The 72,089-nt window shown below is 51.2% G+C and overlaps 1 pseudogene; it reads left to right on the top strand.

Annotated features, from left to right (window-relative positions):
• The first annotated feature begins 14,700 nt into the window (after positions 1–14,700).
• Positions 14,701–51,089, top strand: LOC144936755 (chymotrypsinogen B-like; annotated as a pseudogene).
• The last annotated feature ends 21,000 nt before the right edge of the window (positions 51,090–72,089 follow it).

Raw genomic sequence — 72,089 nt, 5'->3', positions numbered from 1 at the left:
CCCATATTGGTCTCTTTGGCCATAGCAGTACCATGCTTATTGGAAACTGATTATTTCAGTTGGCTACCCATTAAAATACTAATGGATCAGGGCTGTATTGGCACGCTGTCAGGAAGACAGATATATTTTTTGCAGCCTGACACAGAGACAGGGAAGGCCGCTAGAGTCACGCCCTGGTGAGAAAGTTGATGTCAATTCTGCTCCTAGCACAGGTTCCCTTGCAACATCGATCGCCACTAATTACCTCGGGTGCGGAATACCAATTACAGTGTCACCATTGGGACCAAAGATCAGTCGACATTTCCTAACGGCAGCGAACACCATTTTTAAATGGAACCAGTGATTATATATGCAAGTTTTGAACACATCAGAGCAAGTGCTAACAGTAATTGCACAGATTTACCTCGCAAGTGAAATAAAAAAAGATGAAGTAGTGACAGGGATACAAGAAGTTATGGATGGGGTAGGGTTTCCCTGGGCAGGGGAAATCGTTCATCGGAACCCTGATTTGACTCAAGGTCAAAGAGACCGGCTTGAAAGTCTCCTTCCCGAAATCAATTATATGTTCAATAAGGACCCGTATGATTTGGGATGCACTGACTTGATGCAGCACCACATTGAAACGTGGAATGCTCAACCCGTGAGACAGAACTCATATAGAGTGGGTCCGGCAGAAAAGGAGCAGATCATCGAGCTATAGACGAGATGTTAAAAGCATAATTCATTTCTCCATCGACCAGCCCTTGGGGAGCACCAGTAGGACTGGTGATAAAACCAGATGGCTCCATGCGGTTTTGCATGGATTTTCGACAACTAAAACAGGACCCTGCGGGGTGGGCTGGTAGGAATAATACTAATACCGGTACAGGGATATCGACCGGGTATAGAGGAGTTAAAAAGAAAATTATTTGTGCATGGGGGGTGAGCGATGACGTCCACACCCCCCTCCCCACTGACTTGCGCGCCCACAGAGCAAGGATTGCAACAGGCGATGTCATTGGCTGCGCCGGATGCGACGGCTATCTTGTTTAGTTCATTTAGTTCACTGATCGCAGGGGGAGTGGGCGGCCATCTTGTCGGACAGACGGACGGCCTCGCGAAGCCTGTCGCAGTAGGCCTCACGAAGCCTCCTGCACTAGGCCTCGCGAAGCCTCCTGCAGTAGGCCTCGCGAAGCCTTCTGCACTAGGCCTCGCGAAGCCTTCTATGCAGTAGGCCTCGCGAAGCCTTCTCTGCAGTAGGTCTCGCGAAGCCTTCTCTGCAGTAGGCCTCGCGAAGCCTTCTCTGCAGTAGACCTAGCGAAGCCTTCTGCACTAGGCCTCACGAAGCCTTCTCTGCAGTAGGCCTCGCGAAGCCTTCCCTGCAGTCGGCCTCGCGAAGCCTTCTCTGCAGTAGGTCTCGCAATGCCTTTTCTGCAGTAGGCCTCGCAAAGCCTGCCGCACTAGGCCTCGCGAAGCCTGCCGCACTAGGCCTCGCGAAGCCTGCTGCACTGGGCCTCGCAAAGCCTTCTTTGCAGTAGACTTAGCGAAGCCTTCTGCACTAGGCCTCGCGAAGCCTCTGCAGTAGGCCTCGCGAAGCCGCGCTTTTCGTGCACAAATAAGGCGATTAAATGTATCTCGTCTCTGTGTTAATAAGCCTGCCGCACTAGGCCTCGCGAAGCCTGCCGCACTAGACCTCGCGCCGTGCTTTTCGTGCACAAATAAGGCGATTAAATGTATCTCGTCTCTGTGTTAATAAATGTTTCTTGTCTCTGTGTTAAAAAAAACGTGCTGCGTTTCAGTAAAGTAATTTTTTTAAAAAACGTGCTGCGTTTCAGTAAAGTAATTTTGAAGCGAAGTTTAAAGTTTCGCCATGAGGCGCCGGAAGCGACGGCCATCTTGTTTAGCTTTAAATGTAAATGTTGCTATTTAAAAACATCAGGGAATGTAACATTGTAATTAAAAGCTATCTGAGGGAATTATAAGGGAATGTTACACTTGTTTTGCCAGGATAGCGTCACTGAGTCTAAAGGTTTTTGTAGGGTCATGCCAAGTGTTTGCAGTAGGGAGCGATGTTGATACACGGATGGACGGACGGACACATTAATCTATTGGTGGTCTGGTCCACTTCGTTCCTACCAATATAAAGAAACGATAGACGGCAACCTTCCACTGCCATGTGAAGCTTGTACTGTCGGGCCTACAATGAGAGATATGTTTGATTTGTTTATACAACGTCATTGTTTTGAGTAGGTCGTTTGAGGAACACCTGGTGAGGTTACGTCAAGTTATCTTGAAAGTGAGAGCTGCTAGACTGAAACTGAAACGCTCAGTGGGAAGGGGATATCAACAGACCCTGAGAAAACGTTTGCCGTAAAAAATTGCCCGACACCTACTTCGGTACAGGAAGTGTGACTATTCCTAGAATTTTTTCCTATTATCGTAGATTTGTACCCTCGTTTCGCTATAATAGCGAAATTCTTGCAAACCCTCACATCAAATGGGATGTGATTCCAGTGGGGGGAGGAAGAAGAGTCGTCATTCCAAGCGCTTCGCTCGAGGTTGACTGATGCTCCCCCACTAGCATATCCAGATTTCTCACTACCATTCATTTTGGATACAGATGCTAGTGATGTCGGTATAGGTGCTGTGTTGTCAGAAAAATAAGGGAAAACAGAAGTGGTAATTGTGTACGGGGGTCACGTGCTTTCCACCACTGAACAGTGCTATTTTGTGACTCATAGAGAACTTATGGCAGCGGCAAATTTTGGCACGTTTTGGTTACCAATCATGTGGCATTGCAATTCTCGCTCAGAATGGATCAACCTTTGGGACAGTTGGCGAGGTGGATTGATGTCACACACAGGAAGGGTACCCATTATCTAGGTTACCGTGCAAATACACATGCGTGTGTACAATGGGAGCGGCACAGTGGAAACTGACCAGCGACATCAATAAATGTGTAGTGGCATAACGCGCGGAGTTAGCAAAGAGAGGGTGCAACTGAGGTCGCGCAGAGGTAATAGGGGAGAAGCAATGATTTGAGCGGGTGCATTTGGGGATGAACAGGTGCAAGCGTCGAGACTTGACTTAGGCTCTGGAGAGGCGGCAGAAATTAGGTAGAAAAGCATTAATTAAGCGGGTGCATTTGGGAACAGGCAGGTGCAAGCGTTGGAACACGGGGTAAACGCCGGCGAGGTGGGATATGGAGGTGATAAGAGAGAGAGCGTGTGCTGGAGGCGCCGTAGAGGTGCCAGCTTAATGGCGGGTAATTGAGAACCCCTAATGAGGAGGGATATATAAGGGAGTGTGCGGAGCAACACCGGGTGGTTGTTGGTTTGAGGTCAAGGAATGAAGAACACAAGAGTCGGGGAAAAGACGCCTGGGACCTCGCCCTCCTCACCTCGTCCTTCCCAGCAGTGTTGGCTGATCCCCTGCTGGGGGCAGGGATAATGGTGGAAGTGTGAGCGAAGCAGGACAGATTAGTGGAGTATGGAGTGAGAGGTTAGCGGAGTATAGAGTGAGAGCATAGTTGAGTACAGAGTGAGAGGTTGGCGGAGTATCGAGTGAGAGAGATATTGGAGTATAGAGTTAGAGAGATATCGGAGTATAGAGTGAGAAAGATAGCGGAACAGGGAGTTCGGAACAAGGGTGTGTGTATGTTAGTGTAAGTGAGGAGCATCCACACTGGATGCAATGTAAATAAAGTGACACAGGAGAAAAGCTAAGAGTGTCCGTCTGAGTACTTCGCTACATTTGGTGTAGAAGTGGTCAAGAACCTATGTCGACGTCATGTCAAAGAAAGTGGCTAAGAAAATACACCTATTCGTCAACTTCTCCGATGATGAAAATGATGAAGACATCATTGTCGCCATGGCACCCGACAAGAGGGAGAGCTTGGGGAAAGTCCGGTCCACCCGCCAACAAAGGGTTGGCAGAACGTCACTAGGCATCTGGAGAGGACGCTGTTGCGCTCTTGCGCGATTGCCGTCGTTGAAGTGGCGGGAAGAGTCGGCGCATCCGCCAGTGCCACCGCCAAAGTCGTCGCCTGGGTTGCCATCATCAGCATGTTGAACAGGTAAGTAACTGCCGACAGCGTCCTCTCCAGATGGGCAGTGACGTCCCGCCAACCCTTCATGGCGGGCGGACCGGACTTTCCCCAAGCTCTCCCTCTTGCGTCGGCGGCAGCATGTCCTCCGGCGCCCATCTCGTCTATAGCTCGATGGATCTGCTCCTTTTCTGTCGGACCCACTCTATATGAGTTCTGTCTCACGGGTTGAGCATTCCCTGTTTGAATGTGGTGCTGCATCAAGTCAGTGCAGCCCATATCATATGGGCCCTTACTGAAAATATAATTGATTTCGGGAAGAAGACTTTCAAGCCGGTCTCTTTGACCTTGAGTCAACTCAGGGTTCCGATGAACGATTTCCCCTGGCCAGGGAGACCCTAACGCATCCATCACTTCCTGTATCCTCGCCACTACTTCATCTTCTTTTATTTCACTTGCGAGGTAAATCTGTGCAATTACTGTTAGCGCTTGCTGTAATGTGTTCAAAACTTGCATATATAATCGCTGGTTCCATTTAAAAATGGTGTTCGCTGCCATTAGTGAATGTTGACTGATCTTTGATCCCAATGGTGACACTATACTGTAATTGGCATTCCGCACCCGAGGTAATTATTGGCGATCGATGTTGCAAGGGATCCAACACCTGTGCTAGGAGCTGAATTGTCATCAACTTTCCCACCAGGGCGTGACTCTAGCGGCCTTCCCTGTCTCTGTGTCAGGCTGCAAAAAATATGTCTTCCTGACAGCGTGTCAATACAGCCCTTATCCATTAGTATTTTAATGGGTAGCCAACTTAAATAATCAGTTTCAAACAAGCATGGTACTGCTAGGGCCAAAGAGACCAATATGGGGCCCGTTAAACACATTTCCCCTATGTGGATTTCCGTTTTTACTTTCCCAACAATTTCCAGGCTACCGCCGTTTGTGACAAATTTAATAGAAACGGGTTCTAGCCAACGTTTATCCACTGCTAACATATCGAAGTCGAGCGCAGAAATGAAGGTGGCTTCCATGTCCACCAACACCCTAACGGGATTTCCCTGTATCGCTCCTGCTCGCAACAATGTCCCCGTAGCTGCTGCTACAACCCATCTCACAAGTTTTTTTCCATTTAGTTTTGGTTGTTGGACAAATTTACCCTGCTGTGCCGCCCTGGGTCGCCACGATTGAGTGGTATGCCGGTGATAATGGTGATGAGGCGTTTGATGATGGGGTGTGTGTGTGGTCTGGCTGGGTGTCGCGACTAGCCTGATTCGTTCTTGGGAAATCCTGCCATGTTGTCCGGAGCTGGCTTGCTTGTCTCGGATCGACTTCCCTCAACATCCTCTTGCGATATTAGCCAGCCTCCCACATCGGTAGCAGTAGATCTCTGCGTGGTTCCGGGTTCCTCCGCAGTTCTGCCATGGTCGCTGCTGTTGTTGTTCGTGCCTTGGGTGGTTGAATCTCCACTGCTATCTTCTCTACGGTCGCCTGAAGAGCACCCTCAATGCTAGGCCCAGTGGCGGCCGCCGTTGTCGCTGCTTCCGTTGACTCCACTGGTCCTCTCGCTCCTTTCCTCTCCATTGCCCTTGACACCTATCGCTTCTTCATGTGCCTGGAGGCACTTTGCGAACCACATTGAAATTTGATTGCTCTCTGGTACAATTGATAATGAGGCCTCACTGATGGATGAGGGCTTGCAGTCGAACCGCCACCAGTGCATCCTGAGCTGCCTCGTCCATCCGTGGGAACGCCACAATTGCGAGCGCCAACAAGGTGCTATGGTATGGCATTGGCAGCTCATTCTCTACTCTCTGCTGGGCTGAAAATTGCTGCCTTGCGCTAGACGGAGCGCAGAAAATCTCTGCTATCCCCTCACAAGCCTGTCTTAGCATGGCGTGTTGATTTTCCAGAATTGTGTAGAAGGCCATCAGCACTCCGTCATCCAGCACTGTGGGCAGCACTCGAATTTGACGGCGGCTTCAAATCTTCTGACAAACGCCACCCAGTCACCTCCAGAGACCGTAAACGCCTACATAGTATAGTGTACTAATTCAGAGACACGAATAGGGGGCACTCTCCCTCTTTTATTATACCCTTTATAGCCATAGGGAAAAACTAAATACCGGGTCAGGACAGCCAAAATGCTTCCAGACCCACAGCTTCAAAGAGGAGAAGACCACGATGACGGCAGCATGACGAGTTCCACTCCAGATGGCAGCAGTCCCGACTGTGAGTTGAAGTTTCCCTTTTATCCTTCCCAGCGTTTCTAGGCTCCGCCTTTGGCCAAGCACCCTTCTGGATCCCCTAGAAGGCCCTGGGCTTTGCCCACGTGTACAACTGGTAGAACGGGCGCTACCCCCACTCCCATTCTCTACCAGTCCTTAGCTTTACGCTCTCCAGTGACTCATTCTAAATCACTACATCACCGACCCCCCGTGAAAAAAAAACAGTCGTCCCAGATAACCTTCATACGTTGCGTGGCGGGAGGATGAACGCCACAATTCCAACGTAACATTCGGAACACAGGCAACAATCCAACCCCAAAATATGTAGAAACCGACCGACGAGTAGGTGCGGTCAATCGAACCGAACCGTCTTGGAACGAGTCCTTGTCGCCGGCCCCTCATATGGGCCCGGAACGAGTCGTCCATGGACCCCGGAGGTTTCTCGATGATGGCCACGGGACGAAGATGGAGAAAAGGAAGAAGCAGGTGGCAGTCATAACATCCACCCCCATCCGGCTGTGGGTGGCGCCGCTGGCGGTTCCATGGCCGTCAGGCCCTCGGATCCTGTAGATGGAGGAACAGAGCCTCACTGAGGCGCAACCAGGATAATGGGAGATCCCCACGGACTAGTTGATGGGGAGATTATATTGGCGGCCAACATCTCATCGACCGCCTGACAAACATGGTCCTTCTCCTTTTGACTAAACCGAAATGAGTTCTGACGAATGGGAGTGGCGCTGCCTGTATCAATATGGTGATACATCGGGGACGTACGGCCAACATCGAATTTACCTTTACTAAATACGTCGAAAAATTCCCGAAGCAATTCCTGCAACTCGCCCCTCTGCTCCCACAACAAATCCGGATTACCTGCACACGGATCCATCCATGAATCATCCAACACCGCTTCCCGTTCCACTGTGGCCACGTCCCGAGCGGTTACATAATCAGTCTCTCCACAACATGCAGCCGTCGTGTGGACCAACACCGTACACACCTGTATGACCGCGGTAGCTGGCCCAGCATTTAACACTTGCAGGAAGGGCTACTGATCTCCCCATCACTATCGTCTGGGACCCTATCAAGGCGAGACCACGAACTGCCCTATTTGAAGGGGTAAAAAGAACCCCTCCCCCAGTAATTTTCCAGTCCAGCCACTTCTGCAGCCTCAAGGATACGAGCATTTGTGCACCCGGGGGAACACTAACAGTTTCACGCACCAGGGCCCGAACCACAGCTTTAGCCATACACAACCCATAGGGTACTCCAAAAATCTCAACCGATACCCCAACGTTAATTCAACCAAAGTCCTGAGGGGCATCCTCTTAAAAAAATCAGTCCCCAATAAACAAGGCACCACCAATGAACTCGAAACTAACACCGGGCCCGTTCTTTCAATATCTCCAATCCGTATCGATGCCACAATTTTGCCTACAATACCTAAATTCCCACCATTACTGACCATACAAGGACTATGCACAGGACCAAGGCAACCCACCATTGATGGCAAAGTCCTATAAATAAACTCCGAAACAATGATGGCGGATGCCCCCGTGTCTATGAGCACATGCACCTCAACACCCTGAACAAATCCACTCACCGTGGCACTCACCGTGGATGATCCTGTTCCTCCTGCCATGACACGGTGTGACAATGCATTCCATTGCCCGGACCCCCGCAGCCAACTATTACACACCAATGCATTCTCTCCGCACCCCGTATCAATATGAATGGTGATGGCGTGTGCACCCGACACTGACTGCAATGGAGATGCATGAGGTGACTGCGTCGGCCGGGTGTGTGATGTATCGCGACCTGCTTTCGGCCCCAGAGGAGCGAAGGCTGGTAGGACAGAGGACGGTGAAGCCGGGAAAAGCTGTCCCAGATCAGCACGGCAGACCCTGGAGATGTGGCCCGGTAGGCCAAAAATCGCCGCCAACTGGGAGAATGCTTGCCGCAGCGTCACCCTGTCTGCCGGGGGAATGGCAAAGAACACCTCAAAGGCATCGTCATCCAGCGCAGTGGGAAGAGCACACAGTGCCTCAACATTGGACCACCCTGCGAGCTCGCAAGTGGTAGCGCTGGAAGGCCGCCCAATCACCCCCCGCAGCCGAAAATTCCTTGATAAATGGCAGCCGCTGCACGAGGGAAGGTGCCCCCGGATGAGCTGTCTGTGGCAGGTTAATTTCGGCCGGACCCGATTCCTGCCCTCGGTCGGCTGAAACGGTGGAGTCGCCCTCTAGCTGCACCTGAGCTGCAGCCCCTTCCTACAGCTCTTCCGTACGCAACTGCCCCACCAGCAACGTCACCGTGGAGAGCAGCTCCAAGATGCACGCCCTGAGTGCCCGCCGGGATCGCCTCTTCGGAACCCGCCACTGGGGTCCCGGCTGCTGGGGCTGCCCGGGAACCCTCATCGCCGTTGCCCTCTTCGCCCATGGACATGCCAGTGAGAGCCTTCCTCTTCGCAAACTTTGACATAGTCTATTTCCCCCACAAGGATTCGAAATAAAACAAATAAAGAAAATTCCTAACAACCCTACACGTTAACACTCCTGACACCAAATGTAGTGTACTATTTCAGAGATACTAGTAGGAGGCACTCTCTCTTTCTCTTATTCGGGCCTTTACAGCCATAGGGGATAACTACATACCGGATCAGGACAGCCAACAGACCCACAGCTTCGAAGAGGCGAAGACCACGACGACGGCAGCACGACGAGTTCCACTCCAGATGGCAGCAGCCCCTACTGTGAGTCGGAGCTCGCCTTTTATCCTCCCCAGCGTGGCCAGGCTCTGCCCTCGGCCACGCACCCTTATGGATCCCCTAGGAGGCCACAGACTTCGACCACTGGTCCAACTGGTAGAACGGGCTGCTACCCTCACTCCTATTCTCGACCAGTCCCCAGCGCTACGCGCTCCAGTGACTCATTCTATGTCACTACAATAGGACCCAACCTTCGTGTGTGCTCCTGTTTGGACAAGGTGGTCAAGGTTTGTGATGCAGCTTCTATCAGTGGCTGAAGCGGTTAATTGGTTCCTGCCTGCTGTTCTGCGAGGGGAAGCAGCGGTTGCTACCTCCCCTGATTTTCAGCTTGGCATGTGACCAATGGTGGCAGCGGCTCTAGCTCGGGCGTCCCTGTTCGCTGCGCTGTGAGGGGAAGCGGTGGTTGGTGCCTCCCCAGAGCTTCAGCTCGCCATGTGGTCAAGGGCGGTGGCTGCTCAAGCTGGGCAGCACCTGCTCCCTCTTCCTCTCACCTATCCACAATTGCTATCAGCAGTCGATTAATTGGAGAGGTAAGGTGGTCCATTCGTTTAGAAATTAGCCTCTAAATCTCTTCGTATGGCGATCCTGGTTCCTTGGTCTGGGGTGAGGCCTCCACTTCCCTTGGAAACGTGGCTGCCAACGGATTCCAGGTCGATGGTTCTTCTTATAAAGAGCTCATCGGTGGGTTTTCTTTATCAATACCGAAGACGGAATCCCACCGCTGCCACCAGTGTAAAGAAGCCCCTTTGCAATATTTTCAGGAGAGTAGAGCTTTATTTCTGCTAACGTATATATAGTCGGAATATAATGACTGCCACAATCATAATTGCTATGGCTATCTTCAGCGCCGATGGTTTCCATTAAGTAGGTTCTCGAATAGTCAAACCACGATGGTTTCCACTTTGTCGATCTCGAACAGTCAGCCCCGATGGTGTCCATCTCTGGTCGTCGATTAGTCCCTGAGCAAGCGCCTAGACCGCGGAGCCTCGCTCTCTTTATATACTCACTCGACCCCACCCCTATCGGACAGTGGGCAGCCCATTGAATTATAACACGTGTGTCCTTAATTGAATAATGCTTACAGTGCCTTCCGGCTACCTGTTTTCAATCATCTCAACGCGCACCTTCCAGAATCTTCTCTTGGACAGTATCCTACACATATAAGCATACAAGTTAAATAGCAGTGTTGAGGTAAAATGTATGATATACCCCCTCAATCAATTTCGTTTTTCTTTAATTCACAACCTCCCACTTGGCTCTCTTGAGGCTCACCTATGACTTCCTTGGGCAGCTATTGCTAGGGATGCCTGTTGCTATGGAGATGGTTGGTTGCCGCAAATAGCAGCAAAACATTTGTACACATAGCTTGGAAAATGTGATTTTTTTAAAGACATGTAGCGGAAGACTTCACACATGTGTAATGACACCGACACATGGTCTTGCTTTGTTAAGAGCCTTTATTTTGGACCCAATGCTATTCCTAGGCCAGGGCTTCGGTTCTTGATGCTTGAACCCTCTCTTCTCTCCAACCGTCTCTTCCCCTTTTATATCCGTCGTGCCCCCTTTCTCGAAGGTTCGCTTAATCCATTTTCTTGAGTCATTCCTCGTCCTTCTTCTCTTATGGTTGTCAACCATTACCTTGACAGTCTACCCTTATTTCCCTGCCTTTTACGTTTGAATTTCTCTCCAATCTGTTAAATTATCTGCTTTTGACTATCCCAAAACCAAGAATTGGAATAGGTGACAAAGCCTTTGCCGTTGCACCAAACGTTTTTGAAAACCCTTGTTTTCTCCCTGAACATCATGCATCTTCCTTCAAAGAATATCCTGGAGTAGAAGATTAGTGCTGGATACAGCCACATTTGCCAATGTGATGTGGAATTTTTATCCTTACTCATGTATCGATAGTTCAATTTTAATGTGCAATTATATTGAGGGACTACTGTGTGTTGTTTTTCTGTGGTCTGGGACTGTTGTTGTTTTGCTATCTTGCCCAGGCTTGCATTTATTGTTGAAAATCGGCAGGAATTTATATGTTTTTGCAATTTATACTTATAATTAATTGTTCTTATTGATTTTAGTGACTTGCTTACCTTTACTATACTTTACACTCATAGCGTGTTTTTTGTATTGTTCGTTGTTGTAACTTTCTGACCCGTCCCTACTGGATATCCGTGAAAAAGAGCTTCATACCGCTTCCTATAAAAAATAAAGATTCTGATTGTCAGTGACAGTTTCTTGTCATCTGATGGTACGACTTTGTTTGCAACACCTAAGTCTGTTTGGCCACCTTACAAGAATAGAGGTCGACACTGGCCCACCGTGCCTACTTTTAATCATCCAAAGACCACATCTCGACCATATTCATCATGGCGCCGTCCAGGCAGCCGTCCACGATACTTTTTGGGAAGCCTTCAACATCGCGCTTGAATGTAGAGGTTCTCGGTGGTGCAACGGACCTTCATCACCTACGCACTTTTGAGATGATTATGAGTGATAAAATAACTGTGACGGTCTTCTTTACCTATATTTTAACGGATAGCACAGGGGCTCGATTTAAAGGTCAGGTTTTTACATATACAAATGAAACATGTTCAAATGAATCCCTTAGATTAACAAAGTATAATGGTAGGTTTTTACCCTTTTAACTGGTACAAAACTGACACCTTTATTCAAGGCATCATGTTTGCAATGACCACAACACAAGTAGTCAATAAAGCAAACAAAAAGAAGCAACTCTGATAAGGATAATAATATGCACTGTCCTTGAAGTTGATTGGCCCACACCCGAGACGGCTTTCTTTAGAGCCTAGTCCCCATTGGTGTAGGGCCAGATGACACCAGAAGGCGTACAACTCAAAAACAGTGCAATATCAGAGTATTGAGAGTTCGGGGTAAACATTTACACTATGCGATCTCTTTTACCAGTGGCAAAATATAATGGTAGGTTTTTACCCTTTTAACTGGTACAAAACTGACACCTTTATTCAAGGCATCATGTTTGCAATGACCACAACACAAGTAGTCAATAAAGCAAACAAAAAGAAGCAACTCTGATAAGGATAATAATATGCACTGTCCTTGAAGTTGATTGGCCCACAGGCTCTAGGCTCTAAAGAAAGCCGTCTCGGGTGTGGGCCAATCAACTTCAAGGACAGTGCATATTATTATCCTTATCAGAGTTGCTTCTTTTTGTTTGCTTTATTGACTACTTGTGTTGTGGTCATTGCAAACATGATGCCTTGAATAAAGGTGTCAGTTTTGTACCAGTTAAAAGGGTAAAAACCTACCATTATATTTTGCCACTGGTAAAAGAGATCGCATAGTGTAAATGTTTACCCCGAACTCTCAATACTCTGATATTGCACTGTTTTTGAGTTGTACGCCTTCTGGTGTCATCTGGCCCTACACCAATGGGGACTAGGCTCTAAAGAAAGCCGTCTCGGGTGTGGGCCAATCAACTTCAAGGACAGTGCATATTATTATCCTTATCAGAGTTGCTTCTTTTTGTTTGCTTTATTGACTACTTGTGTTGTGGTCATTGCAAACATGATGCCTTGAATAAAGGTGTCAGTTTTGTACCAGTTAAAAGGGTAAAAACCTACCATTATATTTTGCCACTGGTAAAAGAGATCGCATAGTGTAAATGTTTACCCCGAACTCTCAATACTCTGATATTGCACTGTTTTTGAGTTGTACGCCTTCTGGTGTCATCTGGCCCTACACCAATGGGGACTAGGCTCTAAAGAAAGCCGTCTCGGGTGTGGGCCAATCAACTTCAAGGACAGTGCATATTATTATCCTTATCAGAGTTGCTTCTTTTTGTTTGCTTTATTGACTACTTGTGTTGTGGTCATTGCAAACATGATGCCTTGAATAAAGGTGTCAGTTTTGTACCAGTTAAAAGGGTAAAAACCTACCATTATATTTTGCCACTGGTAAAAGAGATCGCATAGTGTAAATGTTTACCCCGAACTCTCAATACTCTGATATTGCACTGTTTTTGAGTTGTACGCCTTCTGGTGTCATCTGGCCCTACACCAATGGGGACTAGGCTCTAAAGAAAGCCGTCTCGGGTGTGGGCCAATCAACTTCAAGGACAGTGCATATTATTATCCTTATCAGAGTTGCTTCTTTTTGTTTGCTTTATTGACTACTTGTGTTGTGGTCATTGCAAACATGATGCCTTGAATAAAGGTGTCAGTTTTGTACCAGTTAAAAGGGTAAAAACCTACCATTATATTTTGCCACTGGTAAAAGAGATCGCATAGTGTAAATTAACAAAGTAGTTGCTGGCAGTAAAATGGGACTAAAATCCTTAAATGTCTTGAAAAAATTATTGAAGTGCCATTCTTCCTTCGGTTTCACAATTGACTATTCTGATTTCCTTAGAAATGCAATACACTCTTAACTAGAATTGAATAAGATCTCGATGCAGAACCTTCCTGCAAAAAAGTGTGAGACTTTCCTGGTTGAATTACGTGATTTGCATTATTGTCATATATTGACATGAATTTGGAACGTATGCACTCCTACTTGTTCTAGATGTTCATCCCACTTGCATAACCACTGCACATCCATATTTAGATTTCAAAGCTGTTGTTTTATCACTTCATCAATAGCCATAGGTGTGTATGCTTTCACAAGCTGACGTCATTGGTCGATACACGTATGTTTGACGAGTACTGACAACACTGTGAATATTTAACGTTTACAACACCTCATTTAAACGTTTCAAATGGGATTTATGAAATATTTTAATCTAAGGTTTTCAATGTGTTAGTGAATATAACACATTATAAGCCATGCGTGTAAGGCATTGTTGATGAGGTGTAATAATACATGGTTTTGATATGTTGATAATTGGTGTTCTGATGGTGAATGAGAATCCCAATAATTGCTTATCCTGGAGAAATCCTATGAGCCATGAGACTCTTTTTTCCCCGATGTTCAGTAGGGGGGGGGGGGGGCAGAAAGTTACAACAAACAATACAAAACACGATATGTGTGCAAAGTAGAAATCACTAAATCAAGTATATAAGTTCAAATTGCATAAGTACACCAATTCTCAATCTTGAGCAAGGCAGAGTGGCGTGGTGGTAAGACTGCATGGTTCAGGGGATGGACAGGGTGGATTCAGTTGTCACTCACCACTTATAGCAGCAATAACTGGGAATTTAATTCAGGTCACTAGCTGCATGTATAAAAACCCACAAATGATGATGAGCTATATGTCATAAAAATGATTTTAATTGTACGATTCAGTTTCATTACTGGTGATAAAGTAAACATTTGTTATATTAAATACATTATTCCTCAATTTTGATTCATCTGTTCCCATTAATATAAATTCTGGCCTTCACAAAACAACTGTCTTGAACTCCTGAGTTTGATCTTCATTGAACACCAATTTCCAAAACGGCATGTTTTAACTAAAGGGTGTGAAAGAAAATGTGTTGCTCCATATCCTTACGTGTGTTTTTCAGCTGGCCTTTACAATATTCTTTGTTCATGGGAAGATATGGATTAGTGGCATGTGGCACCAGTACTCCACTGCTCATCCAAGAGCAAGGCCAATCGCTAGAATTCGAAATAAAGGTTTAAACTCGCTGCCAAGCGGCAGATTTTCTGTATAAAAGGGGCTTCCCAACATCAGAGCTCCAGCACCGTCTACGAAAGTAGCAATGTCTCTCTTCTGGCTCGTCTCCTGCTTCGCCTTCATCGGCGCTGCCTTCGGTGAGGATTCTACTGCCGTCACACACCTGTTGAACTCAAACACTCACAAAGTACAATGGGAGTCGCGCGCAGCGTGGTAAGAATTGGACATATACACTTGAAAACTTCAATTGTATTTGTTAGGACTTCATAAGAACAAGTATATATTCAGGCAATTCTAATGTGAGAGAATAATCATAAAATGTATACCATGGTCAGGGATTTAGCTGACAACCATGGGTAATTTCCTGTCAATAATTTTAGAATGAAAAGAGTGTGGTGTACTGGAAATTGGCGACAAAAGTATCAAATGATTTGATAAATCTCCCAATTGACATGACAAAGAGGGAATATGTACATATTTAGCTTTTTATCTTCAAAAGGCTCATCATGCAGGCAACCTATTGTCAGAACTGGCAGAACCTACTGCCAGTGAAATAAAATCAGATGCTTTTTGTAGATGCTTTTATAACAGGGGTAATGTAAAACAATATAATGTGTTTTCCAATGTAAAAATAAATTGACATTTTTAAAACGAGGGGCACTCGTCTTAGGAGGTGTCTCAAACTAAAGGTCTCAATGGTGGTGAGATGTTATCTCCCTTGCCTGGTATACAGTCAATCGTGATTTCGATCCTGACCCTGACGCCTGCTTTATAACTGGAGTCTGGGTGTTTTCTCTCTCTCTCTCCCCATGGTGGTGTAGATTTTTGTCCGGGTCGCTCCACATTAGAAACATTTTGAGTATTTGGCTGCTATACATTTCCACGTGATAAGCGACTTCGTTGAGCCATCATTCGTGGCCAGCTCATTTCTGAGACAGAACTAACAGCTCAGTGAACCTTACCTGGTAAAATATAGAGTTTATAGTTTTTTATAGTTTAACTAGCGGGAAGTACCCGGCGTTGCCCTGGCGATAAATATATTTAAAAACTTCTCTAAAACATTACATATACATACACAGATACTCAGCTATTTTGAAAGCTCGGTGGGCCATTTGTCCATTTCTCCACCAACGAAATTATAAGAGTCTTGCAGCTGTCCAAAAAGTTGTAGAAAGTGGGGGGGGGGGGGGGGGGGGGGGTAAATAGTTGATATTAAAAATTTCCGAAAATTGTCGACTCCCCCCCTCAAAACATATATTTACCCCCGCGTAGGTATATATACCTACACACCCTATACATACAACAGAGTAAGTAGTATCTATTGACTCTGTAGTTGAATCTACTGACTGTACAGTAGTATCTACTGAGCCAATAGTATCTACTGACTGTTTAGTAGTATTTACTGACTGTAGTCACTACTTTAACGAAGTAGTATCTACTGGCCCTAGAGTAGTATCTATCGACTCTCTAATAGTAACTACTAACTCTATAGTAGTATATGCTGACTCTATAGTAGTGTAGAGGTGTAATTGTGTATGGGCGCGGATGGCTAATAAACACAAGGGGCGTGGTTAGGGCCGTACACAGAGGAGGTGCTCACACCGACGTCCGCACCTGCATCCCCCACGGGCTCCTCCTGGGGGCCGAGTACTATAAAAGGTGGTGAGCCGGAGGGCTCGAGGTCGAGTATCAGCTTAAACCAGCGAAGACTGAAGACCAGCTAGAATAGGCCCCGGAGCTCCCCTGGCTCGCTGTCCTTGTCAGGGCCGACCAGGGCAAGCCGGTGGCGTGGCCCCGAGAGCCCAGACTGACGTTCTTATAAGAGCCGGTCTGGAGACTCAGGGTGCCGGGATCCCAGCTTGACCAGGGCTGGGATAGGTAGCCTCCCCTAGCTCCGTAGTGGAGGACTTGGGCTTAGGTTAGCGGGGTTAGATGTTGTGTCTCCCTGTTAGCCGAGTAAAGGGGACGATAACCCCTTAAGTACTGTGTGTACCCGTTACTGTGCACAAGTTGGTGTTAATAAATAAGTGTGCCTCCGACCCCGTCGTCAAAGCCTCCTGAATACTTACTACAGTAGTATCCACTGACTTTAGTAGTAACTAGTAACTCTATAGCAATATCTACTGATTCTAAAGTAGTATCTACTGACTCTATAGCAGTAGCTACTGACTGTAGTAGCATCTACTGACTCGATAGCAGTATCTACTATCACTACAGCAGTGCATACCGACTGTGGTTTCAGTTTTCATTTCTTTTTTCAGTTGCATTTATTAGGTATAGTCACGTGAGTTTTGCGGCTCTGGACTCGGGTGCAACCGCAACAAACAAAAATATGAACAAAGAACATCTTAAAGTAACGACACGCAACAGAAACATCCAGGAAACACCAGTAAAATGTTCCAAAAAACCCACTGTATATCAACGCTGTTTGCAAAAATCCCAGTGAGATGCAAGTCAAACAATAACAAGCATGAGACAATTTAGATTAAAGTTATCAGGCAAACTCCGTACTTCAACAAGCAAACATGGTTTAACCATACGTTTTCGAAATCACCAAAATAAAGCTATAAAAACAATGTGTAATAAAGGACTCTCTCTCAGATGTCGATCTCCGTTGTCCTTTATTGGGTTCGTAGAATCTCGATACCACGGCGTCTCGCTCAGGCCCGCGTCCCGCTCGACGACCTCTCCACAGCCCTCGGCTGCTCCGTTATGCAGTCTCCCTGCTGCTCCAATATGCAGTCTCCCTGCTGCTCCGTCAGGCAATCCTTGCAGCCACACCGCTGCCCCGCTGTCTAGCGTCACTGCTGCCCCTTACACAGCTAGCCTCTCACTGCCCCATTAGCTCTCTTCGTCTGACACCGATGGCTGTCGGTGTCGACGTCTCCCGCCGCGTGGCGACCGCGCCACTCTCTCCGTCTTGCCCAGCGTGGCCTCCTCGAATTTCACTCCGTCTCAACTCCCCCTTCCCCTTCCGGTTCTCTCCCTAAATCCTCTCCCCCACGTGACCCTAACTCCACCCACTCCCCACGTGACCCAGACTCCGCCCCCCCTCAATCCTTGCTCGCATTACACGACCCCCCCCCCCCCCCTAATGAAAACCCAGCCGTCCTCGGCTGCAATAATTACAAGAAAATAATGCGAGCAATATTGGAACCATCTGGCATCACTGGACAACGGAGAATATAAGAACGATAACAAGAACAACAAGAACAATAACAATCAATGAAAGGAAAGGGATTTGGAACGTGTGCGGGTCGCCGGCCCATCCCGAACGGGCGGCAGTATCCCCACGGACCAAGAACGCGACGGGGTCTTAAGATCGACGGTAGTAGAACCGCCCGCCGCTGTTGGAGGCCCGTCAACGCCAAGGTCCCGTTCCCCAGGGAGACCCAAGTCCGGGGTCTCTGGCAACCGTGTCTGTGGTGGGGTTAGAAGGGCAGCGGGGCCAAGTGGCCCCGTCGCCGTGGTAGGCCCACCCAGAGCAGGATTCGCCACATCCGCCTGCGTCACGGCTGGTTCGTCTGTAGAAGGAACGACAGGCGAGCTTGCAGAGTCAACAGGCAAGGGCAGAGGTGCGTCGTGCGCAACAGACACCGGCAAGGCAACATCAGGGGATGATGCATCCGTCCGCGGGGCCACGTAGGGCTTCAGCCTAGACGTATGAACGTACCAGCGCCGCGATCCAAACCGAATCCGTGCTGATTGCGGGTTAGGGACTTCAATAAGCTTAACCGGCCCCTGCCATGGTTTGTGAAGCTTAGGGGAGGTCCCCGGCCGCACCTGCCGGCAGTGCAGCCATGCCATGTCCCCCACTCGCCAGGGGCATTTACCGGTCGAGCGCCGGGCGCAACGTTCGTTTCGCGCCTCAGTTTTGGCAATAGCCAACCGGGCCCCCTCCCATGCCTCGGCGACGCGTCGAACCGTGTCCTGAATGTATTCGGGGAGAGGTTTAACAGGATCCTTCGCCCCCGTACTCAGCTGTACTTCTACCGGCGGCACATTCTCGCGGCCGTACATGAGAAAAAATGGAGAATACCCAGTGGACGCATGAGGCGTCATCCGATACGCGGAGAGTACCCCAGGTATATGCAAGTCCCAATCAGCTTCTTTCTCATCAACCGTGTGACATAGCATGGCCGACAGCGTCCAATTAAGGCGTTCCACCATGCCATCCGTCTGCGGGTGGTAAGGAGACGTACGAACATTCTTGGTTCCCAGAGCAGCGCACACTTCCGCCAACAATTTGGAACAAAAATTTCGCCCCTGATCCCTGAATAGCCTCTCCGGCGCCTCTTTGTCCATCACATATCCAAATAGGAAGGCGTCCGTGATAGACGCCGCCGACTGGTCGGGTAAGGGCCAAGCCATCGGCCAGCGCGAAAGATATTCCACCCGGACCAGCAAATATTTATTACCCCTAGCGGATGGCGGGAAAGGTCCCAAAATATCCAGCGCCACCAACTCGTTGATTCGAGACACTTGTATAGACTGCACCGGCGGCACGTAAGGGTTTTTAGGCGGCTTCCGCCGGGCACACTCGGGACACGCCCGAATGTGTCCGACGACATCCGTCGTCATGCCGTGCCAGAAGTAGTCTCGCTGTAATGTTAACAAAGTCTTCTGCACCCCGAGATGTAATAAAGTGTCGCCGTGCAGAGTCCGAATCAATTCGTACCATAGCGACGACGGTACTACCAGACGCCAGCGGTCATGCAATCCCTCTCTCCACATGAGCAAACCATCCCGGAGAGCGGCCCCCGGCGTCCCACCGGACACCAATCTCCCCGCTCCCTTCGCAGCCCGACTCCGTAAAGCCCCCAACGAGTCGTCAAGCAATTGTTCGCAAATCCATACCGAGCGCGGAAAGTTCAGAACCCCATTCGACCGGTCCTGGGCACACCGGAGCCCCAGGCACCTCGACAGCTGACACGACAGGCCGAGGGGGTATCTGAACCGGCGTACACCTATTCGTACCCGACGCGCAAGCGCAAGGGGACCCCTGTGGTAATCTGGAGAGTGCGTCCGCATTCGCGTGACGCGACCCCTTCCGATATTGTAAGTCGAAGGAAAATTCCTGCAGGGTCTCCAACCATCGTGCCAGTTGGCCAGATGGTTGGTCAACCCTCAGGGCATATTGCAGAGCCGCATGGTCCGTGCGCACAATAAATGACCGGCCGTAAAGATACGGCCGATATTGGCGGAGAAAATAGACAATAGCCAATAATTCGCGGCGAGTGACGCAGTAGCGGGTTTCTGCCGGGGACAGTACACGGCTACCATAGGCTACCACCCGCTCCACGCCGCCCTTGGACTGTGACAGAACGGCCCCAATCCCAGTGTCACTAGCGTCCGTATCCAGAATAAAAGGTCGATCAAAATTCGGATAGTCCAATGTTGGCGCCGTTGCCAACCGATCGCGTAGGCCCTGAAACGCCACTTCCTCCGGCGGGCCCCAACTGAACCTCCGACCCTTACCCATAAGGAGATGCAAGGGCCTAGCGATCATAGCAAAGTTCGGGACGAACCTGCGATAGTATGACGCGAACCCCAAGAAGCGACGTACGTCCCCAACCGTGGCCGGGGTTGGCTAGTTGCGGACGCACGCCGTCTTCTCCGGGTCCGTGGCCACCCCGTCCGCACTGACTATGTGTCCCAAATAACGCACGGATCGTTGCACCTCGACCCCCTGAATGGAACCCGGTACCGTGGATGACCCCGTAGCGGCCGCAACTACCCTGCGTGCCAATCGGCACCATTGCGTCAGCGAGCGACACGGGTCAACCGGAGGCACCTCGTTGTTAACGACACACGGACCGCGCGGCGATGGTGATGCATGAGGTGACAGGCCTTGCCAGGTGTCTGGTGCGCACCGACTTGCCTGTACTGGTGGGTCTTTTCGCGCGACGTCTGTGGTCGAGGCCTCCTGCTGGGGCGGCCCCGGGATGCGAGCCCAACAGTCCCTGGTGAAGTGGCCCTTACGGCCGCAGCGGAAACACTCCACGTTGTTCCGACGCGCGGCACCCCCCCTGTCCCGACGCTCCCGCGCCGGTGGCCCGGACCTCGGCCCTGTTCCCCCCCGAGCAGGCCACTGGGCGGAGGCGGCCGTCAACTCCTGCGGACCCTTGTCGTCAGAAACGTAGATCGCCTTCGTAGGATCCCACCCCGTAGCACCGCCTTCAACGACGGCCCCCCCCCCCGTCCAAGCTGACACCTGCTTCCAGCATCGGAGATTAAATTGAGTGTCCAAGCACTTAGCCACAGCACGGGATGTCAATTTATCATGGCTGCACACCGGCATGGGGATCCCCAGGTCTCTAGATAATTCGAGCATTTTGCCCAACACGAGGGGCTCCAACAAATCGGGCTCCGTCTTGGGGTATGCCGCCATCGCCAGTTCCAGAACTGCGCCTCTGAAGGCCACCGGCGATTCATCAGGCGCCCGTTGGCGCTGAACAAATCTCCGATGGGAGTCGTCCGGAGGCTCGTACGCATCCGCCATCTCCTCGAAGACACCCTGCAGCGTCTTCTTCTTGTCGGACTTGATGGAGCGGAAGAACCGGACGGACTCGTCATCGAGAAGTGTTGGTAAGACTTCCAGGGCCTCCGCATCCGTCCATTTGGCGGAGCGTACGGCCGCTTGAAAATGGCAGGCGAATGCGCTCCAATCGCCGCCGATTGAGAATTCTTTGACCGTTATTAAATGACGGCTGCGGGTTCTTGCTCCTCCGTCCTCCTCCGATGGTGACACGCGCGGCAGCGACAAGATGGCGTCGCTCTGCGACGTGTGCAAGATGGCGGCTTCCCGCGGCGGAGGGCGCAAGATGGCGGCTTCCCGCTGTTCTTCCTCGGCCACGCCCAAGATGGCGTCTTCGTGCCGCGTGGTCGAGAGGGCTGATGGCGACGGCAAGGCCCCAGCCCGTTGTTCCTCGCCGGGCCTCCCCGAAGTCGTCGCCGGCGTCACGAGGATGCACAATTGCGCCAACACCGTCTTCAGCGCCTCCAGTTGCGCCGCCACCTGTAGCCATCCGTCATCAGCGTCCAGTCGCGTGGATGGGCCCACCGAGGCGGCCAAGTCCTGCACGGCTGGAACCCCGCTCGTCCCCGCTCCGCTTTCCTCCTCCATCGTGGGTAGCGCCACCGCTGGAGGGAGGTCGTCGTCGGAAGATGTTGCCGAAGATGGTGCAGGGACGGTCTTCTTCCTGAGCTGTTTTGACATGCCGTTTCACTTCTGACACCAATGTAATAAAGGACTCTCTCTCAGATGTCGATCTCCGTTGTCCTTTATTGGGTTCGTAGAATCTCGATATCACGGCGTCTCGCTCAGGCCCGCGTCCCGCTCGATGACCTCTCCACAGCCCTCGGCTGCTCCGTTATGCAGTCTCCCTGCTGCTCCAATATGCAGTCTCCCTGCTGCTCCATCAGGCAATCCTTGCAGCCACACCGCTACCCCGCTGTCTAGCGTCACTGCTGCCCCTTACACAGCTAGCCTCTCACTGCTCCGTTATCTCTCTTCGTCTGACACCGATGGCTGTTGGTGTCGACGTCTCCCACCGCGTGGCGACCGCGCCACTCTCTCCGTCTTGCCCAGCGTGGCCTCCTCGTATTTCACTCCGTCTCAACTCCCCCTTCCCCTTCCGGTTCTCTCCCTAAATCCTCTCCCCCACGTGACCCTAACTCCACCCACTCCCCACGTGACCCATACTCCACCCCCCCTCAATCCTTGCTCGCATTACAAATGTAACAGTGATCATAGGAACTGTGATTCGCTCCATAACAGCAGGAGTATCAGCAGAAGTATCAACAATGTTAAATGCACCTTTAAAGATCAGCACACTTTAATCAAAACTCAAGATCATACTTTGCAACGGACATCCGGAGAGATGCATTTGATTTCAGGCCACTCTGCATAGCAGTGGCAGTGGGGGGTGTACAGCTCCTCAAGAGCAGTTTTGAGTGCAGATCTCACAGGTAATGATCCAAGTTGCAGTTTATTGGCGATGGCATTCCAGACCCTGGGAGCGTAAACAGCAAAGGATCTTCCTCCAGTATTTGTATGGCAATACGGAATGTGAAGCTGGTAAATGAGCGAGGACCTTAGGTCACACTTGTTTTTCGAAACAGTGAGGAGATCCAGCAGCTTGTCTGCTGATTTTTCGTAAGTACATCGTGAATAAATAAGATCTGATGCACAAGTCATCGATCATTAAGAGATGTTAAGTTTGATCCAATGTTGAGATCGCAGTGGTGGGTCCTATATGGGCAGTTCAATGCAAATCTTAAGGCCGAGTGAGTCAAGTTTTACAGGTAGGAACAATGTTCCACACTGCCCACCAGGGATTTTTTTGTCTGTCTGTCTGTCAGACTGTCTGTCGTGCATAAATACATATATAATACAAACAGCTCTTTGATTGGTGGAGACATACTGCCGGGTACTGAGAGGGGAGGTGCTTAAGGGAGGAGGGTCAGGGGAAGGGCCTAAGTAAGGGGGGTGTCAGGAGAGGGGCCTGAGGGGGGGGGGTCAGCGGAGGGGCCTGAGGGAGGGGGGGTCAGGGGAGGGGCCTAAGGGGGGGGGGTCAGGGGAGGGGCCTAAGGATATGGGGGGGGGTGGTCAGGGGAGTGGCCTAAGGGAAGGGGGGTCGGGGGAGGGGCCTAAGGATATGGGGGGTGGTCAGGGGAGGGGCCTAAGGGAGGGGGGTCAGCGGAGGGGCCTGAGGGAGGGGGGTAAGGGGAGGTGCCTAAGCAAGGGGGAGGGGCCAATAGCTAAGGGGGTTGAGGATGTCGGGGAGGGTGGGGGGAAGGTAAACACGCCCACTCATCCAACTGCCCCCCCCAAACGCCGAGCGGGGCCGCCATTGGTAGAGGTAGGGTGGAAACACGCCCACTCATGCAATCCCCTCCCCACTGAACACCGAGCAACGCCGCGATTGGTTGACGATGTCGGGGAGGGTAGGGGGGGGAAGGGTAAACATGCCCACTCATCCAACTGCCCCCCCCTGAACGCCGCGCAGAGTGTGTGTGTGAGTCTGAGAGTGTGAGGGTGTGTGTGTGTGAGTCTGAGAGTGTGTGTGTGAATCTGAAAATGTGTGTGAGTCTGAGAGTGTGAGAGTGAGTGTGTGTGTGAGTCTGAGAGTGTGAGAGCGAGTGTGTGTGTGTGAGTCTGAGAGTGTGAGAGTGAGTGTATGTGTGTGTGAGTATGAGAGTGTGAGAGTGAGTGTGTGTGTGTGAGTCTGAGAGTGAGTGTGTGTGTGAGTCTGAGAGTGTGAGAGTGAGTGTGTGTGTGTGAGTCTGACAGTGTGAGGGTGAGTGTGTGTGTGTGAGTCTGAGAGTGTGGAAGTGTGTGTGTGTGAGTCTGAGAGTGTGAGAGTTAGTGTGTGTGTGTGAGTCTGAGAGTGTGAGAGTGAGGGTGTGTGAGTCTGAGAGTGTGAGAGTGAGTGTGTGTGAGTCTGAGAGTGTGAGAGTGAGTGTGTGAGTCTGAAAGTGTGATAGTGAGTGTGTGTGTGTGAAGACCTACATCTCTGCTTTATTGACCTAGTCAAGGCCTCTGATACCATCAGTAGGCCTGGGTTGTTCTTCATGCTTTCGGAGTCTCTGACCATCTGCTCACGATCATTAAGGACCTTCATGATGGTGAGCGGGCCCGGGTTAAACTACGTAGAGGGGAGTCAGAGCCTTTCCCTCTACACCTTGGAGTGCGACAGGGATGTTATCTCGGCCTCGCTGTGCGCTGCGTTGCACCGCTAGTCGAGTAGATAACCTTGCGTTCAATAAACCCTCGGAGCCAGGATGAACGTCCAACTCCAATCGTCATTTATTGATTGTAACAAGGTAAAGCTGGTGAGAAAACACAGATACAGCATCTGTTATAATCCAGAAACACCAACACAATGAAACCACAGCATCAGAACATTGTCTTAGATAATAATAGATCCTGGACGGACCAGGCCCCTACATTACCACTGAACAACTAGACAAAAGCACAAGCCGGTGCGTTGCATACAGGCACATCGTGTATTCATCCCACTGCACCCCAAAAGTACAGCATTACACATAACACTAAACTGTGGATGAGATACTTCGTCATCTTTACTCTCAGGACCGCAACATAGCCACCTGGGCACAAGTCTGACTCGACCTACTAAATCACAAGTAATATCCACAATAAGGAAAGTTGCAGGCTTCGTTTCTAACTAGGGCTCGTATTTACTACAACAACTTAACGGCACCATAAAGGCATTTACATCACTATAACGGTCATTCCAACATTACAACAGCATTGCCAATATTATAGGAATATAAACAAACTTACAGACAATGCTTCTTAAACTCCCACAATGGACAAGTGCGGCTGTGGTCTCACTAAGATGCGATGCGTGCCGCCATCTTGAATTATCAGTAAGATGGCAGATGCTCGCGTGGTTCACTGAAAATCTAACATCGTCACTTCCTGGTCACGTGACCAAAATTAGCATAAAAAAAACAGGAACTTCCTGTGAACGTACGCTCCACATCTGCCGTGAGTCAAGACACTCCCCGTCTGGTATCTAGGAGATACCACCATTTATTTCCTATCTCATTAACAAGTGTATAACAACTTCAACTTTGCGAGAGAGAAGTAGTACTATCTCGACTATGGGCCTGATGAAAGTTCTTGCGACACCTTGCTTCGGAATCATAACCTAGACCTTTCGAACTTTTCCATCGGCACTTGGAATCGACTTGAGGATGCAGCCCATTGGCCACTCATTCCGTTTGGCTTGGTTGTCCTTCAGTAGGACGAGGTCGCCTTCTTGGATGTCTGGTCTGTTAGACTGCCACTTGTTGCGCACTTGGAGTGCCGCAAGGTACTCGTTTTTCCAGCGATGCCAGAACGTGTTTGCAAAGCTCTGCACTTGTCTCCATTGACGTCTGTAGAGGTCTGCAGTGCTGGCCTCCTCGGTAGGTGCTGTGAGCACGTCTGTCTTCTGCGTAAGAAGTGTAGCGGGAGTCAAGATGAATGGTGACTCCGGGTCGGTTGAGACGGGGATCAGGGGTCTTGAATTAATTATGGCTGAGACCTCGGCCATGAGAGTGGTTAAGACCTCGTGAGAAAGCCGTGTGGACCCGACATCACATAGCATGGAGTCGAGAATGCGTCGAGCAATCCCGATCATGCGTTCCCAAGCTCCACCCATATGCAAAGAGTGGGGAGGATTGAAGATCCATGTGCAGCCTTGGTCACTAAGGTATTTCCTGACAGAATCATCTTCGATATTCTCCGTATTGATCTTAAGCTCTTTACATGCTCCAGTGAAATTGGTTCCACAATCAGAACGGAGTTGCTTGGCTGGCCCTCTGATGGCGAAGAATCTCCGGAGTGCATTTATAAAGCTCGAAGAGTCCATGGACTCGATGACTTCGATGTGCACTGCTCGTATACTCATACAGGTGAACAGCACTGCCCAACGTTTGCTGTTCGCGAGCCCTCCTCTGGTGCGGCGGGAGATGACTGTCCATGGTCCGAACACGTCGATCCCTACAGAGGTGAAGGGAGGTTCCACACTGAGTCGATCGGCTGGGAGGTCTGCCATTTTCTGTTCTTCCTGTTTTCCACGAAGCTTACGACACCGGATAAACTCGTGGATTGTGCTGGCGATGCACCTCTTTGCTCCAACGATCCACAGCCCTGCAGATCGGATTGCTCCTTCTGTGAAGTGCCGACCTTGGTGCTTGACCTTCTCGTGGTAGTGACGCACAAGTAAAATTGCGATGTGGCTCTGGCTTGGGATTATGAGGGGGTTTCGTTCATTCTCATCTAATTTGGCATTCCCTAGCCGACCACCGATCCTGAGCAAGTCGTCTTTATCCATCCTGGGGTTTAACTTCCTGAGGGTGCTGACCCTAGGAAGGTCTTCTCCCTTGTTGATGGCCTTGATCTCACTTGCATAAGCTGCCTGTTGCACACAGCGGAAGATTGATTTCCTTGCTCTGGAAAGCTCGTCTTCAGTGTGTGGCACTGTGCAGTGATGCCATCCATTGCAGCTACCAGTGGTGCCTCTCATCGGGCGATGGAAGCAGTCTGCGATATGCGTTAAATGTGCTATCGCTCGCACGAGCGTCGTCCATTTCGAGAAATGTTCAAAATGGTGTGGACTCAGTGGACTTCTTGGTCGCACATTTGTTACGAAAGTTGTCACTTGAGGACGAATCTCCTTGTCGGACTCGGGCTCTATGAGTCCAAAGGTCTCCTTGGTAGTACATGGGCCACCGTCACGTCGTAACAGGAACGCTGGACCCGTCAGCCAGATGGTTTGATTCAGCAGAGATGCAGGGACGGACCTAGTTGCGAGATCTGCTAGATTCTGGTTAGTTGGAACGTAATTCCATTGCTCCGGCTGCGTCGATCTCCTGATGCGCTCCACACGGTTGCTGATGTAGGTGTAGAACCTTCTGGTTTGGTTGTTTATGTAGCCTAGTACGACCTTACTGTCCGTGTAGAACTTGACCGCGTCCAGTTTGACGTCAAATTCGTCTAAGATCAGTTCCGCCACCTCTGTAGCAAGAACCGCTCCACACAGCTCAAGCCTTGGGATGGTATGGTCCGGTTGTGGGGCCTTGCCGTGGAACTCCTTCCAGGATTCCCACTCGGACGACAGCTCCGGGTCTAGGAACGAAGAGGCTACGGCCGCAGCAACCACCGCCACGACCACCAGCAGAGCGACGAGCAGCGGCTTCGTCTTTGGCTTCCTCTTGTCAGTGAGGACTGGCTTGAAGAAACGTGGAGGAACAAAATTCAGCGAAGATGGTGGATGTACGTGCGAAGTTGTGGTGGTTTCTTTGTAAGTCTGCACGGTACAGCCTTGACTTCTCTCTTTGAGTTTCTCTTCCAGCATGAAGTGGTTGGGGCACGGTTTGAAGAGCGACGTGCGTCCATTTATGAGCACACTCGTTCTGAATGTGCTAATGTGGTCTGGTTTGTGTGTTCCATCGAGACAAACGTCACCTATGATGACCCATCCTAGATCGAGTCTCTGGGCGTAGGGAGCGTCGTGAGGTCCATTGCGTTGATCGCGAACCTTGTGGACTCTCAGCATGTCCCTGCCGAGCAGAAGTAAAATCTGTGCCACGTAATCCAATGGCGGGATGAACTCTGCTAGGGGTTTCAGGTGTGGGTGGTGACGTGCAACTTCGGGCGTGGGAATCTCACTCCCGTCGTCCGGTATCTCATTGCACTCTGTCACCGTAGGAAGGGCTAGTCATTGCACTCTGTCACCGTAGGAAGGGCTAGCTTCATGGTGCTATCTATGGTTTCCACCATGAGGCCACTCGCTCTTCTTCCCGCTGTCTCCATCAGTCCTGAGCATGTTCTGAGCGTGTATGGAAAGGAATTCCCACCTACACTTAGCTGATCAAAGAACTCTGACCTTGCCAAAGACCTGTTGCTCTGGTCGTCCATAATGGCGTACGTCCTCACTGCCCTTTCAGGATGTCCTTTGGGATAGACTCGGACGAGGCATATCTTTGAGCAAGATCTTCCTTTGAAGCCTTCTCCACAGACTTCTGTGCATTTGGTTGTGATTGACGAAGTGAGTGCGGCAGTCTCGCCTTGCTCCCCGCCGTGCTCTGCTTCGGGATCGGAAGCCTTAGTGCCACTGGGTCTGGAGTAAAATGTGTGCAGAGCAGTTGCGTGTTTGTCGCTGCCACATTCCTCGCACTTGATATCTGCCTTGCAATTCCTTGCAAGGTGGTTTGTCGAAGCACAGCATTTGAAGCACACTCCAAATTCTTTCAGCATGTTCGTCCGCTCTTCCAATGGCTTCCTCCTGAACTCACGGCATTTCTGGAGGGAGTGAGGTTTATCATGCAATGGGCATTGCTTCTCTGGATCCTCTATATTTTCTGTGTGGTGGTTGCCTGGACGGAGTTTGCGAATGTCGTAGGAGAGACCTCAGTCTTGTGTACGGAAATTGGCACTCTCGCTGTTCCTTGTTTCGCCATTGCTCTTTCCATTTTTGGGAGATCTGGACTGGAAATCCACGTGGTGCCAAACATGAAACTCGGGTCATTTCTAGTCTTAGCCAAGTTGCAGATAAACTTTGAGAAAAAAGAGAATGGGGGGAATGCAACCTGATGCTCTGACTTGTATCTTGAACCCGCTGTTCTCCATTTTTCCTGCACGTCAAATGGCAATTTCTCTACGATGGGGTTCACTCCATGGTAGGTATTCAAGAAAATGAGACCTGGTAAGTAGGGATCAGCCTGGGCTGATTCAAGCTCCATCAAAAGATCTCCAAGCTCTCGTAACCTTTTATTGTCCCTACCAGAGATTTTTGGAAAGTTCTGCAACTTCTTGAAGAGAGCGTTCTCAATAGTTTCTGGGCTACCATAGCACTCCTCGAGCCTCTCCCACACCGCATGCAGGCTTGAGGCAGGGTCGTCAATGTTCTTTGCGTACTCTGCAGATTCATTTACTAACCATTTCACCAACAGGTCCAGTCCTTCACTTGCAGAGATGTCTGCATTTCGGATTGCATTCCTGAAGGTAGATCTCCAGGCTCGATAGTTCTCAGAGTGGTCATCAAACTTAACGAGTCCTGTGTTGATTAGTTCGCGGTGAGCCAGGTACCTAGCAAAGTCCCCTAGTCCTGCTGATCCAGGGTGTGTCCATACTGGCGCTTGTGAGGTGGCTTTATTGGCTGTATTACCTTGCATGCCGTCATTCGCGATGGCATTAGACTGTGGGCCCAAAGGGTTTCGATCACGTTGGTTGGATCCCCTTATGTGACTGTCTGGAATGTGGGTCTGACTTGGTGCACCCACGTCTGACCCACGTGCGCGACGCTGAGTCGGCGACTAACTCTCAGGGCAGGATATGCATTTCCACCATTCCCGTAGTCAGCATTCATGTTCATTCGGTGTGGAGATGGCGATGCCTGAACGTCCACCCTTTGTTCATTATCGTTTGGTGGAGGAGCATTGATGCATTGTTCAGACCAGTCCAAAATATTTTTCTGGTGAGTTGATCACGGTCCTTGACAGGTATCTGAGTGCCAAACTCACTCCAATTCTCTTCCTTATCTAGGTTGGCTGCTGCCTCGAGCACCTGTGCCTGGGCCCTTGCAGCAGCTGCTTCCTTTTTGAGTTGTAGGGTACTTAACTTAGCATCCAGCTCAATTTTCTTCCGTGTGGCAGTAGCCACTAATATACTCTCTTGCTCTTCAAGCTCTGCTTTCTTCCGTGCGGCAGTAGCTGCTAATGTACTCTCTTCTTCTTGTATGCGAGCCTTTTCAATTAGCATGGCTTCCTCTTCAGCCATGTAGGCAATACGGGCGTTTGCTGCTTCTGCTGCTGCGCGTGCCTGAGCTGCTGCCATACTAGTAGATGATGTATTTGAGTGTGCTGAGTCTTTAGATCTTGTGGTGGACCTGGATGAGACAGAGTGCTGAGATCCTGCCTCTCTTAAGCCCTCCACACGGTCCATTGCCTCTTGTATCACTGCCTGCACATTTTCATCGAGCAGTTCAAGGAAGTGCTCTTGCATACGCACTCCCTCAATGCCCTCATCTGTTTTCACCTTCATCAGGAGGGAGATGTATTTATTTGCCAGGAGCTTGTAGCTTGAGCTGCTCACCTTCACTCGCTGGATCGCCCGCTGAATTGAGGCCACTGTGTCTGAGGCGTTTGAAGCTTCAGATAAATAAGCTTCAACCCGGTCCCATGCCCGTTGTATCCTGGCATCAAGGTCCTGTTTCTCAGCATCATAGCTTTCCAAGGCCCTTTGTGTCAACCTGACCTCCCTCTGGGGCCTTGAACTCCCTTGGTCCTCTTGAGGCAGGATGGGAGGTCCTGGATTGCTTGGTTCACCTTCTTCAGCATCTCTCCCTGCTGAACTGTGGCTTTCCATGCTGCGATGCTTGCAGCACGATTTTAATGTAGACTCGTTGCAGAGCTCCTTGCTTGCTGCAGACTGACTGCAGAGCTGGCTGCAGAGCTGGCTGCAGGGCTGGTTGCAGAGCTGGCTGCAGGGCTGGCTGCAGGGCTGGCTGCAGGGCTAGCTGCAGGGCTGGTTGCAAGTGTAGTGGTGGTGTTGACGTGCGCCGACTGTGACAGTGATGGATCACGGGGCGGCGCGGGGTGCGGGGTTGGGCACGCGTTGTGGGCGTGGTGTGGACGCGCGCGCCGGGAGTGACAGCTGACGGGGCGGCGCGGCGTGGGTGGTGAGGCACGCTGAGATGTGGGAAAACAGGATCGTAGCCAGCGCCCAGTGATTGGTCGAATAGGATGGGTGCTCGCAGCGACGTCCGCAGGTGGGGTATAAAGGGGGACGCGCGAGAGCACTCGGGGAGAAGTTACCCAGTTGAAGACCAGAAGACGGAGCTGAAGACCTAGTGCCCCGAGACCCCTAGTCCCGCCGTCCTTGTAGGGACCGGGGCCCTGTGTGGCTCGGAGGCGAGACTGTGGGACCCAGGGTCCGACGCCCACGTGGGTCGGGCTGGGGACCCACAGTCAAGACGGACACCCCGGGCAGGGAGTGTCCCGAGTAGCTCAGGGGCGTTAGTCGCCGAGTAGCTAAGTGGGTGTTGGTCACCCGAGTAGCTCAGTGGGCGTTAGTCGCCAGGGTAGCTAAGTGGGTGTTGGTCACCCGAGTAGCTCAGGGGCGTTAGTCGCCGAGTAGCTAAGTGGGTGTTGGTCACCCGAGTAGCTCAGTGGGCGTTAGTCGCCGAGTAGCTCAGTGGGTGTTGGTCACCTGAGTAGCTCAGTGGGCGTTAGTCGCCAGGGTAGCTAAGTGGGTGTTTGTCACCCGAAATACGAAGTGGGTGTTTGTCACCCGAGATACTAAGTGGGTGGTTGTCACCCGAGATACAAAGTAGGTGTTAGTCACCTGTGAACGAGTTTGGTAAAATAAAGAGTGTGTTACCCGTGAAGTCGTCTCCCGCCGAGTTACTACATTACAACTGGCGTCAGAAGTAAACCTGTCTTCAAGAAGTATGGACACGAGGAAGACTACCCGTACCCACGAGCGAGGTCGGGACGACGACGGCGTACCGGGGACACCAACCTCGGGAGGAGAGGACGAGGAGTTGCCGCCGATGCAGCACTTCGCGGTGATGGCCGACGCTCCGCTCGCCTCCGACACCAGCCTCCAAGACGAGCACTCCCGGTTGGCGGAGTTGCTACTCGCCGCCGCCGCTGTCTTGGCGGACATCTCCGTTCCGGCGAGCGGAAAAACGGCTGCGGGGTTGGTGGAGAAAGCGACATTGGAGGGATCCCGCCAAAAGGCGCTTCGCGCCAAAAGTCTGAAAGTTGCCGCCGTTTTGAGGGGCCGCCATCGATTGGCGGGAAACACGGACACCACGTGGCCGGAGACCTCCGCTCAGCGCAGCCCACGTCATCAGCGCGCGCCGGAGCTCTCCATTTTGCGCCTGACAACCGAGCCGACATTTTACACAACTACAGCGGAGCGCGGAAAAATCTCTCCGACGTCGACGACGATCGGGTCCTCCAGCAAAGATTGCCCGCGCTGTCGGCGTTCAAGGCGGATGGGGGCGACTGGGGAGCCTTCCAACGAAGGTTCCTCGCTCATCAGGAGATGTCGGGGTGGTCCGACACCACTGCCCTGCGTGCGTTGCCAGCGATGCTCGACGACGACGCGCTTGCAGCCTTCACATCTGCTGCAAGGTCGTCCCGCTCTACGCTCCAGGCCGCACTACACCTGATGGCGAAGGTGTTCGGACCGCCCTCAACGTGTCGCCACCAGTTCTACGATCGGTGGAAGGTGGCTGGAGAAACGACGCTCGCCTATCGCACGGCACTGCTCGCCTTGGCGGACGCAGCTTTTCCCCGCATGGATAAGGAGGAGAAGGACGCCATGGTGACGGAGCAGCTGCTGGCGTTGGCCCACGAGTTGGGGGTCCCCATCAATGTGGCGGACGAAATGGATATCTGCTCCCTGGCGATCGCCACGAGCATTCACGCGTACGAGGTCCTCAAACGCAAGCCGGGGGTCGTCTGCAAATGGGCGGGGAACGCGGCACTGGCCGCCACGATCGCCGAACCTCAGCCAGCTGCGGATCAGGAGCAGGCCTTCGCTGCATCGCGTCCGGGGGAGTGGAGAACGGGAGGTCGTTCGCCCACACGTTCATCCCGCAAGCTGGAGCAACCGAAACCTACGACGTCCCTCGTCGTCTGCTACAACTGCGGCCTTCGGGGTCACGTCGCAGCCGGGTGCCGGGCCCCGCGTCAGCGCGCCACAGGACCACGTCGGGACGACGACCAGGGCCACAAGTCATCCCAACAAAACCCGGCAAGTCGCGGCACCTCACACGTTCGGTCCACAAACACGGCACATTCGGGTCGCCGCTTGGCGGTGGGGGGTTCGCGGCTGGGTGCCGGGGGTTCACTTCGGCGAGGGGGGTCCGTACACGGCCCGCAAGCAGTCGAGTGGTCCGAATTGGCCCACAGGATAGTGGCTGCGTCGGCCAGGTCGTCCGTGGTGACGGGGTTTATTGACGGGGTTGAGGTCCGGGTGCTTGTGGACACGGGTGCGTCGGCCACTATCATCTCGGACCTTATTTATAACATTCTTCCCGTCCAAAGTAGACCCCTTCTGCCAGTAGACGTGCCATTTTATGCGGCGAATGGGGGATCCTTGGGGATCATCGGCCAGATTCGGGCGACTATTTGCATTGGTGACATCAAATTGGCGGGCCCTATTTTTGTATCATCATCGCTGGCCGTTCCCTGTTTGCTAGGTACGGACTTTTTGTCCAAAATGCCCATCAAAATTCTTATAGATCAGGCCTGCATTGAGCTTCCGTCAGGTCGGCGGGTTGCGTTCTTGACGAGCCCTACCAAAATACGCACGGTTTGTGCGACGGTGCAGGCGCTGGCAACTCACACTGTACGGGTGCCCCCGGGATCGCAAATGTTGGTACCCCTTCGGTTGAGGAAACCACTCGAGGTGGGTGCGGAGGCACAGGGGGTGCTGTTGGGGCCGTCTAACAGGGCCAGAAGGGGCCTCGACTTAGCGGTTGCTCAAACCATGGTGAGAGGGGACAGTGAGCCGTTCGTAATGGTCCTGAATACGGGCTCGCGGCCGGCCGTAATTGCGCAGGGAACGGTGCTGGCTCACGCCGCGCCGCTACCCGTTGAGGAACGGCTCGTGGCTCAAGCAGATTTCACTGTCGAGTCGCATCCTCCAAGTGATGAGGGGACTGAGTGGTTGGACTCGTTGTGTGCCGGTTCGGCTAACTTGTCCAAGGTGCAATTGGGAGCATTGAGGGGTTTGCTACTCGAGTTTGCTGACGTGTTCAGCAAACATAAGTATGATATCGGCTGCACTGACCTGTTGCGCCACCACATAGCTACAGGGGACGCGGCCCCTATTCGTCAGAATCCCTTCCGGCTCAGCCCAGCCGAGAAGGAGCATGTGCAATCGGCGGTTAATGATATGTTGGCGGCCGATATCATTTCGCCCTCTTCTAGTCCGTGGGGTGCTCCTATTGTCCTAGTAAAAAAACAGGACGGGTCCTTGCGGTTTTGTGTCGATTTCCGCCGCTTAAACAAAATCTCGATGGCGGATGCGTATCCGCTCCCCAGGATGGATGAGTCGCTGGATGCCTTGGCGGGAGCACAGTTTTTTTCCACACTCGATCTGCTTTCCGGATTTTGGCAATTGCCACTCGATAACGAGTCTAAACCTAAAACCGCTTTCCGGACACCTGGTGGCCTATTTGAATTCAACCGGTTGCCCATGGGCTTACATTCCGCTCCCGCCACGTTCCAGAGACTCATGGAATTGGTTTTGTCGGGCCTCCAATGGGATACCTGTTTGATTTATCTCGACGATATCATCGTCTTCAGTCGGACTTTTGAGGAGCACCTCCAGCGATTGAGAGCGGTGTTGCTCAGGATGCGTTCCGCTAAGCTTAAATTTAAACCGGCTAAATGCTTTCTGCTTCGGGAATCGGTCAGGTATTTGGGCCATATCGTGAGTCGTTCAGGGATCTCGACGGACCCTGCTAAGACGCACTGCGTCAGCTCATGGCCAACGCCAACCTCGGTCACGGAGGTTCGCAGTTTCATTGGTTTCGCATCCTATTACCGTCGTTTTGTCAAGCAGTTTGCCACCATAGCCAGGCCCCTGCACGCTTTGACGGCTAAGGGTGTGCGGTTTCACTGGGGGGCGGAAGAGGAGGCTGCGTTCTGCTCCCTTCGTGACGCCTTGGTGCAGGCTCCCCCCTTGTGTTACCCCGATTTCACACAACCGTTTTTGCTTGACACAGATGCCAGCAACACGGGTATCGGGGGGGTGCTTTCACAGTTGGTCGGGGGGATTGAACGGGTGGTCGCCTACGGTAGTAGAGTTCTTTCCCCCGCCGAACAACGCTATTGCGTAACTCGTCGTGAATTGTTCGCGATTGTGTTTTTTACACAGCAATTCAGGCCGTATCTTTACGGCCGTCATTTTATGGTCCGTACGGACCATGCGGCTCTACAATACGCTATGCGCGTGGCACAGCCATCGGGCCAATTGTCCCGATGGTTGGAGGTCCTTCAGGACTACCAATTCACGACGATTTACCGCAAGGGATTGCGACACTCAAATGCGGACGCCTAGTCGCGGACGCCTAGTCGCGGTTGCCACCGTGCACGGACTGCACATGTTTGTTGGGATCGGCGCGGTGCAAACCCCCGGTCGCCGGCACCCCGGGAGTTGCGCTCGCCGCCACTGACACCCCGGGAGTCGACGCCCCCACGGGGAGGGATTCGCTGTTGTCGTTGCCCCTCATTGAGTGGGGCCGTCTCCAAATGTCCGACAGCTCCCTACTTACGCTACGTCGAAAAGTTGGCGCTCCCGAGGTAGGGGATGCGCGGGTCGGTTCCTCGGTGTGCAGACAGGGCCTTTTGATGAAGTGGGACAACATGTCCCGGCGTCACGTGCTCGTTGTGCCTGTTGCTATGCGGGGTAGGGTCGTTCTGGCAGCTCATGAACGGCTCATGCATCTGGGTTTTCACAAAACGCTCGCCCTAATCCAGCGAGACTATTATTGGCCGGGGTTGGGTAACGACGTGGCGAATATTCTTAAGGGATGCGTAGGGTGCGCCAAAAGAAAACCGCCACCATTGGCAGCTAATCCACGCTGCAATCCATTCAAGTTTCGCGCATAAACGAATTAGTTGCGTTGGACATCTTGGGGCCCTTTCCTGCTACACCAAGGGGAAATAGGTTCCTGCTGGTTGGCGTAGAATACTTCACCCGATGGCCCATGGCATGGCCACTCGCCAACCAGTCGGCTGCAGCGGTGGCGGACGCCTTCGTCCAGGGTTATGTTTTGGACAAGGGCGCCCCCGAACGCTTGCTGACGGATCAAGGAAAGAATTTTTCGAGCGTTTTGTTGCGCGAGGTGTGCGACCTGTTGGGTACAAAGAAAGTGCGTACTTCCCCCTACCACCCGCAGACTGACGGGATGGTTGAGCGTCTGAACAGGACGATTACGTCTATGTTGTGCCAACAGGTCTGCGACGATCAGGTTGATTGGGACTTACAGGTGCTGGGGGTACTCGCGGCCTATCGAATGGCCCCTCATGCGGCGACGGGGTTTTCCCCATTTTTTCTTATGTATGGGCGGGAGGCCGATCCGGCCATGGACGTCCAACTGGGGATTTCCCAGCCACGTGCAAAATCAAAATTGGCAGACCACATCAAATTTAATATCGCCAAATTGACTGAAGCGCGGGAGGCGGCGAGGTTGAATTCGCGGTCTCGGCAAATTGCGAACGAGAGATTGCATGGGCGGAGGGTGCATACGCATGATTGGAAACCAGGCGATAAGGCCTGGCTGCATTGTCCACATGCACCGTTGGCTACGTCCCCCAAGTTGTTGAGACCTTGGAGGGGACCGGTGGAAATTGTGCGGGTTGCACGACCCCAGAGTATACAGATTAAATGGGAAAAACGCCGTTGGTACGTGCACCCCTCCCGACTGAAACCCTATGCGGCACCGTGTGACCCCGTTCTGTGCCGTAACGACCGGGCGTGTGATGTGACCGTCGACTCGGGGAGGGAGGTGTCGCAGGCTGATCCTCACGTGTCTCCACCTGACCCACCCACAGGTGCCTCGGGCTTGACGGCTGCTGACCGTCGGGAGCCTGAACCCCGCGGCACGCACGGGTCCTCGATGCCTGGCCGATGTCTTCCTGAACCGCCGGCACCACCGGACGTTCAACCGCGTCTGGTGCCGTACGACGGACCGGCAAGGCGGACTCGGGCTAGGGCACAACAATTTTCATGAAGACGTTTTTTTCTCAACACCGAGCTCGCCCGGTGTTCCCCTCTGCCGCGGTAATGTCCCGTTGTAGGGACGCTCGGAAAGAAGGGGACGCTGCACGAGTCGAGGAAAAAATAAGAAATTTTTTTTTTTCCATTTATTTTTCTTTCTGCATACACATTGCTATTGTCACTCGCCGGATTGTATATATTGTTCTATTGTCGCGGTGGCATTGGTTGATGGTAGTGTTCGCGTCGTGTTGTGTTGTTACGTTAGTTGTTGTGTTATGTTACGGGGCACACATGGGGGTTTGTATATTTTTATAGCAGCCGGGTCGGCTGCGAGCTATGTGGTAGGGGGTGATGTAGTGGTGGTGTTGACGTGCGCCGACTGTGACAGTGATGGATCCCGGGGCGGCGCGGGGTGCGGGGTTGGGCACGCGTTGTGGGCGTGGTGTGGACGCGCGCGCCGGGAGTGACAGCTGACGGGGCGGCGCGGCGTGGGTGGTGAGGCACGCTGAGATGTGGGAAAACAGGATCGTAGCCAGCGCCCAGTGATTGGTCGAATAGGATGGGTGCTCGCAGCGACGTCCGCAGGTGGGGCATAAAGGGGGACGCGCGAGAGCACTCGGGGAGAAGTTACCCAGTTGAAGACCAGAAGACGGAGCTGAAGACCTAGTGCCCCGAGACCCCTAGTCCCGCGGTCCTTGTAGGGACCGGGGCCCTGTGTGGCTCGGAGGCGAGACTGTGGGACCCAGGGTCCGACGCCCACGTGGGTCGGGCTGGGGACCCACAGTCAAGACGGACACCCCGGGCAGGGAGTGTCCCGAGTAGCTCAGGGGCGTTAGTCGCCGAGTAGCTAAGTGGGTGTTGGTCACCCGAGTAGCTCAGTGGGCGTTAGTCGCCAGGGTAGCTAAGTGGGTGTTGGTCACCCGAGTAGCTCAGGGGCGTTAGTCGCCGAGTAGCTAAGTGGGTGTTGGTCACCCGAGTAGCTCAGTGGGCGTTAGTCGCCGAGTAGCTAAGTGGGTGTTGGTCACCCGAGTAGCTCAGTGGGCGTTAGTCGCCAGGGTAGCTAAGTGGGTGTTTGTCACCCGAGATACGAAGTGGGTGTTTGTCACCCGAGATACTAAGTGGGTGGTTGTCACCCGAGATACAAAGTAGGTGTTAGTCACCTGTGAACGAGTTTGGTAAAATAAAGAGTGTGTTACCCGTGAAGTCGTCTCCCGCCGAGTTACTACATTACACAAGCATCAAGAAGTATTTTTACTATCTCGGCTTCGCTGTGCGCTGCGTTGCACCGCTAGTCGAGTAGATAACCTTGCGTTCAATAAACCCTCAGAACCAGGATGAACGTCCAACTCCAATCGTCATTTATTGATTATAACAAGTTAAAACTGGTGAGAAAACACAGATACAGCATCTGTTATAATCCGGAAACACCAACACAATGAACACCACAGCATCAGAACATTGTCTTAGATAACAATAGATCCTGGACGGACCAGGCTCCTACATTACCACTGAACAACTAGACAAAAGCACATGCCGGTGCGTTGCTTACAGGCACATCGTGTATTCATCCCACTGCACCCCAAAAGTACAGCATTACACATAACACTAAACTGTGGATGAGATACTTCGTCATCTTTACTCTCAGGATCGCAACATAGCCACCTGGGCACAAGTCTGACTCGACCTACTAAATCACAAGTAACATCCACAATAAGGTAAGTTGCAGGCTTCATTACTAACTAGGCCTCGTATTTACTACAACAACTTAACGGCACCATAAAGGCATTTACATCACTATAACGGTCATTCCAACATTACAACAGCATTGCCAATATTATAGGAATATAAACAAACTTACAAACAATGCTTCTTAAGCTCCCACAATGGACAAGTGCGACTGTGGTCTCACTAAGATGCGATGCGTGCCGCCATCTTGAATTATCAGTAAGATGGTAGATGCCCGCGTTGTTCACTGAAAATCTAACATCGTCACTTCCTGGTCACGTGACCAAAATTAGCATAAAAAAACAGGAACGTCCTGTGAACGTACGCTCCACATCTGCCGTGAGGCAAGACAGATGTTTTCTGGCTCCCACATTATTTAACATCTATTTTGACCACGTAGTTTGAGAAGTCTTCAATAGCTGGGACCGGGGGAATCTCCATTTGGTACAGATATAATGGGAGGCTGATCGATGCCCGGGTGCGATCAAGGGATGGCTCCCTATTGGTCAACCACGTTATGTATGCCGATGATTTGGTAATAGCTGCTCATTCAGAGGAGGAGTTGGAGACGCTGCTGCTGAGACTGGAGTGTGCCACTAAGAGGTGGGGCCTTACCATCAGCCCCACCAAAACTAAGCACCTGCCTGGGTATTTTGTACCATCGGACACTCCACCCCCACAACTCTCAATCGGTGATGGGACAGTAGTGGAGAGAGTGGAGAGTTTCCCATACCTGGGCAGTGTGCTAATGAACGGCTCCAGTTTAACAGCAGAGGTCTCACTCCGAATCAGTCGAGCGGCAATATCTTTTCATCGGTTGCGTAACGCTGTGTGGAAGCTACCTGGTCTGTTGCTCCGCACGAAGCTTCAAGTCTTCTCGGCCACAGTCATTCCCTCCCTTCTCTACGCTTGCGAAACGTGGACCCCCCTAATGGAGCATCTTCGCCGGTTGGAAACATTTAGGCTGGCCTGCCTACGATCCATCCTGGGTTTAACCAGGCTGGATTGTGTTCGGAGCTCACAAATCCTTGAAAGATCTTGGAAAAGTCCCATCGGTGAGCTCCTCCGGCAGGCAAGGCTGCGTTGGCTGGGTCATGTAGCCCTCATGCCCAGCCACCGCATGCCGAAACAGCTTTGTTCGGCCGGATCGAGGGGGCTAAATGGGCGCGGCACAAGGCTAGAGAAGAGATGGAGTGATGTGGTACAGGAGGACGTGGAGCTGAGTGGACTTGCCGATGACTGGTACCAGCGGTGCCAAGATCGGCCTCTGTGGAGGAGGCTCGTGAAGGACGCTACTACTGGGCAGTTGGAGGCAGTCGCCCTCCAGCAACAATGGAGGGCGGAGGAGCTACGCTCACAACAACGAGCCGAGCGCCGGGTGGCTAAAGCACAGCAAGTTGGCACAGTAGGGGGCACAGGTGGTGCATCAACCAGTCATCTCGGTAATCTCAGTCAGTCGACCCGTGGCACCTGGGTCTGCCCCGTGACCTCCTGCCAGCGAGCGTTCGACACTTCACGTGGCCTCAAGGTGCACATGACCTGGCACAAGCGTCGTGGTGACGTCACCGCCACTTAGTGGCGAATGGCGGTTGTTGTTGTTGTGTGCGAGTCTGAGAGTGAGTGTGTGTGTGTGAGTCTGAGAGTGAGTCCGTGTGTGTGAGTCTGAGAGTGTGTGTGTGTGAGTCTGAGAGTGTGATAGTGAGTGTGTGTGTGAGTCTGAGAGTGTGAGAGTGAGTGTGTGTGTGTGAGTCTGACAGTGTGAGGGTGAGTGTGTGTGTGAGTCTGAGAGTGAGTGTGTGTGTGTGTGAGTCTGAGTGTGTGAGAGTGAGTGTATGTGTGTGTGAGTCTTAGTTACCTAGAGTGTTATACAGGTAGGAACAACAGGTTCCACACTGCCCACCAGGGATTATTTGTGTGTCTGTCGTGCATATCTGGAATTCCGCCCACCCATGCACCTCCCCACCGAACACCGAGCTACGCCGTAATTGGTTGACGATGTCGGGGAGGGTGGGGGGAAGGGTAAACATGCCCACTCATCCAACTGCCCCCCCCCTGAACGCCTCGCTGTCCAACCAAGTTCCTACCTGCCCACTCCGAAGGAACGTGTTTTCAGTACAGTACTGGGGCTGATTTATATACGATGTCACAGTAATCAAGTAGAGGAAGTATGGTAGCTTTTATCAATTCCAAACGGAACATAGGGGGGAAGCAATGCTTGTGTTGCTACAGAAAACCAATTTTTTATTTTGTGTTTTTACCAATAAAATTAATGTGATCTTGAAAATTCAGTTTTGAATCAAAGATGACCCAAAGATACTTATAGAACTTGACTTGCTCTATTTGATAATTATTTAAGGAATCTAATTGAGGAAAAATTACTTCCTGCTTTAGTCCTGGTGAAAAGCATATCACCTTGGTTTTGGAGATATTCAGGACTAGTTTAAGAGAAACTAGCTGATGTTGTAGTTTGTTAAAATTACCCTGGAGCTTAGCAATCACATCATCCAGAGAGCGCCCAGAAGTAATCAGTATCGTGTAATTTGCAAACAGATTTACCCAAGTCATTTACATGAAGAGAGAACAAGAGGGGGCCTCGGATGGAACCCTGTGGAACCCCTTTTGTTCCCTTAACACTGTTGACCTCCAACCATCTATGAATACAGTTTGTGTGTGAGAAGAGAGGCAATTTTTTAAGCATTCCATTGCGTGTTTGGAGAAACAGAGGGAACTTAGTTTAATAAGCAGAGTGTTGTGGTTGACTGTATCAAAGTCTTTGGACAAGTCAAGAAAAAGACTGGCGCAGTACTGCTTATTATCAATGCTAATGTAAATGTGATTTAGAGAGTCTAATGCAGCAGATGTGGTGCTATATTTTTTTCGGAACCCAGATTGGTTGGTACCTGCTATCACTACAGCAGTGCATACCGACTTTGGTGGTACCTACTATCACTGCAGCCGTGCATACTGACTGTGGTGGAACCTACTATGACGACAGCAGTGCATACCGACTTTGGTGGTTCCTGCTTTTAACTAAAGTGGTGCATACTGACTGTGGTGGTACCTGCTTTCACTATAGCAGTGCATACTGACTGTGGTGGTACCTGCTATGATTACAGCAGTGCATACTGACTGTGGTAGTACATGCTGCCTTTATAGCAGTATATATTGACTCGATAGCACAAACTACTAACTTGACAGAGTGACGTCATGAGGCCTAGTCCCGTGCAGAGCCCCCGGCCTCGCCTAGATTGTCCAGCCGGCCGAGGTGGCACCTTGGCAGGCTGAGGCTGAGCCGCTACCCTCGCCCTCCCCCACCATCCCCCGGCCCGCTCTACAAAAATACTATCCAAGCCCTATAATATTAGTATCTACCGACCCTATAGTAGTAAGTGCACACATTGGGGTGGGGGGAGGGGATAAGAGGACATGACACTTTTTAACGCGAAACAAACATTTTCCCCTCATCCCAACGAAGGCGTGTACTTTGCTAGGAACAACCCCCGGTCAGCTTTGTTGCGCATGTGCAAATGCGTGTTTGGCGCGCGCTCATCGGCGTAAGGAAATAATTCATCATAATAAAGAGTACTAAATGGTTAAGTAAACTACTATAAAGTTGACAGATGCAACATCAGAATAGCGTTGGTACCTGGCTAAATCCTTCGCATGTTTTGTCCACACACAGACAGACACACAGACAGACACACAGACAGACAAAAAATTACGTTTATAGGTAAGATTTTGGATATTACAAATAAGAAATACCTATTGTGTATGGCATTGCAGTCCTCAATATTGGTACTTTAACATAATTCAGTTATCTTAATACTTAGAAGGCCCACGTACTGCATGCAGTTGCAAAAGTATAACTAGTACATGCTATAAAGGCATGCATACTACGTTTAGCATTTGTAAGATTTAACGCCTATGACAATTAATTTTAATATAAGCTTCCTTCATTCTGTCTTTAGTTTCCCAACTTTCAGTAAATAACACTGCGCACTTCATGCATTCATTTAAAGATGAGGATGAATCTTTAAAGTTAACATTTTTTAACCATCAAGTCTATGTACACTGTAGTTTTTATCCATCTTGCTAACAGTACTTATTATAATTATGTAATTTTGTATCCATGGACACCCTGTAATCATCATCTGCCATAATCTATCCACTGCCGGATGAAATGCCCCACCAAGACGTTGCTTTACCGAGTTCCTCCACACTCTGTCTATTACCTTCACTATATAAAGTGCTAACTTTGTAGGAAATTCATGCAAGGAGCATTCTGTAATGTTAACGACCAATCACCGTGTTCTTTACACATCACAGGGTGCGGTGTCCCGGCCATCAAGCCGGTCATCACCGGCTACTCTCGCATCGTCAATGGCGAGGATGTGGAGTCAGGCTCCTGGCCCTGGCAGGTGTCCCTGCAGGTGAGTGCTCCTAGTTAGAATATCGTGAGTCGACATTGACATGAACCGTATCGCAGTGTCCACAACACAAGTGAAAGTCGGCCCGGCCGAACTGCTGTTTGGTATGTGAGGTGTGCTACGCGTGTCCCAGAGTGCGACACGACACCAATTCTGTCGCGTCTTGCCACTACAGGATTCCACCACATGGCACTATTGCGGTGGCTCCCTCATTGACCCCTCGTGGGTGGTGACCGCTGCCCACTGCGCGTTCAAGTAAGCGCATGCAGGAGTCACTGCACCAGCATAGCACCGCTCATTGTTGACCACTTTAAAACGAGGAAGAATATCTTTATCAATCAGTGAATGTTCGGTTTTCTTAAATGTGTCCGCAGCCCATCCCGTGACCGCGTCGTCCTGGGCGAGCACGACAGGAACTCCAACGCCGAGAACATCCAGTCTCTTGTCGTCTCTAAGGTAAACTTGCGAGCCATGAATTGACCTCATGAATATTCCCTGAAACTACCTAGACATTGCAATGTATGAAGTTCAACTGAGACCAATTGTGTTGATCAGGTACCCTGAATTTAACAAATGTAGTGAGTTTAAGGTATTATAACATCTCGTTATGTTTGCACACACAGGCCATCACTCACCAGCAGTGGGACTCCTACAACATCAACAACGACATCATGTTGCTGAAGCTGGCTCAGCCCGCTCAGATCGTGGACCGTGTCTCTCCCGTCTGCCTACCCGCCGCCTCGGATGTCTTCGCTGATAACATGATGTGTGTCACCTCCGGCTGGGGCAAGGTCCACTCTTCCGGTGAGCATTAAAGACCAATAAACACGTTCCTTCGGAGTGGGCAGGTAGGAACTTGGTTGGCCAGCGAGTCGTTCAGGGGGGGGGGGGGGGGGCAGTTGGATGAGTGGGCATGTTTACCCTTCCCCCCACCCTCCCGACATCGTCAACCAATCGCGGCGTAGATCGGTGTTCGGTGGGGAGGCGCATGGGTGGGCGGAATTCCGGATATGCACGACAGACAGACACATAATCCCTGGTGGGCAGTGTGGAACCTGTTGTTCCTACCTGTATAACACTCTATGTAACTAAGACTCACACACACATACACTCACTCTCAGACTCACACAACAACAACCGCCATTCGCCACTAAGTGGCGGTGACGTCACCACGACGCTTGTGCCAGGCCATGTGCACCTTGAGGCCACGTGAAGTGTCGAACGCCCGCTGGCAGGAGGTCACGGGGCAGACCCAGGTGCCACGGGTCGACTGACCGAGATGACCGAGATGACTGGCTGATGCACCACCTGTGCCCCCTACTGTGCCAACTTGCTGTGCTTTAGCCACCCGGCGCTCCGCTCGTTGTTGTGAGCGTCGCTCCTCCGCCCTCCGTTGTTGTTGGAGGGCGACTGCCTCCAACTGCCCAGTAGCGTCCTTCACGAGCCTCCTCCACTGAGGCCGATCTTGACACCGCTGGTACCAGTCATCGGCAAGTCCACTCAGCTCCACGTCCTCCTGTACCACATCACTCCATCTCTTCTCTAGCCCGTGCCGCGCCCGTTTAGCCCCCTCGATCCGGCCGAACAAAAGCTGTTTAGGCATGCGGTGGCTGGGCATGCGGGCTACATGACCCAGCCAACGCAGCCTTGCCTGCCGGAGGAGCTCACTGATGGGACTTTGCCCAGATCTTTCAAGGACTTGTGAGCTCCTCACACAATCCAGCCTGGTCAAACCCAGGATGGATCGTAGGCAGGCCAGCCTAAATGTTTCCAACCGGCGAAGATGCTCCACTAGGGGGGTCCACGTTTCGCAAGCGTAGAGAAGGGAGGGAATGACCGTGGCCGAGAAGACCTGAAGCTTCGTGCGGAGCGACAGACCAGGTAGCTTCCACACAGCGTTACGCAACCGATGAAAAGATATTGCCGCTCGACTGATTCGGAGTGAGACCTCTGCTGATAAACTGGAGCTGGTCATGAGCACACTGCCCAGGTATGGGAAACTCTCTACTCTCTCCACAACTGCCCCATCACCGATTGGGAGTTGTGGGGGCGGAGTGCCCGATGGTACAAAATACCCAGGCAGGTGCTTAGTTTTGGTGGGGCTGATGGTAAGGCCCCACCTCTTAGTGGCACACTCCAGCCTCAGCAGCAGCGTCTCCAACTCCTCTTCTGAATGAGCAGCTATTACCAAATCATCGGCATACATAACGTGGTTGACCAATAGGGAGCCATCCCTTGATCGCACCCGGGCGTCGATCAGCCTCCCATTATATCTGTACCAAATGGTAATTCCCCCGGTACAGCTATTGAAGGCTTCACGAACTACGCAGTCGAAATAGATGTTAAATAATGTGGGAGCCAGAGGACATCCCTGTCGCACCCCAAGGTGTACAGGGAAAGGCTCCGACTCCCGGCCACGTAGTTTTACCCGGGCCCGCTCACCATCATGAAGGTCCTTAATGATCGTGAGCAGAGGGTCAGGGACTCCGAAAGCACGAAGAACAACCCAGAGCCCAGTCCTACTGATGGTATCATAGGCCTTGACCAGGTCAATAAAGCAGAGATGTAGGTCTTTTTGGAATTCCCTACACCTCTGCTGTAGCAGACGGACAGAAAATATGGCATCTGTGCAGGACCGCCCTTTCCTGAAACCACATTGGGGCTCCGCAAGCCTCTCCTCAGCATGCCTAGCAAGGCGATGTTGAATAATCCTTGCCAGGACCTTACCCGGCACACTGAGGAGTGAGATGCCCCTGTAGTTGTTACAGTCTGTGCGGTCCCCCTTCTTAAAGAGGGGGACCACCAGGGCATCCTTCCAGTCCTGCGGAACCCGTCCAGTGGTCCAGACTGTTGTTATGATGTCATATAGGGCAGTCTGTGCACAAACGCCACCCTCCCTCAGCATTTCGCCTGGGAGATCATCTCTGCCCGGTGCCTTCCCTGGTCTCAGACTCCGGATCGCCCTCAGTACTTCCTCAACAGCCGGTACCTCAGCCAGCCACTCACAGGGGGTGACCTCTTCCAATATTTGAGGCACCGCAGCCTCAGCAGGGTTATCCCCACTTTGTGCCATGATGTTTTCCTGGCTGAGAGATTTTCCCTCCCCCAGGACCTCACAGAAATGCTCAGCAAATCTGCAAACCTGTTCCTGGGGGTCGGAGATTGGATCACCGTTTTTTCCTCTAATGATGGTAATAGGTGTGGCGCTGCAGGTTACTTTTTTGATGGAGTTAAATAGTGATTTGTGATCGCGGGCCACTGAGGCAGACTCCATCTCCTCAGCAACCCGCGACCACCACCCATCCTTACAGCGCCTTACGGCTCTCCGAACCTCCGAGCGAAGGCTGCGGTAAACCTCCTCATTCTCTGACGTGGGATGCTGTAGGCGATGAGAGTGGGCCTGTCGCTTTTTCTCAATTAACCTGAACACCTCCTCCGTCAGCCAGGGTTCCCGGGGAGGTCTGGACCGCGTACCCAAAGCAGCCATTGCAGCTGCATGAGTCACAGTCTTAAACCTCGCCCATTTACCCTCGACATCAGGTGGAGTGGGGGACGATGCCAACCCCAGCTGCAAGCGATGATGAAATTCTCGCTTGCAACTTTCATCAGCTAACTTAGACCAGGCCACTTTTGGTTGGAATGGGATCCTGGGTGTACACCCACCACCGGAGTGGAAGAATGGCAGGCGCATCTTACAGATGACTAGTCGATGGTCAGAGGGCAGATCAGCTCCACGGTAGGTCCTGGTGTCAAGGACATGGGCTCGCATCCGCTGGTCCGTCACTACGTAGTCCAGCAGATGTTCTTGCTTGGACCCGGCATGCATCCATGATGTTGTGTGGATGCGCCGATGCCGGAAGAGCGTGTTGGTAATTACAAGCCCATGGGCTGCACAGAAATCTAGCAGCCTCCTACCGTTGTTATTGAGCTGATCTGGCCCATGCCTTCCAATCACTCCAGACCAGGTGCCAGCATCATGACCAACTCGGGCATTGAAGTCACCCAACAAGATGACTCTGTCCCGAGTGGCCACTTTAGCCAGCACCTGTGACAGTAGGTCATAGAAAGCGTCTGACTCATCGGCTTTGCCTGCATCCCTCCACGGATGTTCGTCTTCGGTGGGGGCGTAAGTAACCACGACCACCACTCCTCGCCTCTGGTTGATGGGAAGGCGAGCCCAAAGTATCCTGGGGCTTACAGCTTCCCACACCTCACCGCCACGCTCCCACGCCCCCTTCATTCTTTTGTTCAGAAGAAGAGCCACACCCTGTTGTTTGGCAGTCTCCTGCCCCGAGTAGAGGACTGTCCACCCCTCATGGTGGCAGGAGCCAGAACCGGTCCACCGGACCTCCTGAATGCCACAGAGATCCAGGCGGTACCGGTCCAGCTCCCGACAGAGGAGTGGCAGCCTCTCCTCCGCAGTGAGCGTTCGAACATTCCACGTGGCCATCCGCAATGGTTTTTCGTTGTTACTGGAGGAGCCCCGAGGGTTAAAATTCAATCTCCTGGCTCCGCCAAATGGGGTTTGGCCAGGAGACGTCATAAAAGCCTGACCCCCCGGGGCCTCCGGCACAAGCTTATTAATTACAGGTTTATGTTTAAATCGTAGTTTAGTGGTGGTTAATTGAAGGTGGAGGGGTTACCAGCCCCTCGCACCCGTCCAGAGCCCCCGTTTAGCCACTGTGGTGGTCACAGACGCCATGAGGGGAGAGGCCAATGGGCATTGGCCCTCCCCCCACAGCACTGCCCACGACAGTGTTGCCCGTCCGGCACCGCGAGGAGGTAGGAGGTTGTTTTGCCGGACAGACTCACACACACACTCTCACACACTCTCACATTCTCAGACTCACAGACACTCACTCTCACACTCTCAGACTCACACACACACTCACTCTCACTGTCTCAGACTCACACACACACACTCACTCTCAGTCTCAGACTCACACACACACACTCTCAGACTCACACACACGCACTCACTCTCACTCACACACACACTACCTGTATAACACTGTAGGTAACTAAGACTCACACACACATACACTCACTCTCAGACTCACACACACTCACTCTCAGACTCACACACACTCACTCATTCTCACACTCTCAGACACACACACACACTCACAGTCTCAGACTCACACACACTCACAATCTCACACACACACAATCACACTCTCAGACTCACACACACACACACACTCTCACACTCTCAGACTCACACACACACTCACTCTCAGACTCACACACACACTCTCACACACTCTCACATTCTCAGACTCACAGACACTCACTCTCACACTCTCAGACTCACACACACACACTCACTCTCACAGTCTCAGACTCACACACACACACTCACTCTCACAGTCTCAGACTCACACACACACACACTCTCAGACTCACACACACGCACTCACTCTCAGACTCACACACACACTACCTGTATAACACTGTAGGTAACTAAGACTCACACACACATACACTCACTCTCAGACTCACACACTCACTCTCAGACTCACACACACACTCACTCTCACTGTCTCAGACTCACACACACACACTCACTCTCAGTCTCAGACTCACACACACACACTCTCAGACTCACACACACGCACTCACTCTCACTCACACACACACTACCTGTATAACACTGTAGGTAACTAAGACTCACACACACATACACTCACTCTCAGACTCACACACACTCACTCTCAGACTCACACACACTCACTCATTCTCACACTCTCAGACACACACACACACTCACAGTCTCAGACTCACACACACTCACAATCTCACACACACACAATCACACTCTCAGACTCACACACACACACACACTCTCACACTCTCAGACTCACACACACACTCACTCTCAGACTCACACACACACTCACACACCCTCACATTCTCAGACTCACAGACACTCACTCTCACACTCTCAGACTCACACACACACACTCACTCTCACAGTCTCAGACTCACACACACACACTCACTCTCACAGTCTCAGACTCACACACACACACTCTCAGACTCACACACACGCACTCACTCTCAGACTCACACACACACTACCTGTATAACACTGTAGGTAACTAAGACTCACACACACATACACTCACTCTCAGACTCACACACTCACTCTCAGACTCACACACACGCACTCATTCTCACACTCTCAGACACACACACACACTCACAGTCTCAGACTCACACACACTCACAATCTCACACACACACACTCACACTCTCAGACACAAACACACTCTCTTACTCACACACACACACTCACTCTCACACGCTCAGACTCACACACACATTCACTCTCAGACTCACAAACACTCTCAGACTCACACACACACTCTCACACTCTCAGACTCACACACACACTCAGCGCGGCGTTCAGGGGGGGGGGCAGTTGGATGAGTGGGCATGTTTACCCTTCCCCCCCACCCTCCCCGACATCGTCAACCAATCGCGGCGTTGCTCGGTGTTCAGTGGGGAGGGGATTGCATGAGTGGGCGTGTTTCCACCCCACCTCTACCAATGGCGGCCCCGCTCGGCGTTTGGGGGGGGGGGGGCAGTCGGATGAGTGGGCGTGTTTACCTTCCCCCCACCCTCCCCGACATCCTCAACCCCCTTAGCTAGCGGCCCCTCCCCTTGCTTAGGCACCTCCCCTTACCCCCCTCCCTCAGGCCCCTCAGCTGACCCCCCTCCCTTAGGCCCCTCCCCTGACCACCCCCCATATCCTTAGGCCCCTCCCCTGACCCCCCTTCCTTTAGGTCCCTCCCCTGACCACCCCCCCCATATCCTTAGGCCCCTCCCCTGACCCCCCCCTTAGGCCCCTCCCCTGACCCCCCTCCCTCAGGCCCCTCCGCTGACCCCCCCCCTCAGGCCCCTCTCCTGACACCCCCCTTCCTTAGGCCCCTCCCGTGACCCTCCTCCCTTAGGCACCTCCCCTCTCCGTACCCGGCAGTAGGTCTCCACCAATCAAAGAGCTGTTTGTATTATATATTTATTTATGCACGACAGACAATCAGACAGACAGACAGACAAAAAATCCCAGGTGGGCAGTGTGAAACATTGTTCCTACCTGTATTAACACAATTTACTTTGTGCAGGGTATTCATTCAGACTTCCTACAGCTCGTAGGCCTATACAACTTAGACGGTAATTCGTGCAAAATAGCTATTAAGAAATATTATTAAAGAGATGATCTAACCATTATTATGTTATTTGGCATTCTTCTATGTGTGCGTTCACAGCCTTCAACATGCCTCCCATCCTGCAGCAGACCGCTCTGCCCATTGTGCCTACCCCCACCTGCCAGTAGAAGTGGGACACCGTGAACGTTATCACCAGTGTCATGATCTGCGCTGGTGGTGCTGGAGCCAGCTCCTGCATGGTAAACGTTAACGGCCTTCCATTACATAGCTAAAGTGGTATCTGAAGTCAGCGTTTTAATGCCTACACCAGAAGGTAGGCGATCATCATTGGAGGTATGAGGGATTGTGGGGTTTATGGGACTATCTTCTAAAAATGTAACATGTTTGAAAGTAAACCATTGATGAAAGTAGTTGTTGACAATTTAATAGGATTGATCTTTGATATATACCTCAATAACTTAATTTTAAGTGGCAATATATTTAGTATTTCATCATCTAATGTAAATTGGTGACAGCTCATTATTATCATGCACAATGCAGATACATTATAAAAAAAAAAATTTGTAATGATTGCAGACCTGCACCACCATATAAGTGAAGTGTATCTCAACACAACTCAATTGTCATCAAAGATGGGTAGGACGGTTTTATTTTACTTTATTCTGTCTCGATATCGAAGCTCATTCCGATATGCTTGTGGTTATGCACCTTGCGTGTCTTTTCTCCAGGGCGACTCTGGCGGCCCCTGGTGTGCGAGAAGAACGGCGTGTGGAACCTCGTGGGGATCGTGTCGTGGAGCAGCAGCTCGTGCTCCACCAGCATGCCGGCCGTGTACGCGCGCGTCACCGCCCTGCGAAGCTGGATGGACCAGACCATGGCTGCCAACTAGACACACCGATGGGCAACGATTCAGTAATTGCTTTCAATTGGTCGCATCGAATTCGTGATTGTGAAGACCTTGGATATTGTACGAATCAATCTGATGATGACATGTTGTATCATTAATAAAATTGTTGACCAATATTTTTTCCCAAAAAGTTTGATTTATTTCATCCTTGACTTGTTTTGGTTTAACACGTAGGCTTTCGCGACCAATATCATCCATAATACAGGTTTTTTTTGGGTTAGATCGCGTATTCCATTTGTAGGCAATTTAAGGAATACGAATTTAAAAAAGTAGGAAATTTAATCTAAACATATCATACAATATAAACCACAGATTTTTGTACAACAGTAACATAGCCAATATTCCAACAAGCTAGTCGACCTTCCCAATTGCAATTCTAAATTTATACTCATGAATATTCTTAATTCATTTATAAATTGCTTTGCATGCACATCAGAAGTTTTTTATTTTAAAGAGGATGACGTCGTCATGATTGGACTAGAGTTTGGAAACCCATGGAGTATGTTATATGTAATGAACTCTGTCATATCACTGCAATTAAACTCTAATCGTAACGTGAACAAAACTTCAAAATTTCAACTTCAAGATTAGCTTAACACCGAGTATAATCATACAGGCAGACATCGTCGAACAAATGGGTAAAGTTCTTGGAAAATGCCATATTGGGAAAAACCACGTTCGACAATAAAGTTAATGGAAGTTGCATTTCTGTGTCTTAAATGATCAACCCCTCCCTCTTTAACTAAATATACATGATTTCCACCCTTGATATTATGCTAAATGATTCTGAGTCACTCTCCATTTCTTGTGTTTGTGTGTACACTCTTGATTTTTCAATTTCACCTCAATTTAAACCTCCATCTCCATTCCTCTTTCCGTACCGCGACACTCTTGCCCATAACTCGCCCCCGACATTTAATTGCCCGCCCGGTGCTGGCCCCTAACAAAGTCACTTGAACGTGAATGATTTGCCATTTAGGCGTCCATATGAACTGACACATTTCCTGCACGTTTTGACTCCAAAGGAATTTTAGAATTTCTTCATTTTTGTAAAAAAAAAAACCAGGACAAAGAGCGCTTTGACGAATTAGCGTTGTACGGGGTCGCGCTTAGCGAGATCTGCCTGTATGTTATACCAGGCAGATCTCGCTAAGCGCGACCCCATCGAACGCTAATTCGTTACAGCAATCTTTGTTACTATAACATATAGCACGGCCGGCCGGGCTGCAAGGACACAGCACCTATGGTGGCGGCAGTGAGGCTGGTACAACAGATTGGGGAGCCCTTCTGATGCCAGCAGGGTGTGCGGCAATAGGGCGAAAAGCCCGGAGCAGCGGGATGATGGATGCCCGTCATCCCACAAACACCCTCGCACACAGTGAAATAGTGCTCACCACCAAACCTCTCCACATGGGTTTTTATCCTGGCAGCCTTGAAGGTTATTTTTCCATGAGTTTTTCACATGAGAGGCGAGTAGGGGGCATTGGGGGTGATAGAAAACCAATGTGTGTATGATTGAACAAGGGTGAACCCAGTGTGAGGCCACCTTCAGGAAACCCCAAATGACAATTATAGTTACGTTATAAAAAATGAGAGGGCAGCCTGTCCTACAGATGCGTTATAGTCTCCATCGGCTCAGTCCACTTCTCTCAACTATTCTCTGCTACTGACTTCATCTCTCCTCTGTTGCGCACTCTCACCCACCGGACACTACTCACCTGATGTTCGCTGCTCACATCAGGCTTTTCACTGGACGATGATTTTATCAGCTTCGACAATTGCACACCGTGCATCGTGCATTGACTAAAGAGATAGAGAGGATACTTCTCCATGCATTCATCATCAGTCGCATGGACGATTGCAACAGCATCTTTTGCTGTTCTAGCACTGTGCATCTATGTTCACTCCGGCCAGTGTTCAATGCTACGGCTCACCTGATAGTTTGGACGCGGAAATTTTTATATGATAACGACCTCGATATGAGACGACTTACAGTGAGGGAAAAAAGTATTTGATCCCCTGCTAATTTTGTACGTTTGCCCACTGACAAAGAAATGATCAGTCTATAATTTTAATGGTAGGTTTATTTGAACAGTGAGAGACAGAATAACAACAACAAAATCCAGAAAAACGCATGTCAAAAATGTTATACATTGATTTGCATTTTAATGAGGGAAATAAGTATTTGACCCACTTTCAATCAGAAAAATGTCTGGCTCCCGGGTGTCTTTTATACAGGTAACGATCTGAGATTAAGAGCACACTCTTAAAGGGAGTGCTCTTAATCTCAAAGACCAAAGAGCTCTCCAAGGATGTCAGGGACAAGATTGTAGATCTACACAAGGCTGGAATGGGCTACAAGACCATCGCCAAGCAGCTTGGTGAGAAGGTGACAACAGTTGGTGCGATTATTCGCAAATGGAAAAAACACAAAAGAACTGTCAATCTCCCTCGGCCTGGAGCTCCATGCAAGATCTCACCTCGTGGAGTTGCAATGATCATGAGAACGGTGAGGAATCAGCCCAGAACTACACGGGAGGATCTTGTCAATGATCTCAAGGCAGCTGGGACCATAGTCACCAAGAAAACAGTTGGTAACACACTACGCCGTGAAGGACTGAAATCCTGCAGCGCCCGCAAGGTCCCCCTGCTCAAGAAAGCACATATACATGCCCGTCTGAAGTTTGCCAATGAACATCTGAATGATTCAGAGGACAACTGGGTGAAAATGTTGTGGCCAGATGAGACCAAAATGGAGCTCTTTGGCATCAACTCAACTCGCCGTGTTTGGAGGAGGAGTAGGAATGCTGCCTATGACCCCAAGAACACCATCCCCACCGTCAAACATGGAGGTGGAAACATTATGCTTTGGGGGTGTTTTTCTGCTAAGGGGACAGGACAACTTCACCGCATCAAAGGGACGATGGACGGGGCCATGTACCGTCAAATCTTGGATGAGAACCTCCTTCCCTCAGCCAGGGCATTGAAAATGGGTCGTGGATGGGTATTCCAGCATGACAATGACCCAAAACACACGGCCAAGGCAACAAAGGAGTGGCTCAAGAAGAAGCACATTAAGGTCCTGGAGTGGCCTAGCCAGTCTCCAGACCTTAATCCCATAGAAAATCTGTGGAGGGAGCTGAAGCTTCGAGTTGCCAAACGTCAGCCTCGAAACCTTAATGACTTGGAAAAGATCTGCAAAGAGGAGTGGGACAAAATCCCTCCTGAGATGTGTGCAAACCTGGTGACCAACTACAAGAAACGTTTGACCTCTGTGATTGCCAACAAGGGTTTTGCCACCAAGTACTAAGTCATGTTTTGCAGAGGGGTCAAATACTTATTTCCCTCATTAAAATGCAAATAAATTTTTCAACATTTTTGACATGCGTTTTTCTGGATTTGTTTGTTGTTATTCTGTCTCTCACTGTTCAAGTAAACCTACCATTAAAATTATAGACTGATAATTTTTTTGTCAGTGGGCAAACGTACAAAATCAGCAGGGGATCAAATACTTTTTTCCCACACTGTAGATTGGCTATTAAATCTAGAATTTATAAACAAAAATAAACTTTGCTGACTATTTTACAAGATGCTGCACAAATCCGCTCTGTCTTATCTCACTGAGCAATGTATACTCGCCTCAATGGACCCCAAACGATGCACTCTACAATTCACAGCTCATGGTGATCTACTTTACCCATGCACACACATTGTGCTGTTTCGGGTTCTTTGGTCCAAATACCGGTTACTTGCATATGTTCTGGATCCATCCTTGAGTCTGAGTCAGCTTACAACATACTTAAAAGAGTAAAACGTAGTATGCAAGATCAGTGCGCATTTACATCGTACATATGTAACTGTGCTAATCGGAGGTGCGGGATGCTCACCTGACATCTAACGCTCACGAAACAACCCCCAATACTCCCATGACACCATTCACCAGTCATCCACTTGACCTCACCAGAAACAACTGACACGTCACTACTCGGTAGACACCACACCACTCTGCTGACATTTAGACACCCTAAACTGATGAATTCAGTATAAATCACTCACCACTCACCCGCCACCAGCCTCATCGTTAATACACACTCACTATACCAATTGACTTGATAATTACACCACTAAACTACACCGACAACTCCAATTACACTGAACTGTACTCTAGCAAGGCACTGCACAACATCACAATGGTACACTACTCCACATCACTCTTAGTGCGCCATTCCTCAGCACAGGTGAACCGAAATGAAGAACCGACTTTTACCAATAAAACTTTAATAAAACAAAACACAACTAAACAATCACAATAACCAGCCCACTCGCAACTCCCCCAAAAAAGTCACCTAACTGCACAATTGGGTCTTGACTCTGGAAACTCTTCCGGGCCTCACGCCGGAGCAGCTTACAGCCTCAGTCAAGACTCCTGGGCTCAGGAACAACTTGCAGTCTCAGACCGCTGAGCTAGATTCAGGAGCGGCTTGCAGCCTGTTGTATATATAGGCCTTTTTCAAAAACTTATATTAAGAATAATTATGCCAATAGATCTTTAATAATAATCAATCGGGGTGTAGCATGGGGCACAAAAAAGGTGTAACAAAACACCATCACCCAAGCCATACAAGAAGGCAGCTGGAGATAAGCCATAAAATGTAAAAAAAAACCCGGTGCAAGGCGGGGGGGAGGGGGGGTATAAAACGCAGACACAGAACAGGGCAAACGGACGTTACAACTGGCGTTTTTTTTTACATCGGTAAAAGTTCGAAACTTAGCAACAAGAACAAATCATATTCTTATATTCTTGGTTTTTTCGGTAAAGTCACGTAGAAGGGAAATAATAAAATAATAAAAATTTTACATAATAAAAGAATTCTCACGACGTTTCGGCCACAACGCAACCAACCGTCCTCAGGCGAAGAATGAAACACCACAAAGTTTGGAGAGTATATTAAAGCTGGGTTGGAGGGGGAAGAAGAGCGCCTTGACAAAATAATTTGCATATCAAGAGGAATTTAGCATATTTATGGGAAATGCGTAGGAGGTGGGTGGGGGAATTCAAAGTCATATTATGCCCGTGCATTATGCAGGATTAGCAGCATCAAAGGGAGGGGATAGGGGGTAGCATTAACAAAGGGAAGGAATGTTGATAGTATGTAGCTGCAGTTACTAAACCACCACGTAAAAAACTAAAGTATAAACTACATAGTATCATCAGTATACTAAATATATTCTCCAATAAGCTGAGCTACTAACAGTACTTCTAGATTTGAAGCTTTCGTGACTGCAAGGATTCATATTCTTAGGTTTTTTCGGTAAAGTCACGTAGGTAAAAAAATTCAAATTAATAAAAGTAAAATAAAAGAAAAATAAAAAAACAGTAAGTAATACATTACAATTCTATGTCGCAAAAATATAATATGCTTCCAGCTAAACTTTTTTTTCTTTCTCTTACATCACACGGGTCTACCCCATACTATATACTACCATAGACAAACCCAACATTAAATTATATACTGTATTACTATACACACTCTATACCTTCGACTATAATATTACCCTAAGTATTATTCTACCCACCCTACTGTATACCACACTGCTGTATATTCACTATACAATTACGATACTGTATATTACCTTATACATTGTATCAAACATTAAAATTTTATACTATTTATACAATCTGTTATACACTATACCATTGACCGTCGCGTGAAAGATACTAAAAGGAAGCAACGAAATATGTCAATGGGAGAGTGGTGGTAGGAGACTTGCAGCGGAGCAAAGAATCCATTCCCTGTGGAGAATACAAGATATATAGTCAATGCCAGTGAGTGGACTGCGGTCTGAAAGTCACCGTAAACGTGAACACAATCAGTTAAGATCCGAAATGGTTTATTACGTCCTTCCAATGATTGCTGAGCCAGAATCCATCTTCTCGGTTGAAATTTTCTCTGTGTTTGTATATGTGTATGGAGAAGTCAATGTCATGTGAGCCCACTGAATTGTAACAGTGATCTGCCACGGCTGAGGTGTTTGTCCTACCGTGTTTCTGGTCTGCTTTATGTTCACGGATGCGGTCCGAGACATGTCGTTTGGTTTCTCCAATATAACTGCTACCAGAGAGGCAACTTAGTTTGTAGACGCCAGGGTACTGTATGTCTGGAACCACATCTTTTACAGACGGGACCAGATCACGGATTTTATGTACTGTGTTGAATCGGACCTGGATCTTGTGTTTAATCAGGATTTTGGAGATCTTTTTGTGACCCCAGTAATGTAGGGTAAGGTGATGATTTTGAAAGACTCCTCAACAGGATCCTTCTTGATGGTTGGAGTGATGGCTTTGCGGATTGTGTAGTCGGAGTAACCATTAGCCTTAAGAGCTTGGCGTACGTGTTTGAGTTCACTGGCAATGTGTTCCTGGTCGGAGATGCATTGGGCTCTATGGTATATAGTCTTGATGAGGGAGTTCTTCTGGGATGGATGGTGGTGGGCATCCGGTTTTAGGTAAGCATCCGTATGGGTGGCTTTCCTGTAGACAGAATGGCTCATTGAACCATCAGGTCTCATTTTAATTAGGACATCCAAAAAGGGTAGATTGCCATCATTTTCGACTTCCATGGTGAATCTGATGGCTGGGTGTATGGAATTTATGTGGTCGAGGAATTGGTCTAGAGCAGACCGGCCATGTGGCTAGATGACAAAAGTGTCATCTACGTACCTCTTCCATAAGGTCGGGCGTAGAGTGGCAGTCTGGATGGCGTCAGTCTCAAATTTCTCCATGAAAACGTTGGCTACAACCGGAGATAGGGGGGAGCCCATTGGGGTGCCCTCAGTTTGTTTGTAGAAAGTTCCATTCCAGGTGAAGTATGTATTGGTTAAGCAGTGCCTCACCAGGGGGGGTACCCCAGTATTCAGTCTTTGATGAACCAAGTCTTCTATGATTGCGATGGTGTCAGGTACAGTAACTTTGGTGAATAAGGAAACCACATCAAAACTGACAAGCAGGTCGTCTGGGGACAGGGAAATTCCCTTGATTGTCGATACCAGGTCAGTAGAGTTTAGTACCGCAAAGGTGGTTTTTCCAGTGAAAGGCCGCAGGATTTCAGACAAAAAACGAGCCAGTTTGTAAGTGGGGGAGTTGATAGTAGAGACAATGGGACGAAGAGGTGCATCTTCTTTATGTATCTTTGGCAGGCCATATAATCTTGGTGGCCTGGCTGCAGAAGGTTTCAACGAGAACTGTTTGGTTTGATCAATTAATGCGGTTGAATCAGACATGATTTTGTTGGTTTTAATGACGAGGCTGTTGGTGGGGTCTCTTTTTATTTTAGTATAGCTGCCATCGTTGAGTAGTTCTTGAATTTTGTTGTTGTATTCTATTTTGTCCATGATGACAGTGGCATTGCCTTTGTCGGCTGAGAGGATGACAATGTCATCCCTCTTTTTTAATTGAGCTAATTCAAAACGCTCATCTTTGCTGATGATACTAGCTGGCATCTTAGCGTTTTTGAGGGTTGCAGCGATTTCAGATCTTGCTACGTCTGCATCGATGTGACCCAGGCCCTTGAGAGCCACATCTACTCGGGCAATGCTATCATTAACTGGTATGTGTCTAGGTGTGACTGCAAAGTTTAGTCCTTTAGCTAAAACGGATTTCAGACCACCAGAAATAGAACTGTTACTGCGATTAATTACGAATTTGTTAACGTCTAGCTTTTTAGTGTGTGGGTCCGGTCTCTTATTTGAGAGGCGGTTGAATTTGGAAATCAAGTTGTCCTTACATTTGGTCGACATAGCGGCAGCTGAAGAGGCAGTCATATTGTCTACATGTTCCCAATTCGATGTGGACATTGTTGCAGTCAAAGATAAGTGTGATTTGTAGAGTGTCTTGTCTAACTGATCTAGTTCGGTGCGCGTAAGTCTGATTTTCTCTGAGATAAGAGCTAAGCTAGTTCTAGACAGAATTCGTTTAGCATTAGAAGAAGTTACAGCGCAGAGGTTAGTGTACATGCGATTGGTATTACCTTAGAGTCGCGGCATCTCTTCAGAAAGGTGAGAGACTCGATTAGCTGAGCCTTCTTATCCCGGAGCTTGTTGAAGGATCTTAAAGTTTTATGGAATCCCACCCAGTAGTGGTGGTTAAATTTCGATTTAAAGCTTTCGTGACTGCAGGGATTCATCTTCTTGGTTCTTTCGGTAAAGTCACGTAGAAGGGAAATAATAAAATAATAAAAATAAAACATAATAAAATAATTCTCACGACTTTTGGCCACAACGCAAGCAGCCGTCCTCAGGTGAAGAATGAAATACCACCAAGCTTGGAGCGTATATTTAAGCTGGGTTGGAGGGGAAGAAGAGCGCCTTGACAAAATAATTTGCATATCAAGAGGAATTTAGCATATTTATGGGAAATGCGTAGGAGGTGGGTGGGGGGTTTCAAAGTCATTTTATGTCCGTGCATTATGCAGGATTAGCAGCATCAAAGGGAGGGGATAGCGGGTAGCATTAACAAAGGGAAGGAATGTTAATAGTATGTAGCTGCAGTTACTATACCACCACGTAAAAAACTAAAGTATAAACTACATAGTATCATCAGTATGTAATAAAGGACTCCGTCACACGCTGTTGATCTCCCGTTGGTCCTTTATTTGTGTTCGTCTTCCGCTCACCCCGCTGGCCTCCTCCTCGGTCCAGCGTCGTCTCTCCTTGCGCCCCGCGCACTCTCTATGCAGCTACTCTGCTGCCCTGTGCAACCTCGCACCCTCTGCTAGCCTCCGCTAGTCTGCAGCTACTCGGCTGCTCCGTGCAACCTCGCACGCCTTGTGCTAGCCTCCGCTAGTCTGCAGCTACTCTGCTGCCTGTGCAACCTCGCACCCTCTGCTAGCCTCCGCCAGTCTGCAGCTACTCGGCTGCTCCGTGCAACCTCGCACGCCCTGTGCTAGCCTCCGCTAGTCTGCAGCTACTCGGCTGCTCCGTGCAACCCCTGCACGCCCTGTGCTCCCCGCGCACTCTGCTCTCTCCTCACCCCGCTGGCTGGCGCCGTCATGAGCCCCTCAGCCACCAGGCTGAGGCACGGCGACCACCCAACGTGGTCTCCCCTCTTCACTCCCCCGACTGCTCCTCGATGTCTTTCTGTCTCCCCCGCTATAACTTCTCCCCCACGTGACCCTGACTCCTCCCTCTCCCCCGTGATCCTGACTCCTCCCTCTCGGATCGTCACATCCGACCTGCCCATTTACGCTCGCATTACAAGTATACTAAATATACTCTCCAATAAGCTGAGCTACTAACAGTAAGTAATACATTACAATTCCATGTCGCAAAAAATATAATATGCTTCCAGCTAAACTTTTTTTTTCTTACATCACACGGGTCTACCCCGTACTATATACTACCATAGACAAACCCAACATTAAATGATATACTGTATTACTATACACACTCTATACCTTCGACTATAATATTACCCTAAGTATTATTCTACCCACCCTACTGTATACCACACTGCTGTATATTCACTATACAATTACGATACTGTATATTACCTTATACATTGTATTAAACATTACAATTTTATACTATCTATACAATCTGCTATACACTATACCATTGACCGTCGCGTGAAAGATACTAAGAGGAAGCAACGAAATATGTCAATGGGAGAGTGGTGATAGGAGACTTGCAGCGGAACAAAAAATCCATTCCCTGTTTCATGAGGCGATCCACATATGCAAACACGGAGACAATTTCAACCGAGAAGATGGATTTTGGCTCAGCAATCATTGGAAGGACGTAATAAACCATTTTGGATCTTAACTGATTGTCTTCACGTTTACGGTGACTTTCAGACCGCAGTCCACTCACTGGCATTGACTATATATCTTGTATTCTCCACAGGGAATGGATTCTTTGCTCCGCTGCAAGTCTCCCATCACCACTCTCCCATTGACATATTTCGTTGCTTCCTCTTAGTATCTTTCACGCGATGGTCAATGGTATAGTGTATAGCAGATTGTATAGATAGTATAAAATTGTAATGTTTAATACAATTGTAATAAACGACTGGACCACGATGTCTGGCTCAGTGTCCTTTATTCGGTTCGTGCTGTACACCCACACGGCTGTCTTTACTCTGTAGCTTCTCCACGGTGCTGACTCCAATGTCGGCCCGATCCACAACAGCAGCTCCGCTGCTGTTTCTCTCACACAGCCCCCCTTGGCTGTACTCGCTGCAACTCCTCTCCCTCCGCAGCTCTGACAGCCTCTTGCTGTCTCTCTCTCTCTCCGCAGCTCCTCCTGGCAGCCACACCGCTGCCTCTAACATGCAGCCCTTCTGGCTGTCTCCTCTGCAGCTGCACACCACTCCGCAGCTTCCTCTTATCTTCGGGGTTGGCTCCCGATGGCCGTCGGCGCCCCCCCTCTCCACACTCGCCCGCGTGGCCTCACTCTTTTCCGCTCACACCCCGACTCCCTTCCCCTTCCGGTTTTCCCGCTTAAGGACCCGAACCTTCCCCCCACGTCACATGACTCCACCCCCCGTGACGTCACATCCGGAAGGTCGCTTACGCCCGCATTACACCACCCTCCCCCGTAGAAAAATCCCAGCCGACCTCGGCTGACCAATAGCAAATCGTAATGCGGCGAACCGAGCTTCCCCCCCTAAAGGACACTAAGCATACAATGTAACAGCAAGAACAACAACAACAACGCAATTAACATCAACGAACGTACAAAAAGCATGCAATAAATACAACTGTAAGAAAAAAATAACAAGACAACAACAATCAACGAAACGTAAGCGATTTGGAACGTGTGCGGGTCGCCGGCCCGTCCCGGACGGTCGGCGGCCCACTCGCAGAACGGGAACGCGATGAAAGTCGAGGAATGACAGGGGGTAATCCCCCTGTCGCAGCTGGAAGTCCACCGCCGTCCCGTGTCTCTAAAGAGTTAGTCTTGGGCTTGTCCTGTGACCGTGCCCGCAGCTGGGTCGGAAGGGCTGCAGGGCTCGAAGGTCCCGCAGACCTGGCAGGCGTCCTCCGAGCAGGGCCCCTCGTCCCCCGCAATGTCACGGCCGGCCTGTCTGGAACAGGTACGACAGGCGCTCTAGCAAGATCAATGGACGCAGGCAGGGGAGAGTCAGCAGCAACAGACCACGGCAAGGCAACATTGGGGGATGACGCATCATGTAAGGGAGCAACATATGGTTTCAAGCGCGACGTATGCACAACCCAGCGACGAGACCCAATCTGGACGCGTGCTGACTGTGGGTTGGGAACCGCAATGAGGCGTACGGGACCATGCCAGGGTTTGTGCAATTTCGGCGAGGTCCCCGGACGTACCTGTGGACAATGAAGCCAGGCTAGGTCCCCAACCTTCCAAGGGCACTCCCCCTCAGACCGTCGCGCATATCGCTCGTTCCGGGCCTGGGCTTTGGCCGTAGCCACGCGGGCATTCTCCCGCGCCTCCGTGACTCGGCGAACCGTGTCCTGAATGTATTCAGGAAGTGGTTTACGAGGTCCCTTCACCCCAGTTCCCAATTGCACATCTGAAGTATTGGAAAATGACGGCAGGAAACTCCTTGACGGGAACACACTTCTTTTATTAAATCTTGACTTGTAACAATACAACGCGTGGCCTCTCTTCTTCACAATGCGCTTCTCTTGACTCTGGATTCTGTGCTGCCGGCTCTCTGTGCCTCGTGTAGACTCCGCGCCTCGGCTACACTCCTCTCTCGCCTCGTGTAGACTCTGCGCCTCTGCTACACTCTCCACTCGCCTCGTGTAGACTTTGCATCTCTCTCTCTGGCTACACCGTATGCATACTCGGCTCGTGTAGACCTTCCTCTCTCGCTGGCTACACCGTATGCATACTCGGCTCGTGTAGACCGTTCTCTCTCGCTGGCTACACACTATACATTACTCAGCTCGTGTAGACCGTTCTCTCTCGCTGGCTACACACTATACATTACTCAGCTCGTGTAGACCGTTCTCTCTCTCGCTGGCTACACACTATACATTACTCAGCTCGTGTAGACCGTTCTCTCTCGCTGGCTACACACTATACATTACTCAGCTCGTGTAGACCGTTTTCTCTCGCTGGCTACACACTATACATTACTCAGCTCGTGTAGACCGTTCTCTCTCGCTGGCTACACACTATACATTACTCAGCTCGTGTAGACCGTTCTCTCTCGCTGGCTACACACTTATACCTTACTCTCCTCTACTCTCCATTACTCTCCTCTCCGGGCTCTATCTCTGCACCTTCGTCTTCATTCTTAGATGGTTCCACTTCCTCTCTGCTTCTCTGTGCATCACCTTATATACCCCTTCTTCCCGGGAGACGGAGCGGATGCGGACCTCAACGTCGGCACCGCTCCTCAGTTACCCAATCCCCACGCGCTATCCCTACGATCCGGTTCCGCTCAGCGCGTGTTTCCACTCCCCGACCAATCACACCGCGCTGCTACCCGATCACTCCCTCTGGGCGCGTCACCGGCACACAGCCAATCAGCAGCACTACCCCCACCCGCGCACTGACGCCTGCTCCTCCCCGTCAGCGCGCGTCACCACACACACACCCGTACATACGCGCTGGCACACGACATATACACCCAGCGCGTATCACCACTACATCACCCCCTCCCACATAGCTCGCAGCCGGCCCGGCTGCTAACAACAACCAACCGCGACGATAAAACGACAACCAACAAAAAAAAACCCCGTAACCCCCCGAGTGTGCCCCGTAACATAACACAACAACAACAACAACAAGAATAACTATGTACAGATTGACAATGAACCCGAAAAGTCAACAATAACACGATACGAGCAAATTCGAAACGAACGCGCCCCACGTCCCTGCGACTACACGCAGTGACGAGGCGCTCCAACTGCCCCGACTCCTCACGAGGCAGGTCATGCAAAGTAGCACGACCTGGCGCGAGTCCGTCTGGCTGGTCCATCGTATGGGGCGGGACACTGACGACCGTCCGGCGGTTCCGGCTGCTCCAGACGGCGCGGAACGGGCCTGAAAGGGCCGGCCCCGCCGCGGAGATCCGGCCGCCGGTGATCGGCAGCTGTCAGTTCCGAGACACCTGGGAGCAGATCAGGCGAAAATACGTGTGGATCAGGCAGAGACATTTCCCCCTCTGGGTCGCCGGTCACGTCACACGCCCGGCCATCACGACACAAGGGGAGGCCATATGGAGGCGAGAACGGTTTCAGTCGGGAGGGGTGAACGTACCACCGGCGCTTTCCCCACTTTATCTGAACGCACTGGGGCCGTGCAACGCGCACGACCTCCACGGGTCCCCTCCACGGTCTCAACAATTTAGGCGACGTAGCCAAGGGTGCCTGAGGGCAATGCAGCCAGGCCCTGTCACCTGGTTTCCATTCGTGCATGGACACCTTCCGTGCCCGCAACCGTTCATTAGCAATTTGGCGAGCCCGCGAATTAAGCCGCGCGGCCTCCCTCGCCTCTGTCAGCTTGTGAATATTAAACTTAATATGTTCTGCCAAATTAGAATTAGTTCGTGGAGCGGACAGGCCAAGTTGCGTTTCTATTGGCGGGTCAGCTTCCCGACCGTACATCAAATAGAATGGGGAAAACCCCGTAGCTGCATGGGGGGCCATTCTATACGCGGCAAGGACTCCCGGGACCTGCAGGTCCCAATCTACATGTGCCTCGCACACCTGCTGGCACAGCATGGAAGTCAAGGTTTTGTGGAGTCTCTCCACCATCCCGTCAGTCTGCGGGTGGTACGGGGAGGTACGCACCTTCTTGGTACCCAACAGATCGCACACCTCTTGCAACAATTTACTCGAAAAATTTTTACCTTGGTCGGTCAGCAGGCGTTCGGGAGCCCCCTTGTCCAGGACATAGCCCTGGACGAAGGCATCCGTCACAGCCGCTGCCGACTGGTTAGCGAGAGGCCACGCCATAGGCCATCGGGTAAAGTATTCGACCCCCACTAACAAATATTTATTCCCTCTCGGCGTGACTGGGAAGGGCCCCAAAATATCGAGTGCAACGAGCTCGTTGGTACGCGAGACCAGAATAGATTGCAGCGGTGGATTAGCTGCCACGGCCGGTGGTTTACGCCTGGCGCACTCAACGCACCCCTTCAGAATATGCACCACATCACTTCCCATTCCCGGCCAGTAATAGTCACGCTGAAGCAGGGCAAGCGTCTTGTTAACTCCCAAGTGCAAGAGGCGTTCGTGTGCCGCCAAGACAACCCTCCCCCTCACAGCGGAAGGCACCACGAGTGCGTTCCGCCGGGACAAACTGTCCCATTTCAATAACACACCCCGCTCAAGTACATAGGAGCCGGTACGCTCCTGGTCCCCCTCGGGACCCCCAACCTTGCGGCGCAATGCTAGCAGCGAGCTGTCCGCCATCTGGAGGCGGCCCCATTCGCTGAGCGACAGCGAGAGCAGCGAGTCCCGACCCTGAGAGGCAGTGGAATCATCCCCGATCGGTGCGCCCGCTGTCGCAGCCAGTGCCCCCATCTCCCCCGCAAGCGTCGGTTTACAGCGCGCCGATCCCGACAAACACGCGCATTCATCACAAGGCAACAACCGCGACAAGCAATCGGCATTCGTGTGTCGCAACCCCTTACGGTACGTAGTCGTAAACTGATAGTCCTGGAGGACTTCCAACCAACGCGACAACCGGCCCGAGGGCTGGGCGACCCTCAATGAATACTGTAGCGCCGCGTGGTCCGTTCTGACTGTAAAGTGACGACCATAAAGGTATGGCCTAAACTGCTGCACAAAAAAAACAATGGCAAGCAGCTCGCGACGGGTGACACAGTAGCGCTGCTCCGCCGGAGACAACACCCTACTACCGTAGGCGACAACTCTTTCGACACCCCCAACGACTTGGGATAGCACCCCCCCAATGCCCGTGTTGCTAGCATCCGTGTCCAGCAAAAAGGGACTGGCAAAATCGGGATAACACAAGGGTGGGGCACCCACCAAGGCGTCCCGGAGGGAGCGAAACGCGGCCTCCTCCTCCGGTCCCCATTTGAACTTCACTCCCTTCGCCGTTAGAGCGTGCAAGGGTTTTGCAATAGTGGCGAAGTGCTCAACAAACCGCCAATAATAAGAAGCAAACCCGATGAAACTACGCACGTCGGAAACGGACGTAGGTGTCGGCCACGAACCGACACAATCCGTCTTCGCGGGATCGGTGGAGATCCCCGAAGAATCGACAATGTGACCCAAGTATCTAACGGACCTACGAAGGAGGTGACATTTGGCCGGTTTAAATTTCAACTTAGCCGATCGCATTCGCAAGAACACCCCTCTCAATCGCCGGAGGTGTTCCTCAAACGTTTTACTGAAAACAATGACATCGTCCATATAAATCAAGCATGTATCCCACTGCAAGCCCGACAAAACCAGCTCCATAAGTCGCTGAAACGTCGCTGGAGAGGAGTGAAGTCCCATGGGTAACCGGTTAAACTGGAACAGCCCCCCTGGAGTCCGAAATGCTGTCTTAGGTTTCGACTCTTCGTCGAGCGGCAACTGCCAAAACCCCGATAACAAATCAAGAGTCGAAAAATATCGCGCACCAGACAATGCATCGAGGGACTCATCCATCCTGGGGAGCGGATACGCGTCAGCCACAGAGATCTTATTCAGGCGACGGAAATCAACGCAGAATCGCAGGGACCCGTCCTGCTTCTTAACCAGCACAATAGGCGCTCCCCACGGGCTAGAGGAGGGCGAAATAATATCGGCTTCTAGCATATCGTTAACAGCCGACTGAACATGTTCCTTCTCCACGGGACTCAGTCGGAAGGGATTTTGCCTGACCGGCGCCGCATCGCCCGTTTCAATGTGATGGTGCAACAAATCCGTGCACCCAATGTCATACTTATGTTTACTGAATACATCAGAGAATTCAATGAGCAACTCGCGCAGCGCACCCAACTGCGCCGCCGACAAATCGTCCGAGGCGGCACATAACGAATGGACCCACTCAAGGTCTTCCCTTGGCTCAACGTTCCGCGCGGGGCTCGAGCCCACCTGCGCAACCAACCCATCATCCCCAGGGACCTGCGCCGCGTGAGCCAGCACGGTGCCCTGCGGAATGACAGCTGGTCGCGACCCCGCGTTCAAAACCATCACAAACGGATCCCTGTCAGCCCGCACCAAAGTGTGAGCCACCGATAAATCAAGACCCCCGACAGCCTTGTTAGAAGGACCCAAAAGCATACTCTGTCCCGAAGCCTCCCTCACCCATGGTTTCCGCAACCGGAGGGGAATCAACATCTGTGAACCCGGGGGCACTTGCACTGTCTGCGTCGCCACCGCTTGTATCGTAGCGCACGCCGTCCGAATGTCAGTAGGGCCCGTCAAAAATGAAATCCGGCGACCCGATGGCAGTTCAATGCATCGTTGATCGATAAGAATTTTAATGGGCATTTTAGCCAAAAAGTCAGTGCCCAAAAGACACGGAACTGCCAAAGAAGACGAAACGAAAACGGGTCCCGACAATTTGATATCTCCAATGCAAATGGACGCCCTAACCTGACCGATAATGCCCAACGATCCCCCATTAGCGGCGTAAAATGGCACATCCACTGGAAGCAGCGGACGACATTGGACCGGAAGAATATTATAAATGAGGTCCGATATAATAGTTGCCGATGCCCCGTGTCCACTAACACCCTAATCTCAACCCCATCAATAGATCCCGTAACAACGGACGAACCCGCCGAAGCAGCCACAATTCTATGCCCCAATTCCGCCCATTCAATGTCTCCCTGGTCCCGGTCGAACCCCCCTCGCCAAACCGAATCCCCGAACCTTAACCGGCCCTCCTCCGCCGCAACGCGGCGTCCCATGTGTGCCGAATAAACAGGCCGAGCGTGTGAGGTGCCGCGACTTGCCGGGGATTGTAGAGATGACTTGGGCTCTCGGTCGACGTCCAGCCGAGCTCCCATGGCGCGCTGCCGCGGAGCGCGGCACCCGGACGCCACGTGGCCCCGGAGGCCGCAGTTATAGCACGTGACGAGGGTCGGAGTAGATCTTGGTTGCTCCGACTTTCGGCCCGATCGCAGAGGCGACCGGGCCCCCGGCCTCCAGTCCCCTGGTCGTCCCGTGGCGAACGCCTCCTCTCGTGGGCTGACGACTTGGGGTTCGGCGACCACCAAACCCGGGGCTGCGACGACAGCAGCGTTGCAACCAACGCCTTGCTTCCGTTGCAGGGCCTCGTGCGCTTGAATACTCGTGGCGACTCTCAAAGAAGAAATATCAATCTCGTCAGCTGTGTTGATAGGGACCCCCAGGTCCTGCGCCAACTTGAGCAGCTGCTCCAAAACCATCGCGTCTTGGCCCTCCTCGTCCATCCGAGGGAACGCAGCATCAGCAAGAGCCAGCAACGCCGTGCGATAGGCCAGCGCGGTCTCCGTGGCCGCTTTCCGTCTTGCGTAGAACTGATGGCGGCACGTAGAGGGAGGCCCGTAGACCCTGGCCAACAAACCCAGCGCATCCTTCAGCGTGGAGCGGTCCGACTTCCGTGCAGCCCTGAAGGCCGCGAGCGCATCGTCGTCCAGCATGGCGGGCAATGCCCGCAGTGCCGTAGCATCGGACCACGCTGACATCTCTTGATGCGCCAAAAACCTTCGCTGAAATTGGCCCCAGTCTCCGCCTTCCGCCTTGAAGGCTGACAACGTGGGCAGGCGCTGCTGAAAAATGAAGTCATCCGCCTCGTGGTTCCTCTCCGCCTGTCCGTCGGTGTCTAAGATGGCGGCTCCAGCAGCAGACGTAAGATGGCGGACCCCCTCGCGCGCTGATGACGTCGATGCGCGCGCTTGGGAACCCACCACCACGTGGCGCTCGCCGTTCCCGCCAAAAGTAGGCCCAGGCGCAATGGCGGGAATCCCCCATTCGTTTTGGCGGGAATCTGCGGGGCGACCTTGTAAAATGTCCCCCACCGTCCCCGCTCCTCCCGACGAGCTGATCTCCGCCAAGATGGACGCGGCGGCGAGCAGCAGCTCCGCCAGTCGGGAGTGCGCCTCACGAAGCCCGGCGTCTGTCCCCGGTCGCTCGGCCGGCGCCGTCGACGGACCCTGCAGCGTGGGCAAGTCCTCTTCCTCACCCCCCGCCACCAGCGGCCCCGAGTCGTCCAGGTCTTCCTCGCGGTCAATCCCGTGGGTCCTACGGGTCTTCCTCGTCTCCATACTTGGAAGCCCGTTTCACTTCTGACGCCAGATGAAGTATTGGAAAATGACGGCAGGAAACTCCTTGACGGGAACACACTTCTTTTATTAAATCTTGACTTGTAACAATACAACGCGTGGCCTCTCTTCTTCACAATGCGCTTCTCTTGACTCTGGATTCTGTGCTGCCGGCTCTCTGTGCCTCGTGTAGACTCCGCGCCTCGGCTACACTCCTCTCTCGCCTCGTGTAGACTCTGCGCCTCTGCTACACTCTCCACTCGCCTCGTGTAGACTTTGCATCTCTCTCTCTGGCTACACCGTATGCATACTCGGCTCGTGTAGACCTTCCTCTCTCGCTGGCTACACCGTATGCATACTCGGCTCGTGTAGACCGTTCTCTCTCGCTGGCTACACACTATACATTACTCAGCTCGTGTAGACCGTTCTCTCTCGCTGGCTACACACTATACATTACTCAGCTCGTGTAGACCGTTCTCTCTCTCGCTGGCTACACACTATACATTACTCAGCTCGTGTAGACCGTTCTCTCTCGCTGGCTACACACTATACATTACTCAGCTCGTGTAGACCGTTCTCTCTCGCTGGCTACACACTATACATTACTCAGCTCGTGTAGACCGTTCTCTCTCGCTGGCTACACACTATACATTACTCAGCTCGTGTAGACCGTTCTCTCTCGCTGGCTACACACTTATACCTTACTCTCCTCTACTCTCCATTACTCTCCTCTCCGGGCTCTATCTCTGCACCTTCGTCTTCATTCTTAGATGGTTCCACTTCCTCTCTGCTCCTCTGTGCATCACCTTATATACCCCTTCTTCCCGGGAGACGGAGCGGATGCGGACCTCAACGTCGGCACCGCTCCTCAGTTACCCAATCCCCACGCGCTATCCCTACGATCCGGTTCCGCTCAGCGCGTGTTTCCACTCCCCGACCAATCACACCGCGCTGCTACCCGATCACTCCCTCTGGGCGCGTCACCGGCACACAGCCAATCAGCAGCACTACCCCCACCCGCGCATTGACGCCTGCTCCTCCCCGTCAGCGCGCGTCACCACACACACACCCGTACATATGCGCTGGCACACGACATATACACCCAGCGCGTATCACCACTACACATCCACCGGCGGCACGTTTTCCCGACCATACATAAGGTAAAACGGCGAATATCCTGTAGCCGCATGAGGCGTCATCCTGTACGCCGAAAGCACCCCGGGGATGTGCAGATCCCAATCTGATTGTTGTTCACTCATGGTATGGCAAAGCATGGCAGACAATGTCCTGTTCAGCCGTTCAACCATACCATCCGTCTGCGGATGGTATGGGGATGTCCGTACTTTCTTAGTCCCAAGGCCCGCGCACACTTCCGCCAATAATTTAGAAGAGAAATTCCTGCCCTGGTCCGTGAGGAGTCTCTCAGGCGCCCCCTTATCCATAATATACCCAAACAAAAAGGCGTCGGTAATGGCCGCGGCCGACTGATCGGGCAACGGCCAGGCCATCGGCCAACGGGAGAGGTACTCAACCCCTACCAGCAAATATTTATTACCCCTCGCCGATGGTGGAAAAGGTCCCAATATGTCCAGTGCCACCAATTCATTGACTCGAGACACCTGAATCGACTGGAGAGGCGGCACGTAAGGATGTTTCGGCGGCTTACGTCGTGCACACGCAGGGCACGCGCGCACGTGCCCTACGACATCTGTCGCCATGCCGTGCCAAAAATAATGACGTTGCAACGTCAACAAGGTCTTCTGCACCCCTAAATGTAAGAGAGTGTCACAATGGAGGGTTCTAATCAACTCGAATCGCAAGGACGTTGGTACCACCAGGCGCCAACGTTCCTGGAACCCCTCCCGCCACATAAGCAGACCATCTCGGAGAGCGGTTTGCGGCCCCACAGCCGTACTCGGACTCCCATTGTCCTTAGCAGACCGCTTCCGCAAGGACACCAATGACTCATCCATCATCTGTTCCCGGATCCAGACAGACCGCGGCAGATTCAAAACCCCGTCAGCCGGTCCCAGTTCCATCGGAGTGTCCGACTTCTCGACGGCCAACGTAAGCGGCTGAGGGGGGTTTGGAATCGGCGAACACCTATGCGTCCCCGACTCACATTTACAAGGGGCGCGCCGCGGTAATCTGGAAAGTGCGTCAGCGTTCGCATGGCGCACTCCCTTCCGATGTTGAATTTGGAATGAAAATTCCTGTAGCGTGTCCAACCAACGTGCCAACTGTCCGGATGGCTGGTCAATTTTAAGGGCATATTGCAAGGCCGCATGATCCGTACGCACAATAAAAGAACGACCGTAGAGGTATGGTCGAAATTGCCGTAGGAAAAAAACAACCGCCAATAGTTCTCTGCGAGTGACACAGTAGCGGGTTTCCGCAGGAGACAAGACTCGGCTACCATACGCCACGACACGCTCTACACCCCCTTTAGACTGTGATAACACCGCCCCAATACCTGTGTCACTCGCGTCCGTATCAAGAATGAATGGGTGATCGAAATCGGGATAATCCAATGTTGGGGCCGTGGCCAATAGATCACGCAGACTCCGAAAGGCCGCCTCCTCCGGTTGTCCCCAAACAAACTTCCGTCCTTTACCCGTAAGGAGATGCAAGGGCCTCGCAATCGTCGCAAAACCCGGGACAAATCTTCGGTAATACGAGGCAAATCCCAAAAACCGCCGAACATCCCCCACGGTGGCCGGAGTCGGCCAATCCCGGACGCACGCCGTCTTTTCCGGATCCGTGGACACTCCCTCAGCACTCACAAT

Source organism: Lampetra fluviatilis, chromosome 17, assembly GCF_964198595.1.
Source record: "Lampetra fluviatilis chromosome 17, kcLamFluv1.1, whole genome shotgun sequence".
Lineage (NCBI taxonomy): Eukaryota > Metazoa > Chordata > Hyperoartia > Petromyzontiformes > Petromyzontidae > Lampetra > Lampetra fluviatilis.
This window is presented reverse-complemented; position numbering and strand designations above follow the sequence as displayed.